General features: G+C 41.3%; 1 protein-coding gene across 2 annotated transcripts; it reads left to right on the plus strand.

The window, feature by feature from the left end:
• The first annotated feature begins 10,611 nt into the window (after positions 1–10,611).
• On the plus strand, positions 10,612–51,381 carry FEZ1 (fasciculation and elongation protein zeta 1). Of its 2 annotated transcripts, none has more exons than XM_027835189.1 (10): positions 10,612–10,677; positions 19,192–19,546; positions 27,073–27,172; positions 33,828–33,914; positions 36,415–36,583; positions 40,183–40,454; positions 41,379–41,459; positions 43,715–43,790; positions 49,353–49,418; positions 51,045–51,381. In XM_027835189.1, exons 2-10 carry the CDS (start codon positions 19,236–19,238, stop codon positions 51,059–51,061), a joined length of 1,179 nt encoding a protein of 392 aa, XP_027690990.1. In that variant the 5' UTR covers positions 10,612–10,677; positions 19,192–19,235; the 3' UTR covers positions 51,062–51,381. The 2 variants fall into 2 exon arrangements, with proteins under 2 accessions (XP_027690990.1, XP_027690991.1); XM_027835190.1 differs by lacking the exon at positions 10,612–10,677 and adding an exon at positions 18,708–18,766.
• Positions 51,382–72,089: the final 20,708 nt, after the last annotated feature.

Consider the following 72,089-nt stretch of genomic DNA (forward strand, 5'->3'; position numbering starts at 1 on the left):
GCAAGGCTAGGTGCAAACATTAGTGCCAAAAAGGTAATGCTTGAACACAACTGTACCAACCCTCACAAATACCCACTTACAGTTGTTTTCCTTATTAAAATCTTTCTCTCAGTCCCAAAGAAGTCTGGGGAGAGGGTAGTGGTGCTTGAAATATGCTCAGACATTACTAATATTGCATAAGAAACTCTGTTTCTCTCTCTGCCTTTTTCCTTCTATTTTGATTTTTCTTCTCTGTGTTTCTCTATCTCTTTTTTACTTTCTCTTTCTCTCCATCTGTGTCTCTGTCTTTGTCTATCTCTCTCAGTACTTCTCTCTATCTCCATCTCTCTTTTTCTGTCTCTGTATCTCTGTTTCTGTCTCTACCTTCCCCTTCCTAATTCCCCAGGTCTGTTTTTTTCTACTCCTCCCATGGTTCAGCAGTAGGCATCCATGGGCCTATCCCAACCTCTCTCCATAGGCCATGGTAGAAGAAACATAGATGTGACTTTTCCATTTCTCTACCTGGTTTCACTTCCTGACTTCTCTGCATGCCCTCTCTAAGAAACAAATTCCTTCAAGATCAAAAGGCAATGGAGTCAAGTCAAGTCAAGAAGCATTGAATGAGTTCCTACTATGTATCAGGCACTGTTTTAAGAACTGAGGACACAAAATCAAAAGTAGTTCCTGCTTTCAAGGAGCTTACAATCTAATGAGCAGAGACAATATGTAAATGGGGTGTGTGTGTGTGTGTGTGTGTGTGTGTGTTGCTTATATAAGTTATATGTAGCCATATGGGTCTATCTCAATGTGGCTTGCAGAAAGATATACATGGATATCTCTAGACTAGAGCAAGGGTGGGCCTTCTAGGTCTTCAAGTGTGGCCCTTTAACTAAATCCAAACTTAACAGAACAAATCCCCTTAATAGAAGGATTTGTTCTGTAAAACTTGGAGTCAGTCAAAAGGCCGTACCCGAGGACCTAGAAGGTCACATATTGCCTCAAGGCTGCAGGTTCCCTACCCCTGCTCTAGAATCTCTACCACCCTACAAGGAAAACTGATTCTTGTCAGGAATGGAATGGAAGAATGGGGCTATGAGGCCGGTCATTCTGCTCCCTTCAGAAAGAGATCACATGACCAAAAATATATCTATCTGCCCCTCCTAAATATTGTTAGACTAAGAGAAATTATTTTAGATTCAAGCTATATTTCTGATTGCTATCCTTTTATGGGGAAGAAGTGTCCCCAGCTATATATACCCAAAGGCCTGACTCTCTTCCCACCAAAATACCAGTTACACAAACACCACACATAGCTATGAAATGAACCCATTTATCTAAGCCAATAAGAAACAAAAATCAGAAAAGTTATATAGATGAGAATATACCAGACACAATATATGTGAATGAACTCTGCTGCTGGGAGCAAGATATCTTAAGCTCAGCTGAAAGAAAGTCTTAGATCTCACCCAAGGGGAGATTCCCCAAAGTCTTTAGAGTGGTGAGCTAGAAATATTCAGGAAGAACTGGCTGGTGTGAGGGCTTGCTGAGTCCTTTTCAGAGGGGCTCATCCACCTTTTGTGTCTACCTAGCACTCAACGCTCAGCTCCAAGAAGCTGAGCGTGTGCAGCGGCCACACCCTGGTAAAAACAACTCAGCAGACAGGATAAACCAGGTTGGGGGTAACTGATAGACCTCAAACCTAGGGAGTGTGTACCCCAAGCATGGGAAGATGGATGTGGGTGGATGTTGTTCCAGCAGCCATGAAGGTGGCTGAAGCAAGTTCTGTGGAGCAGTGAGAGATTGATCAGACATCAAACGCATCCAATGCATCCCAGGCAATCACCAGTCATCCTGACGTTTGTCTTGCCTATCGGACTTTGATGTCTTTGGAAGAGAAAGTGCGGCTGACAACTTTGTGCCACTTAAATCCAATTCATGGTTGAATCAAGACATCACTGGTTCTTTTTGAAAATGAAGAACAAACAACAATCCATTGCTGACAGCTAGCAATGAATGTGAAGGATAAATTGGAGATAATCTTAAAGGAAAGGCACTAACATAAAGGAGAACCAGGAATTCATTTTACCTGTGATTTGAAGGAATAAAGGGAATTTATAAGGAGGAGATAAGAAGAAAGAGAATTCCAGTCATCGGAAACAGCCAATGAAAATTCAGAGTTGAGAGATGAAGAGTGTTGTGCAAGGAGCCCTCATCACCAGGAGAGTTTTCGTTTTTGTGCCTTCTGTCTTATTATTTGGTGGGGGGAGATAGTTTCTTGTACACATAATACCTCACACTCTTGCTCTAGAGATCAAGAAAAAATTTTTTTTTAATTTGGTACCTATTAGTCTCTGAACCTCAGTCTATAGTGGGATTTACTGAGATTTACAAAATTGTAGAAGAATCTCTCTCTCTCTCTCTCTCTCTCTCTCTCTCTCTGTGTATGTCATACTTTCAGTGGATACATTAGGGCAAAGAACAAAATTTATTTTAAACTGGACATAATCTTATTGCTAAATTTGGGCAGCACTGGGTAATTCCTGGGTGGCAGGGGGAGAATCCTTTGCACACTCATTCCCACCCCACCAAGTTATCATGAAAATTAGGAACAATCTGTGCTGAAAGACCCCCAGCTACATAAGTATTGTACATTAGGGGGACTTTAAGTATGAGTTTGGGGAGATTATGCAATGTATCAACACAAAATATATTTTTACAAAGTAAGAATATGGATCAGTAGTTGTTAATCTTTCAATTTTTCATTAATCTTTTCATTCATGATCTTTTCTATTCTCTTAGTATCTTGCCTTATCCAAAATATCTTGTAAAATAAGCCCAAATGCTTTCAAGATTGTGTTGTCTTTGTTATGGATTTCTTTGGTTTATTTTTGGTCTGAAATCACCACTCCTCCTTACTTGCCCAACTTCTTAAATGCCATTTTAATTTACTTGTATAGTACATGAGGGACTGAAGTGTTGGGGTCCAAATCTGATGGCTTCACTATCACTGATGATTAAAACAGATAGTTATAGAAATGCATACAAATTTGTTCCACTTTCCCTCTACTTTTTGTCCTCTTGCCAGTTTCATCTATGAATGCTCTGGGATGATGTGGCTCATTTGGGTCTTATGCCAAGCTTTCTGTGGACATATTTTTATTTCAACTGCTTTTTACTGTTTTATGAAGTGATGATGGTTATAATTTTCTACTGTCCTCCTCTGCAATGTTTTACAAGTGAGTTTGTACACTAAACTGATATTGCCCTTGGCTGTTACTTTTCTTTCTTTGGCAAAGAGATTAAGTGTTTGTGGCTGAAGGCAGTTACTGGCCCCTTTTGGCCTCCTTGTCATGGTGATTACCTTGTACCAATTCAACTGTTGCAGGAAATAGTGATAATCAGGGTCAAAAACTTTACTTTTTTCTAGTCCCATTTTTTTTTCATCCTTTGAATAGGTCAGGTTGAAGTTGTTACTGTTGTTGACAGCCTCTTCTCCTTATCTTTATGCTTCTAATTTGATACTGATTTTGATCATTGATCTAACTAGTCAACAATCTGACTGTGTGCAGAGAGCTGATTCTGATATAACTCCCATATCAGAGTAACTGATCATTTCATGACTATGAAAATATAGTAAGAACAGTTCCAGAGTGTAGCTGTTATCACGTCTGCTTTACATGCAGAAGGTCCTGGGTTTGAGTCCCAGTGGAACCAACCAAAGAGAGATCTTTACTTTTGGGGAAAAGATCCACCTGTACAAAAATATTTGCAGCAGCTCTTTTTGTGGTGGTCAAGAATTAGAAATTGAGGGGATGCCTATCAGTTGGGGAATGGCTGAACAAGTTGTGGCATATGAATGTAATGAAATACTATTGTGCTATAAGAAATAATGAGCAGGTGGACTTCAGAAAAACCTGAAAGGACTTACATGAACTGATTCTGAGTGAAGTGAGCAAAACCAGGAGAACATTGTACACGGTAACAGCCACATTGTGCAATGACTGACTTTGATAGACTTAGCTCTTCTCAACAATACAAGGATCTAAGACAACTCCAAAAGACTCACAATGGATAATGCTATCCATATCCAGAGAAAGAACTATGGAATCTGAATGTAAATTGAAGCATACTATTTGCTCTCTCTTTCTTTTTTTTTTTTTTTTGGTTTTCTCTCTTCTTTCTCACTGTTTCTCCCATTTGTTCTAATTATTCTTTACAACATGACTAATATGAAAATGTTTTAATAAGAATGTATATGTAGAGCCTATATCAGATTGCACACCATCTTGGAGAGGAGGAAGGGGAGGGGGGCGAAGAAAATTTAAAACTCAAAAGCTTATGGAAGTGAATGTAGAAAACTAAAAATAAATTAATTAATTTAAAAATAAAAAAAATACTCTAATTATAAAGGACATATGAAGAAAGATGCTATCTTCATCCAGAGAAAGAAATGATAAATAGAAGTATGTAGAGATTATTTTACATATATATACCTAATTATATCTAATGGTAACCATCTCTAAAGTATGTGAGAGGGAAGGAAAAGAAAAAAAGAAATTTAAATGATAACATATATTTAAAAGGAACAGCAAATTGTACATAACAGATTTGTAGTTTCACGTGCAATCATCTTTTTTTATTATATTATGTTATGTAAAAGCTCGTTTTATTCCATAAATTAAAAATAAAATAAATAAATAAAAGTGGGAGGAAAAAAAAGAAAATATAATAAGGTTCATTTTCATAATGTTGTTTGGTGCTCACAGTGCCCAGTGCCGTCTTACCTCTTTTGGTGGAAAGTGTTCATGATATATAGATATGCAGTTTCTGAATAGTCTACTAACCTTTGACTGCTTTAAATTTTTAAGTCTGAACCATATTTTCCAACATATTTTTCACCATCCTCCCCTTGGTCCACTTTTTTACTGAGGTTATCAAGTATCAAAGTATATGTTGACCTACTTTGGATGGCCTTATCAAGTTCTTCAAAGAATTTCTCTACCTTTAAATCCTCTGCAATAGGCATATAATTGCAATTATCTTCATGGTTTTTCTTTTGCAAATGCTCACCATGAGCCCTGTAATATGAGATGGACAAGTGTCCCATGAAATGATATTTCTCTTGCCTTTGAGCACATCGTGAAGCCAATTCTTTTGTTATCTTTCCCCAGTGAGAATTTGTGAACTATCTTTCCATTTAGCTGAATCTTTTTTCTATCTGCTGGTTCCATTTACTGTAAGAATATCAATATTGATGTGATTCATTTTTAATAGTATTATGTCAATTTGTTGGTAATTGGAAACATTGCATATTTAGAATATGTTTAGTTATTATTTATGAATGATCTAAAAACTGTGATTCTTAGGACTTTCTGCCCACTTTTCTGCCACTCTATCAGTCAATTGACAAGCATTTATTAAGTACTTACCATGTATTGGTCACTATGCTAATTGCTGAGAATACAGAGACAAAAATAGTCCTTTCCCTCAAAGAGTTTATATTATTATTATGTTTTAGATGTTATTGCTATCATTTGTTTTTATATTGACTCAATTTCCCCATGTATCCCTCCCCTGGAGTATATAGAGTGCCAGGCCTGGAGTCAGGAAAACTCATCATCCTGAATTCAAATCTTGCCTCAGACACTTACTAGCTATATGATCCTGGGCAAGTCACTTAACCCGTTTGCCTCAGATTTTTCAATTGTAAAATTAGTTGGAGAAAGAAATAGCAAACCACTTCAGTATCTCTGCCAAAGATGTCACAAAGAGTCAGACGTGAATGGAAAACAACTCAACAACAGCAACAATCCCTCCCCTTGACCTCTCTCAGAGAGCCATTCTTCATAACAAAGAATTTTAAAAGAAAAAGAGGAAGAAGAGAAAAAAATCGGTAAAATTGATCAATGAGGTTTTTTTTTTAAATCCAACATTACATGCAACGCCCCATACCTATGGATTCCTCATCTCTGCAAAGAAGTCAGAGGAGGTATCTTCTCATATTTCTTCTTTAAGGACAATTTTGTTGTTTATAATTTCATAACATTTATTTTTGAATGGTTTGTGGTTGTTGTTTTTTCCATTTACATTGTTGTGGTCATTGTCTATTGTCTTTCTGGATGTGCTTACTTCACTGTGCATCAGTATGTTTAGGCCTTTTTATGATTTTCTCTATAGTGTTCATCATTTCTTAAAGCACAGTAATATTTCATTCCGTTCACATATAATGATTTGTTTAGTCATTTCCCAAACGATGGGCATCTACTTTGTTTCCAGTTCTTTGCTACCACAAAAAGTGGTACATATATTTTATGCTACATATATTTTGGTGTCTATGGAGACATATAAAAAGCTATGTACCTACAAGATATATATGACGGAAAGCAATAAAAGAGGAGAAGGCATTGGCTGTGGGGAGGTGGGGAGGATGGAGCAGGACCAGAAAAGGTTTCCTACAAGGAGGTGAGATTTGAGTTGAGTCTTGAAGAAATCCATGGAAACTAAGAGGCAGAGGGGAGGGAGCAGAGCATTTGCAGGTGTGGAGGACAGCCAGTGCAAGGGCACAGTGAGAAACTGCAAGTAGGCCAATATTAAAGGGTCATAAAATACACATGTTTAAGAAGGTTGAAAAGGTAGAAAGGGGATCTTAATGAAGAGCCTTAAATGCCTAACAGAGAAGTTCATATTTGCTCCTGGAAGTCATTGGGAGCCACTGGAACTCATTGAGCAGTGAATGACGTAATCAGGCCTTCACATTAGAAAAAATCACTCTGGTGAAGGTGAGTGGATGGATCGGAGTAGAGAGAGAGACTGGAAGCACAGAGACCAGTTAGAAGGCTATTGCCGTAGTCCATTGAAAGGTGACGAGCTTAAACTTAGGGGCTCTGTCTGTATAACTGGAGAGATGGGGATGCACACAAGATAACGAAGGCAAAAATCACAAGATGTGGTAACAGATTGCTGATATAAGGTAATAGGGAGGAGAGCTGAGCACTGCACCAAAGCCGCTAGCTTGGGTTACTGGGAGGATGATGGTGCCCTTGACAGGGTAGGTGGAAAGAGCGAAGGGCAGAAAGATTTGAGAGAAAAGATAATGGAGTTCTATTTGGGACATGTTGAATTTGAAATGTATACAGAATATCCAGTTTGAAATATGTAATAGGCAATTGGTGATGTATGATTATATGAGGAAAGAGCCAAGGGTTGGCTAAATAAATAATGATAGTAACAATAACAGCTGGAATCAGAGGTGTGCTGGTAAATTTTTAGTAACTGACCCACAAAACACACTTCTAAGTTCAATCTGCATCATTAACATTTTCTCCATCACTTTCTTAAGTCTAGACAATCAACAAAACAGTAAGTCAAGTCTTGATTTGTAGCTCTGAGATGTCAATGCTCCCACTGAAAATTTAACATTCAGCTCTCTAGCACACCCCTGGCTAGGATCATTTGCACAGAAATAACTGAATCCATGGTAACTGATAAGATTACCAATTTAGTACAGAGTGGAAAAAGGCAGCCCTAGACAGAGTTCTGGGTGATACCCACAGTTCACAGACATGGCATGGATGAAGATTCAGCAAAGGGGAATGAACAGGAATGGTCAGACAGGAAGAGAACCGGGAGAAAGCAGTATCATGAAAACCTAGAGAGAAGAAAATATCCAGGAGGAGAGGGAGACCAACTGTGTCAAATGCTGCAGAGAAGTTTAAAAGGATTAGAACTGAGAAAAGGCCATAAGATTTAGTGATTAAGAGATTTTTTTTTTTTTTATCTTGGAGAGGACAATTTCAGTTGAATGAAATTGAAAGCCAGATTTCACTGGATTTAGAGGAAAGTGAGAGGAAGGGAAGTGGAAATGGCAAGTATAGATGGATATCTCAAGGAGGTTAGCCAGGATGATAACTAATAAGCATGATGGAGGGCTTTTTTCTTTTTTAAAGAATGGGAGGAAAGTGGGCATTTTGTTGGCCTCAGGGAAGGAGTCAGTTGATAGAGACTAAAGATAAGATAGAGAGAGAGTGTAAGGATGATACACTGAAGAAGTTGAGAAAGGATGGGTGCAAGAGTGCATATAAGAGAGAAAGTTTAGCTTTGGCTAGGGCCACGGGAATCTGAGACTGGAGAGGAGGAAAATGGGAGAAGACACATGAATGGTGTGCGATGAGCAGGGAGGGGGAGCTCTTCATGTATAGCCTCATTTTTTTTTCAGTGATGTATAAGGTGATATCATTGGTTGAGAAGTGAGGGTAGGGTATACCGCGGAAGCATTTAGAAGAGATGAGGAGGTTTGGATCAGCTGTTTTGAGAGGGTGATAGAGAACCCATTAGGGAGGAATAAAATGTTTCCCTTGCTGCTGTGAGGGCCTCGTTGAGATAAGATAACATACATTTGTAGTGAAATCAATGATATTTTTGTAATTTCTTCTACCTCTGTTCAACAGCTTGTGAATAGGAAAGAAGGAGGCAAACAGTGGGAATAATCCACACTTGGGTTTTATCAAGGCAAGATAAACCAGGTGATAGAACCAGGGGGCAAGGGAATTCAAGAATAGAGGGTAGTGTCATAGTGTAAAATTGAAGTGGTTCATCAGGGGTTGAAACAGGGGAGGGAAAAGAATATTACCAGTGCAGTAGTAATGGCCTGAGAAAGAACAGAGGGATGGAGAGAATGGATGTCACAGTGAGGACAAAGATTAGAGTCAGGGGTTATACAACAGAGGGAAAGAGAGAATTATAAAGAGATAAAATATTGTGATCAAATAAAAGACTTTTGCACTTCCCGAAAAAGAAAGTGGAACCCTTGTGGGTGATGCCAAGATCAAGGTTATAACTATCTCTGTGTAGCTGGGTGGCTGAGGTGGAATGGAAACTGCACAAGACCAAAAGACATTTTTTCCTTTGGTTCATCAATTGCCATGACCAAATATTTCATCTCTACCTACTTGCTAGCCTACTGGTGAAGAACATGTCCATACTCGTGAAGGGAAAGGAATAACTATTTATATAGCACCTGCTATGTGCCAGGTACTGTGCTAAGTGCTTTACATATATTCTCTCATGTGACATTTGATCTGACTGTTGGTGCTGTTATTATCCCCATTTTACAGTTGAGGAGACTGAGGCAAACAGAGAATAAGTCCCAGAGTTCTGTCCACTGCACCACCAGCTGCCCCGCTTAAAGAGGTTGGTTCTCAGACAGAGGACTTGGCCTGACATTTGAAGCCTTTCCTAAATGGTAGAACCTGCCAAAGCTGGGGCTCCACTGGCAGGGTCACCTTCCCACCACAACAAAGCTTTGGAGTAGGGCTTTGTGAAGATGGTGGCATAAAGAGCTCTGAGTCAAGATTCTGGCTTTGTCAGGAGACCTGGGTCAAGATTCTGGCTTTGATACTCCCTGTGTAATCTCGATCAAATCACTACTTCTGTGAATGTTTCCTCATTTGTAAAATAATGACAATAATATCTGTATTACCTTTACACAGCATTGTTATGTAAGGTATTAGTTATTATTATAACCATTATTATTATTGTGTCCTTTGCCACTCAAATGCTGCAGTCCAGGGGTTTTTAATTTAGGGTTTTGTGAACTCTTTTTAAAAATATATTTTGATAACTTCATTTCAATATAATCAGTTTTCTTTGTATATGTTTTATTTTATACATTGAAAAACATTATTCTGAGAAGGGTCCTTTAGGCTTCATCAGCCAAAGGGTTCCAAGACACACAAAGAAGATTAAGAATCCCTGCTCTCCCTGTACAATCTATCACGGCAAGGCTGATCTGCCCTTGGGGAGGTCTCTCATTGTCCTCCTGAATCTCGTATTATCTCAAATCTTCCTGCTCAGTTTTTCCTTCTTGACCCGACGCTTGTGATTTTAAAGTATGGATCTTTAACATCAACTGTTTCTTGTGCTTCCGGGTGGCCGAAATACACTTGACCTAGCCTTTACCCACTGGATAACGTTTGACCTCAGTTGAGAGAGAGAGAGAGAGAGAGAGAGAGAGAGAGAGAGAGAGAGAGAGTGACTCTGTGTGTGTGTGTGTGTGTGTTCATCAGTTCACAGTTTATTGGACCAAGGAGTCAGAGATGGACGTTTGTGGTGGGTTCCTTGGGCAGTTGCTCCCAATCTTTTTTTCCCTGAGGAGCAGAAGTGGCTGTGTAGGCAGTTAAAACTACAATTCGGATTTTGTGTAAATGCTAAATATGCATGAGCGAAGCTGAGTGACCAACTGCGAGTGAAAGCATCCATAAACTCCAATATTAATAAGAAGAGGCTAGGGGTTGGAGAAGCGGGGGGCGGGGGGGGGTGACAGCTATTGAAGCGCGTCCACGTGAGTCCGCGTAGCCGTGGGAAGTTGATGAATATTAATAAGGAGGCAGCCGGGGCCAGGCTGGGCTGGGACGTGGTTGCGCGCTCCTGAGAAGCCGGCGCCTCCTAAGCAGAGGGGCTGGGGCCGGCCCGAGCTCGCGCGCGCGTTCCTGTAAACCCGAGTGCGCGCTGAGGGCGGGGAGGGGGAGAGAAAGGAAGGGAGGGGGAGAGAAGGGAAGGGAGGGGGGGAGGAGCTGCTGGTGCAGCGGGGGGGAAGCGCTCGCTCCGCTTGTCACCGCCGCTCCGGCCGCCGCGGCCCCCGTGGATGGAGGTGTCCGGCTGAGCCCCGGGATCCGCCTCCCTCCGCCAGGAGCCTCACAGGTGCCGTCGCTAGTGGGACCGCCTGGAGTTCGGACCCCCAGCTGCGTTCAGGGACGGGTGGGGAGAGGGGGCGTTGGGAGGCTGAGTTGGGGGCGCTGAGGAGTCTGGGGTCGGGGGAGGATCTCGGGCAGGACCGGCCGGGACTGGCAGCTGCGCTTCTCCCTGCATTCTGGGGGTCGCTCGGGAGACAGGGGGACCCTCCTCTTCTCCCGACCTGGGGACGCGCGCTTCTCGAGGGTCTCTGTCCCCAGAGATGTGGCAGGGGGCGGCTCCCAAGGCTTCGGATATCCCAGCCCGGCCCGTTATGCATGTGCGTGCGTGTGTGTGTGTGTGTGTGTGTGTGTGTGTGTGTGTGTATGTGCTCAAGGGGCGGGGGAGGGGAAGACAAGGATAAGGGGAATGTCACCCTAAGCGGGGGTGATTTGGGGGGAGTGATAGGGAAAGGAAATCCTGTACCTTTATCTCTCTCTGCCCAACACACACCGCAAGGTTCCATCTTTGCTCTCTGGCCCTCCAAAATTTCTCCGCCCACCCATTCCCGTGGTTGGCAGAGCATCCCTCGGGACCATGCATTCCTGCAATGTCAGAACCCGAAGCAGCTGCAGCGGCCGCGGGGGTAGCATTTGCGAGTGGAGAGTGTTTGAAAACAAAAACAAGTTAGAGAAAGGGCCGAGTGTGTTTAGGTGGGGACTGGTTGACTGGGCCCCCCTGTCCAGTGAGCCAGGGAACATGCTTGCTGTGGCCAGAAGTCCAGCTTTGCAGATTTCACCCTCGGCTATGCCCCTTCTTTTTTTCTCCCATCCCTTCCTCCACTCCCTTGTCTCCACCTTCCCATCTTTAGTTGCTTCTGTCATGTTTGGCAAAAAGGGCAGTTAAGGTTCTGCAGCTTATGCAGAATCCTGCTGTGCCTATTTGGAGCTCCAGCCATTGTGCTGCTGGTGGAAAGGGACTCTGTGTGTACTCTAGCCAGAGTGAAGCAAAATCGGAGGCGGGGAGGAGAGCAAGCTGGGAGAGAGGAGGGGAGGTCAAAGGAGGAGGAAGGGAGAACCAGAACCAGGGAGGAGTTGCTTGGCTCATTGACAATGAAATGCTCCCTTCTGGTCAAAATGTGTAGTTGTTGGATGTGAAATAAGGCTATTAAATGCTACATAAGGTTTAGGGAGGAGCCCTGGGAAATTTGGGATTGAAAGGGATAAGGACAGATTTCATGGAGGGAACAGAGTGATGGACCTAGGCCCAGGGTCAGGGGTGCTGAGGAGCTTGGGGACAATGTGTGAAACACCTTGGTGGAGCTCCATAGGCCCAGCAAAGAAGCTGCTCAGCCATGTTCCATTTGGGAGAAAGGACTCAAAATTGGTGCTACAGCTCCAATCTGCAATGCATTGTCAAAACTGCAGAGAGAAGCCCACATGTTTCTTGCTAGGTCTCTGAAGAGCTCTGTGTTTAACACTTTGTATCTTGGGTTTATGAGGAAATGAATCAATGAATCAAGATGAAATAACGCATTTTTAAGATTCTCCCTAGCACTCCTCCTCCCCTCAACAGATTACAAGGCGTTTGACAGGCAATCTGTATTGCCTGTGATTCCATTGCGGAATATGTTTTCATTTCCATTTTCCACTAGGTAGAGAGTAAGGCAGTAACTTGCATATTTCTCCTCTTCTCCAACCCCAGGACCATACAGAGATTGGGAAGGTGGGGACAAATGAGTGGAGGAAGGAATGGGAGGAAAAAAGAATGCCCAAATCAGTTTCACAGAGCATACCACAAAACATAGTTTTGCTACTTGTTTTATATGGGGGGGGGGGACAGGGGTGAGAGGAAGATATTCGTTTCCTAGTTATTTATCATTTATTTTTGTTTTGGAGAAATACAGAGAAGGAGGAAGTGCTGTTACTCATTAGCTTTAGCTTGAGTAAGGGGAGAGCTTTGAGGTGAGCTCTGAATGCATTGGAAGTAAACCTTGGCAGACTAGAAGTGAGAGGTTGATCCTGGCATTTAGTGCACAAAGGCACTAAAGCTGGGGGTGCAATTGCAGGGGATTCAGTTGGGAACAAAGCAAAGATGGCTGAGGGAAGGTTTGGTCGGTGAGAATCAAGGGTATTCCGCATAACAGGCTGGCATGAGAACCCAATGGTCTAATAATGAAGCAGTGGCAGAGAGAGAGAGAATGCTGAATCCTTGCTTCCTGCCTTAGCACAGAAGCCCTCCTGCAAGCATTAGGCCCAGTTTGTGTACTTTGAGGTTGTGTGGTATGGTGGAAAGAGGTGTAGGAAGAGCCCTGGATTTGGAGCCAGGAGACCCAGATTTGAGACTAAAGCTGGGCCCTTGGCCATTTAACATTTTTTATTAATGACTTGGAGAAAGGCATAGATGATGAGCTTATCAAATTTGCAGGTGGCAAAATTAACACACTGGATGTGTTAGGATTCAAAAATGTCTTGCTAAACAAGGACATTGAGCCAAATCTAAAAATTTGGGGATTCTAGAAATCAGCCTTGTAAGTACAAGATGAGGGAGGTGTAGTTAAAACAGAAATAATTAAAGTAGGAATATACCAGATGGCAGGCTAGGAGATCTTCCCCCACCCCCACCCCCCCTGCTCACCCCCACTACTCAGCATCCTCCCTAGTAGCAGCCCCTGTGGGGGGATCTTTATGTCACTTCCTCGGTAGAGGGTATACTTGGGGCCACCTGTTCTAGACACATTTTGTGCTATTTGCCCTAAGCACAAAAATTCCTAGTGGCTACTAGACTTAGATTGAATTTGCAGACATAGTAGCTAACCTTCAAGAATCTGAAGAGAGATTAGACTTTTTTCTTTGTAGCTGCAGAGGTCAGAACTAGGAATAAGAGTTGCAGAGAGGCAGATTTGATATAAAGATTTCCTAAAAATCAGAGCTGTTCAAAAGAGGAATGGGCTACCTCCAGGAGAGAGTGGGTTCTCCCTTAGGAGGGCTTCAAGCCAATGCTTGACATCTACTTGCAGGGTTTGTTGTATGTGAGAGTCTTGTTGAGGTATGGGCCAGAGTAGATGGCCTCTGTGATTCTGTGAATCTCATACATACTAGCAGTGTAACTATAGGAAAATCATTTCCCTAACTGTAATAAATGTTTCCTTATCTATAAAATGGGGGTATTTATACTACCCACTTCATGGGGTTGCTGTGAGTAAAGAGCTTTGTAAATCTTACAAGATATATTACTTATTATTGGCATAGTAGATAGAACACTCAAATTGGGAGTCAGGAGTCAAATCCTGTGTCATATATTTATTAGCTGTGTGAGCCGGGGCAAGTCACTTAACTTCTGTCTGTCTCAGTTTCCTCAGCTGTCAAATGGGGATAATAATAACAGCTACCTTTCAGGGTTGTGAAGATAAAATGAGATGACATTTGTAAAATGCTTTGTAAACCGTAATGTTATGATTATTGTTATTGTCGTATAGGAGTATCCAACTCCAAACTGATTCATTAGGTGTTGATTGGCTTCTATGTAATGCGTTAACTAAGACAACAAAAATATATTACACTTGAAATAACAAAAGCAATTATAGATGATACTACTTTTTAAAACCAAGGATATTGGAATAGAGTTCTTCTTCATTCATTATTTTACAGATGAGCTAATTTTCTTCTCTGGAATCTTCTTTGGCTAATAATGGTTTAGTTTCAGTGCGCTATTCCTGTCTAACCACTTGAAACTAAATCCCAGACCTGGATGTTAGGTGGGTTGGTGTCTTGTGATGTTACTAGTCTATATGGTTAGTGGTTTGGATAGTGTCCAAGGGCCCTCTTTTAAATTCTGGCATTTTCCCTAGGATAGATTTAAAGGAAGTGTGACCTGGGAACTCTAGCTGATTAACTTTCGGAATGATTTCAGCTCTCTAGAATAGAACCAGTGATCCACTGGCTAAAGGAATTTAAAAGAATAGGAGTTTCTTAGTGAAGAAAAAAACAAAACAAAGCTAACATCAATTTGGCATTAATTAATTCAATAAACCTTTATGAAACATAATTGTGTGTCTTGCATGAAGAATAAAGTATCAATCAAGACAGGAGCTGCCCCTTGTCTAGGAATTCATTCTTCTCTAATCCTCTATCCAAGGCCTATGCATTCCTCAAGGATGTAGCTTCCATAAAATCTTCCCAGCTCAGGAAATCTATTCCCTTTGAACTCCTATAGCATTTGTTATCTGCATCAGACTTTTGCTGTTAATCTTAAGACATTTTGTGATATCTATATTGAACTGTTATTTGAATCTTATATTACTATTTACCTTTTTGTTTGTTCCATGTCTCCCATTAAATTGTAAACTTAAAGGCAGGAATTGTGCCTAGCACAGTATCTTCCACATAGTAGGTCCTCAGTGGGCATTCTTAATTGCTTGAGGTTCAGGAAGAGCAGGATTATGCCAGTGTCTTAGGATCTTTTAGCATTATCTCTTCCCTGGTCAGACCATATCTGGAGTCAGTTGTGGGAATCATATTTTTAGCAATGATATTGATAATCTGGAGAGTACCCAAGGGAAGGCATTTTAGATACCACAATTGACATGATGGTAGAGATGGGAGCCACAACCAGAAAAGTAGAGAAATTAGGATGAATTATGGAATCACAAATCCTTTCTCCAGTAACGGAGAATGCAACCCATTGATTTCTCATCCTGTGCTATTCTAGCTACATTCTCATCCGTACATACTACACAAGGGATCCACACAACATAAAGGGCTCTTTCTCTAGGACTTTTAATTTTATGTGAGTATGAATGTAGCAGACAGATCGTCAACCTGTGATTCCTTATTCTTGTTGCATGCCAATCATTCATCTTTTGGATTTCTTTTACACCACATCTTGCTCATAAGTCATAGGTAATATGCTACAGCCCATTTATGTTCACCATTATCCTTTGGGTGACCCACAATTTTGATACTTCAGAGACTGTAGTGTTCCATGATTTAGAGCCATGTAGTATCACCCAAGGAATGGTGAAAAGAGTCATCCATGCCACTGATCATTTCCTTTGATCAAGAAGTGATTTGAGTCATTGGCATACTGATAATTGGTATTCTATAAATAGTTATGAATTAAGATTTGTTAAATCTTAGAGTGAGAAGCATAATGTAGCGTAAAGCACTCTGGCTTTGGAGTCAAAGGATTGGCTGCAAATATTGGCTTTATTACTCACTCTCTTTGTATGTTAAGGCAAGTTACTTAACCTCTGTAGGCCTGAATAGACTAACCTCTGGCTGGACTAGATAACTTGAAGTGCCTTCCAGATCTCAGTTTAAGATCTTATGATTATGTAGTTTAATCCCCTTATTTTACAGATGAGAAAACTGAGGCCCAGAGAAAGGTCACAAACTTTAGACCTATGTGATTTAGGCAGAGGTATGATTTAGAATTCAGGTTCTAGAATTCTTCTTCAGCGATTTAGAATTCAGGTCTTCTTTAATTCCAGGACACTTCCCTTTTTTGAACAGCCCTCAGTTTATAGACTGAAGCATTAATGTGGATATACCAATGCTATTACTGTTTCCATGCCTTTACCAACCTGTTCCTTCTGAAATAATACCCACTGGCCTATCCAATTCTCTAAATTCTGCCTTTTTCCTTCAGAGATCAGCTTAATTCCTACTTCTGTGAAGTTTTTTCTGACTTAATTTAGAATATACTGACATTCCCTTTTTCTTAACTATGGTAATCTTGATTGTCTCTCATTTCAATTCAGCAAACATTTATTAAATATCTCCTGTGTTTGAAGTACCGTGATAGAGATGGGGACACAAAAACAAATACAAAAATTTCTCACCTCAAGGAGGTTGCATTCTGCTGGAGAGATACAATATGTACACATAAGTTAGTTTAAGGTAGTTTGAGATGGGAGAAAGTACTAAAAACTGGGGTGGGGAGGTGGGAATCAGGCTTCATGTAGGAGGTAGCATCTGAATTGATCCTTGAAAGAAAGTAGAGATGAGAACATATAAAGTATGGAGGACAGCCTGTGGGAAGGCTGTAAGATGGAATATTGAGTTAATAAGAGGGAAGATGGACTACTGAGTTAATAACTAACAAAATAAGAAAATCATAGGATCATAGACTTGGAACTGGAAGGAACCTTAGAGGACACCTAATCCAACCCCATCATTCTGCAAGAGAGGAACTGAGGCCTAGACCGTAATTTCATTGAGAGCAAAGACTTTTTACAGATGCAAAACTTTAGAGTTGAGAAAGATCTTAGACATTTTTTTTGGAGGCAGAGTTGAGTGGAACCCAGAGTCACACAGCTGGTAAGTGTCTGAGGCCAAATTTGAACTCAGGTCTTCCTGATTCCAGGGCCAATGCTCCATCCACCGTGCCACCTAGCTGCCTTACCTTAGGTCTTCTAGTCCAGTCTACTTATTTTATCTATAAAGAAACTGGAGCCCATAGGAGACATGTGGCTTGTTAAAGATACCACAGATAGTTGGTGACAGACCTGGGATTAGCTTCCAGTCCATGTATACTACCTCCATACTTCTTTTCTCCCCACAGATTGCCCAGTGTTTTCCATGTAGTAGGTGCTCAGTAAATGTTGCTGATGGTAGTGGTATCGACTTAATCCTGGGTAAGAATATCCATGTGGTTCTCCCTGATAACAGCAATAACAAGTTGCATTGACATGGCACTTTATGATTATAAAGTACTTTGTGTGTATTTTCTCATTTGATCCTCACCACAACCATGGGAAGTAGGTAGTGCAAGTTAATTAATCGTCTCTGTTTAATAGATGATGATACTTGGGCTGAGAAAAATTCAGAAAACTGACTTAAGATCACAGGAGTTAGTGCTTCAAGAAACCTTAGGTATCATCCAGCCCAACCCCGTGATTTTGCAGCTGAAAAAACTGAGGTCCAGAGAGGTTGCGTGACTTGTCTAAGCAGCAGGTCTGGGATTCAAACCCATGTCTTTTGGGGTCAGATCTAGTGCTCCTTCCAAGACCTCCCAGTTGCCACACCTGCCCTTGGCTTTGTCTATTTAAAGTTCTATGGTTCACAAATAGAGCCTCTGAGAACAAAGCATATGGTTGTTGAGGAATCTGCTTATCTTTTCTACAGGGCTATGACTACAACCGTACATACCCAAATAGACCAATTACTATGGGAGCACATATGTAGGCCAGTGTGGATTTGATTGTCATTCTGTATTATAGCAGAGGAATTTGAGTATGTAGGGAGTTTGAGATTGTTATGATGAAAATCTGTCATGTATGTGCTGCTTAATTCAATTAAACAAATTTATTGAACATTTATTTAAGTACTGAGTATGTGTAATGTATTGTGCTGGGGTAGGGGAGAAAGATACATGAAAAATGATACAGTATCTCACCTCATAGTGGAGGGAAGAGAGGTGTAATGCAAATAGCTGTAATACTGGTTAGACTGTGATTATAGGGACGAAGGAGAGGTCAAGCAGAATAACATTAGAAATGCAAGTATCTCTTCTAGTTGGGTGGATCATGTAAGGCTTATGGAAGAGGTATCTGAGTGGCCTTAAAGAAAGAAAAGGATTTAAACAGATAAAGTTATGGGGGGAGTTTGCTCTAGACATAAAAGATGGCATGTGCAAATGCACAAAGGTGGGAGAGGACAGCATCAAGGAATAGTTAGCAGTCCACAATGAGTGTGAACAAAGGCTGGAGAGGAATGCAGGAAACAACTTGTCAAGGGCTTTGAATAATCAGCTAAGGAATTTTACATTTTATTTGCCAGGGAAAAATATTTTTCTCTCTCTCCCACCTCCCCACCTCCCCCAATGAAAAAGAAAGAAAAACAAAATCCTTGTAGCAAATATGCAACTGTGCATTACTTGAGCCGCTGTGCAAAGAAAGAATAGACCAGAAAGCTAGTTATGAGATTGTTTCAATACTTCACGCAAGAAGTAATGGGAGACTAAAATAGGGTGCCGACTGTAAGAGTGGAAAGGAGGAGGTATAAAAGTAGAATTGATAGGACTTGGCAACTGATCGGGTGTTTTAGATGAGGGAGAAGAAACAGAGATGACATACACATAGCTTCTCACACATGATGATAATACAAAGGGATACATGGTAAGTGCTGAATGAGTGGTATAGAAAATAAGTCTTTAGGTAAGTAAAGGTACAGGTTTCCTACAAAGTGCTTACCTGTGTCTGATATTCAGCATGACTATGAAAGGCCTTTATGGGGAGGTTGTAGCTGGTTTAGACTGCCTCCCTACTGATTGATAGAATCATCAGTTAAAATCAACCTCAAGAAGTTGTTTAGTCTGTCTTTCGTATTGGTGTTATTTACAAAGCCCAAATATAAGAAGTATTCTAAATACATATGGCATCTAGAATCTACAGAAGGACCAAAAGATGGATGTTTCTCCCCCAAGGGGAACAAGGCTATTTGCAGATGGATGTTTTTAATGCTGTAAATATCCAGTAGCAGAACATAGAGAAAGAGGCAAGTCCTGGTTCTTATTGTTTCTTCTTCTTTTTTAAATTTCCAGATAAGGTCAACGTGAAAGTTGCTCTTGGTCTAAACCTGCACAAGATGGAGGCCCCATTGGTGAGCCTAGATGAGGAATTTGAGGACTTGCGACCCTGCTATTCGGAGGACAGGGATGAGAAACCTCGATGTTTCTACGGCTCATCTCCCCACCATCTAGAAGATCCCTCTCTCTCTGAGCTCGAGAATTTCTCCTCCGAAATTATTAGCTTTAAGTCCATGGAGGATCTTGTGAATGAGTTTGACGAGAAGCTCAATGTCTGCTTTCGAAACTACAATGCCAAGACTGAGAACCTGGCTCCCGTGAAGAACCAGTTGCAGATCCAGGAGGAGGAAGAGAATCTGCAGGATGAGGAGTAAGAAATCTTACCATACCCCCCCATACCTTCTTGTCTCAGATAACAGTCTTTAGGCTGAGGCTCTCTGATAAAGTGTCGTCATGAATCCATAGATTCGTGGTTGGTCACATCCACTCCCTTGTTCCCATCACTGGACAGCTGTTTACCCCATTTGGCTCTTATGCCACTGTCACTGATGCTGCCCGATAGCTGTTCTTTTGGGGATCACCTTTTCCAGGGTTGAAGCCTCAGAAGAATGAATTGATTTTTAATGAACAGGAAGGTTTTCCTAGCTGTGAAATGCAATTTCAGGAGCATTAAATTCAGAGGCAATGTGGTATGGTAGATAGAGTAAATGGACTTGAAGTTAGAAAGATCTGGGTTTCAGTCTCACTTCACATACTGGCTGTGTAACCCTGGACAAGTTATTTAACCTCTCTGTGTCTGAGTTTCCTTATTTGTAGATTTAAGCAGACACTTTGGCCTCTAATATTCCTTCTAGCCCTAAACTATGATCCTATCATCTAGTCTCATTGCAATGTGATTTTCAGAATTCCAGGACCATCAATTGCTTAGAAATTATGCAGTCCTCTTTCTCTCTCCTTCCCAAATTCATTGTGATGAAAGAAGGCAGGTCATTTATGATTATTTTTTCCAGGAGAAACAACAGCATTGTGACTATTCTCAAGATAATTAAGAAGATCAGTCCTGGACTATTGTCAGGAAAACACTAAAACAAAATGATATGATAGGCAAGGTATTATGACACAAGATATTAAAGTCTTAAAGCAGTCAAGCAAAGGAAGAATTTGAAAGAGAAGGGCTTAATTTGTTTTGAATAAATAAGAGGAGGTGATAGAAACAGGGAAAAAACTCCCAGTGAAAAGAAAAGAACATTTAACAGTATTCTTAAAAATCACTCAAGAAAAAAGTAAGTCATGAGTTAGAGAAGACAGGAGCGATAAGTCCTAGTTTTTCTCTTTTCCATGGCCTTAAGTGGGAAGAGTGTGCCCATCGGTAGACTGCAGGATGAGGAGGTAAGTCCCAGGAAGCAGAAGTTGGGGGAATTAATTAAGTGATAATATTTCAAACATAATTGGCCCACATACTGTTTGCTAAAATGGTAAAGCCCACCTAGTAGATAGCATCAGTAAACTAATAGCAGTATTCTGGGGATAGAGTGCTGAACCTGGAGTCAGGAAGATATGAGTTCAAATCTGGCCTTAAAAACTTAGGCAAGTCATTTAACCTCTGTTTGACTCAGCTTCTTCATATGTAAAAGGGTTATAATAATTGTACTTACCTCCCAGGGCTATTATGAGGATCAGATGAAATAACAATTGTGAAGTGCTGAGCACAGTGCCTGGCACGTAGTAAGTGCTATATAAATGTTAGCTTTTACCATCATCATCATCGTCATCATCATTATCAACAATCATATCCAGGCCTACAACATTTTCCCTATAGTGACTATCACTGAGAAGATCTGAGCCTGAAGAAGTCCTGTACTAAAACTGTATGCTGTATCTTTTTAAAATGAAAATTCTTGGTCTCACACAGATTTCTCTTAGGCCTTAAGCTTGTGATAATTTACCTGATTTCTCTAAGTGAGAAGAATGGCTGTGGGCTTTATTATTATGAAGAATTTCTTCACTGCAGTGCACCGGGCAATGAATTAGAAACATGAAAACCAAGAATTTTAATTCTTGTCCCATCATTCACTTCCTGTGTGACCTTAGGCAAGTCACCTAACCTCAGTTGACTGCCTAACGTGTTTGGTTGTGAAGCCTCTAAAGCACAGTCTTGGGGAGGCAGGTCCAGGAGCCTGCAAAAAATGTAACTTCTGACTTCACCAAGACTGTGCTCTGAAAATGATAATAGAATATGCCAGCTTTTTCTCACTTCCAACAACAAATCATTCCTTCCTTTTTCTAGATCTTTATCTGCTTCTTTAATGTGGTAGGCCCAAGGGGCAGGGTCTTATTCTCCTCATGGGTCTGGCCCCATTAGCAGAGATCAAGAAATGTTCATTAGTGTCTTGTGAGACTGTTAACCTTCCTCCTGCTTCTCCTGCCTCCCCTACCTGATTGACTTCTTCATCCAGGAGATGGAAGGTCGAATAGCCTAGCAGAAGATGAAGTATGATTTGGGGGTATAGTATATATGGAGGAAATAGGGCACAGGGGAGCTAATAGTGTCATTTCACAGGCGTTTGGTTTCTAACCACTCTCAGAAATGTCTTCAGGAAAGCTGAATCAAAACTGTAATGCACCTTTATGGTATAAAATAAACACAATTAAATACAGGGTGGCATGTTATAGACATTTGTTGGGTTATCTTGGCTATAAAATGACCCCCAGTGACAAAGGCAGGCTGGTGGTACTTTTCCCATTCTTCACCTCTCCATGGCTGGCTGTTGTCATGGCAATCTCTAGACAGATTCAGTAATTAGGGAGATGAATTGAGTGTCTCTTAGCCAGTCTTCAGGGATAGAATCAAATACCTGGAACCATAGGGCAAGTCAGTGAAGTGCCTTGGTCATTTGGTCAAGGTAACTCCCTTGAAGAGAATATAAGACAAAGAAGGAAACTCAGGGGCAACTAACTGATATTAGGAACTGGCATTGGAAAGAACTGTGAAATGAACTTGTTAGTAATAATTAATGATAATAATAGTAGCTAGCACTTATGGATCACTTTAAGCTTTGCCAAGTGCTTTATGTTCATTATCTTATTTGATCCTCATGACAAGCCTGTGAAGTAGTTGGTATTATTCTGCCCATTTTGCAGATGAGGAAACGGAGGCTTCAAATGAGTGAAGCAACTTGCCCCAAGTCGCACAGCTAGGCAGGATTTGACCTTGGCAGTCTTCCTGACTCCAAGTCCAGTACTCTATCCACTGCACTACCTGACTGCCAAGGGAGATGTAAAGGCTGATCTCTGTCTTGGAAGGGCAAGGAAGTGATAGGCATTGAAGGATGATCAGGCTGCAGTTTTGAGTTCAGGAGCCATAAGCCTTCTTCTGGGTGGTCATTGCAAGGACATTATTGAACTTCTTCTCTGCCATATCATCAGAAGGAAGGGGAGGACTGATAATCCATCAGTGTGGCTCATTCTAAGTTCTGAAGCACCAACCTCCTCCTGCCTCATCCCATTTCTAGCAATCACAGAGAGGTGAGGAGCTTGAAACAATGGTTACTGACACACCGTTGTTCTTCCCTTGTTTAAATATAATTCTTGGGTTAAAGATTTCAACTTGTCAGAGTCATCCCAGTGGTATAATTTTAAACCTTGATACCAGTTTATAGTTAAAGTTAAGCTGTGACTTACAAACACATACTTGTCATAAGCTACAGTGTCACCTGTGATTTGGAGAATGATCTGGTTTGGGGAATTCTGGATTAATGGACCCTTTCTCTCTTGTCTCATTTTGTAACCTAGGAGAATTAGTTCTCCATTTACAGGTTCGATTTTCCCATATGCCAGGTGAAAGTAATATTAATATGTAGGGAATGGAAAAGCTTAAAAACTTATTTTAAGGCATTCATTCATTTGTTCATTTGAGGAACATTTATTGACCATCTTCTGTGAGATGTCAGTATCCTTGCCCTTGTGTAGTTTACTGTCCAATAGGGGTATAAGAGACCAGCATAGTTACATATAAGTTAATATATGTAATCAGCTCACAATATGATAGTATCGGCATGACTTTGCATAGAGTCACATATGTTAATAATTGTTGGTGCTCATGGAATTCTAACATGACTTCAAGATTCCAAATAGAGAACATTGTTTAGATCTGGGAGATCGGTCTTGCAGATCAAGTAGGGTGGGTGCCCCAGCACTCATCCTGACAGATATTTGCTGGGGACCGCATTAAGATGAGTGAAGTAGTTCCATACAGCTTCTTGCCATACTTAGCACGTTTGTGAAATTTCCTAGGAGGGGACAGGGAAGTGGGCCATGTTGCCCCCTTAGGATCCATACATATTCATTTGCATCCCCTTTCTGGGGACTTGCCCCACACAATTCCCTCCTCTTGGGCTAATTCTACACACATGCTAATCCAAAGGCAAAATCCTTTCAAAATAAGCTTTCTTTGATGTAGAAGGTAGCTGCTGGCCTAAACAGCAAATGAACAGCAATGAGCCTTAGGTAATAGGATAAAGACAATGGTTCAGCTGAGGGCATCTGTTTCATCTTGGTTTTCTGTAAGTGGTACAGTTTATTGATACTAAATAATGAATTACAAGATAGTATTCAAGGTTCTCCTTTCCCTAAGACAATAGTAAAGTGCCTGATTATCCTTCTCTTGAAAGCTCAACTCCACAGTCCACCTTAGGCTACCTTATAATCAGGATAACTCCACTTTTAGAAGCTCTGCCTAAGACACAATAGAAAGCCTCTCAAGGGAAACAAATACTTCCAGCTCCCTCTCTCACAAAAAAAGAGCTTTGTATTTCTTCCTCTTGGCCTCCTTCAGTGGGCCTTCCTCCTGCCTCTCTGCCCTCCCTTCCCCCACCCTCACCCCCCCATGTTATTACTGCTGCTGACTGCCTAATTTGTCTTTGCTTCCTCAGTGACGCTCACTTATTGTACTCTGATGAAGCCAGTTGTGCTCATAAGGCTTTTGCTCTGCCTTTAATAATGCAGTTCACTGCTGGGGGCCCAGGGTAGTAGCTCATGTCTGGGGGTGTATCACATGAGGTACCCCAGGTTAAAAGGGTTAGAGCATAGGTTTGCCAATTGCATACCTGGGTTTTTCTAGTATGTACAGAATTCTAGATTTTGATTTGGTGTTTTAAAATTACATCTTCTGGAACCACTGATATATGCATGCAAGGTAGATATAAAAAAAAATGATGCAGTTGATTAGAAAGCCCTTGAAAGGTTTTTAAAATTTTTTTTTTATTTTTAACTCAGCAGAATCTAAGACCCAAATGAGAGGAGGTAGAGGGAGAAGGGAAGAGAGTGGGGTAGGGAGTATGAAAGAGGAAAACCTGGCTGAGTAAAAATAAAAAATTCAAAAAAGGTAGAAATGGCAAAACATCTCAAGAGGAGAAGGCTTAGAAAGCATCATTGAAAGGCCAGAAATTGGAGAAGGAAGGCAGCTGAGTAAAGCCTCAGGAAGGAGAAACACTCCCCAAAGGATTTGAGAGCTCTCTTGGCTACCATCCTAAGGAGGTGAACATTTTCAAGGTGAAGTGAAAGTTGATGCGGTATAATAAGGGTTTCATCTTCCTTCCTGCTCAGAATAGGGACAAAAGATTTCTGCCTTCTTTGAACTTGACTGAATTTTACTTTTTTTTTTTTTCACTTCCTACAGGGAAGATCCTGAAGGTCACTGTATTGCCCACTACAAACATGGTTCAAACATGATCCCAATAACAAATTGTATAGATTTGGGAGTAAGAATTTAGAGAAGGAGCTGGAGGGCATTGCTGGGTGTTTTTAAATTCTGTAGGATGGTCAAGAATGGAATTCTGATGTATGAGTGAGGGAGCTGGGGTCAGCTCTGCTAGTGGGAGTGCTTTTGGCATAGTAGCCTTATCTGAGAGAGCTGATCATTTTGATTTTCCCATACTGGAATGCTAATGGGACCCAGGTTTAAACTCATATGGGATTCATGCAGCTGAACAAGGACTGATAGAGATTAGGAGATTGTCAGTCTGATAGCACTACTGGGTATAAGAATTCCTTTCTGAAATCTTTTTGAATAGATGTCTAATGAGTATTTGATGGGTTGGTCTCTTGAAGAGCTCTCTTGTAATGGCAGAAAAATAGAGAACAAATAGATGTCCTAAGTACTACCATTATATTGTTATATTTTCTGGGATATCTCTTTTGTGTCTTCACTAATGGTGGACTATATGCTCCAGGAAGAACTCTTTGTTTATATATTATGCATGTATATGATTATTGTTCTGCATCTTCACAATATCAAATGTTTGTGCTGCAATTTTCCCTTTGTCCTTGGGTTTTTGTTTTTTTTTTCTGGTGTACACTAGCACATTTTTAAGTGTTTGTATTCAGTATTCTGCGTGTGTATCTATAATTGTGTATATGGCACACTGTGCATTGAAGCCTTCATACTGTAAAATGCAGCCATGTTACAGGCATGCCTTCCTGTGTTGCTGTATATGCAATGCTTTGACATATATAGAATTTAAAACATTTTGCATATGGTTACATGGCATTCTTTTGTGTTCAGGCTGGGTAACAATTTGGTTGCACTGTTTGGAAGGAGCTTACAGGCATGCCTTACCTGACATAATTTAACAAAATCATCTGCCTTTTCCTTATGTGCCATTACTCTTGGAGCTTGTTGTGTTATTTTGTACATTAAGATTTCTTGGAGTTGGCTTATGTCTGTTCGATGTTGGGACCAACAAAGATCACACACACATACACACACACACACACACACACACAATGCATTGTGCCAGGAAAGGGCTATCTGTGTACATGTAAACTACTGTTGTTGCTGTTCATGTTGAATAAATAAGCATGTGTCTGTGACCTTATTATTTATTTTAATTTGTGTTTAAAACCCACCTGAAACATCTATTTTTCAAAGGATATCTTCTGGATTAGATATGTTGGCTAATAAGAACTATCTAAAAACAATCGTTTCCTATAATATGTCAAATTTAAAGTAAACATTTTCAATAAACATTTATTAAGCATTTCTTAAGGGTCAGGCTAAGTGCTAGGTATAAAAATAAAAAAGCAAAAACCTAACAAAAATATGAAAAGAGGAGTAACTCCTTGCCTCCCCCCACTCTCTGTGTAACTAAAATGAACCATGAAGAGATAACTGTTTCTATTAGCTATGCACTTTTTGTGATATATTGATACCCTGTGAGAGGTATATAGGGCCTGCTGCTTGAGAATATCAACTTGTAGCGAGGGCAGGGTTATACCATCCCTATGTGTCTTGGGGGCAAGCCATTAATATTAAACAAGAGTTGGAGGAATCTCATTTATGCAGCTTAGCTTCTGTGAGGCACTTAATTTTCTTGACATATTAGGTAGTAGATCTCTCGGGACCCATGCAAACTATATGAAGGTTCCCGACCTCAGTGAGAGAGGGTCATTCATCCAGGAAATCTTCCTGCAGTTTTTTACAAACTTCTGCCTACTAATAGGAAAGAAAACCAGTAAGTTACCACCCAGGGTCACAGAATGTGAACCACGCACCTGCTTTAAGGGTAGATTTATGTTCAGGCCCAGATATAAGTCACTGTTTATCTGTAGCCTTCATTGTTAGTGATTTATGACAAGAAATTGCCCTGCCTTTGAATACCTCAATCCTGAAATATCTGACCTGACACCAGTGTGTCTTGGGCCCTTCAGCATTGTTCCTTCTTGCTCTTTGCCTTCTAATGTGATTTCTAGGCTGTTTTGACCAAGCATGCTGGAAGGCAGATGATCTCAGCCTGGCACACAGAGAAGCCTCTCTCCTTCTCTAGCTGAGTTCTTCCTTCCCCCCAGGCGGAGCCAGGCCACAGATGTCTGCTAACAAGAAGCTTTCTTTGTTTTCAGAGTTTGGGATGCTCTGACGGACAATTACATCCCTTCACTTGGGGAGGACTGGAGGGACCCAAACATCGAGGCTCTGAATGGCAACATCTCAGACACTGAGGTATCTTTCTGGGGCCTTGACAGTTGTGCTATATTGAATGGGGTTTGAAGAGATGTTGATTTCATTAGGTAAAATGATCACCAACAATAAGTAATTTATTAGTAAACAACTTCTAGTAAAGACTGGCAATCATTGCTTGAAGGAAGGGGCAGGGTGGGTGGGTAGGAAGGCGGGGTAAGAAGGGTGGAAATGGAGAAGTGACAGATAAAGGGAGGCTGCTAGTTATTAGGGGTAGCTAATTTTAAGAGGTATGTATCCAGAGAGCTAACGTTATTGACCTTTGTTACACAAAACATAAAGTAACTAGGTCTGAAGTGTAAGAAATTGGGTGAGTATTACAGGCTATTTTTATGCCCAGGTAATGACATTCCCTGGCAGAAGTTGTAATGACTCCAGTTCTCTCATGTAAGAGAACAGATGTTATCTCTTCTCCCTCTCTTCCATCAAAAATGCTGTCAAAACCGTTGCTGGTACTAATTGCTCACAATTACTCTGCAGGCATGATCAGAGCCCTGGAACAAGTTATTATGACCAGATAGATATAGGGATGTGTTCTTAAGGACGTCTGGCTAGAAGGCATTTGAGTGGCTAAGCCGGGGTCAGATACTTTGCCACTGAAGGGGAAGGTGGCTTGGCAAACTGAGATGAAAATCTCAAGAGAGTTGGGAAAGTCAAGTACAGGAATCTATTTTGAGTCTTTTGTCCAGGATATCAAGAAGTGAAATCCATCTAGGTCCAAGGGGAACATCTCAGCCAAAGCTACATATAGAAAGTAAAACCGTTTATTGACTTCATTCACTTGACTCCCTGGAAAAGGTTACTTTTCCATTGGCTTGTTCTCTGGATTTTGCTGTCAGGGAAACCGATGTGGCAAACTTGGAATGAACTGAAAAGTTTCATCCTGGCCCAGGTTTCCCAGTACTATGTCAATGTGAAATCCATCTATAAAAATTCCCCTTGCTGGTCTACTGTTTCTATAGGTTACCTGTCCAGAAAGAGTGCTCAGCTAGCAACAGGAATAGTTCTGATTTCTATCTTGCTTTCTAGTTTACAAGGTCCTTTCCACACCTCAATCTCCTGAGATAGTGTAAGGTATTATTTCTATAATGTGGGTGAAGGATCAGAGATTTAGTAAGGTTAAATGCTTCGACTAAGCTTGCACAGATAATAAGTGGATAGTAAGTAAGATAGTAACTCAGCAGGTCTTCTGACTCCGAGTCTGATGTTCCTTCCCTCATAATACAGGTAAGCATCATTGGGAAAGAATGGAATTTGCTTAACTCCTGAAATGCAAAATGATACAAGAAACCCCAGACCTCAGAAAAATTATTTGCTTATTGGGGGGGGGGGGGGGTTGGGTTAGCTGCTCTGGGTCAATGGTTTCGGTATTTCTAGATTCCTATTAACCTGTTTGGTAAACATCCCAGGGGCTGAGTACTAGGTCCTGTCTCGAGCACTAACTCTTTGTGTAACTCTTGGCTACTTGCTTTTTCTCTCTGGGCTATAATTTTCCAGTGTCTCTAGAGAAGATGTAGAGCTAACTGGGGTTCATTAGCTTCCCGGTGTCGAAAACAAATCCTGCACGTGAACAGGCTTAGATTGGCTATGTAGTGAATTTGTTTTCTGGAATTAAAATTAACCCCGTTCTAGTGCTAAGGAAGATTCTGCTTTGTTATCTCTTTTGTCACCTTTCTCACTCAACCCTGGGTCAAGCTCAAGGAGATACAAGACAGCTCTTCAAAAGAACTCTAATTTATCCTCATTTGCAGATTTCCCTCAGGAGTGTTCACATTTCAGGGTGAATGGAATGACCCTGAGAAAGATGAACTTGAGACCCACACAAAATCCCTTCCATCTAGTGTAAAGGAAAAGGTAGTTTAATTGAATAGAGAAAGGCTGGCTTCTTCTTCCTTCTTCATTCTTTGGCCATCTCTGACCCTTGTTTAATAACAAGCAGAGACTGACCTAGAAGGCAAATCAAAATATCTTTTGTCTTCTTCAGGGGACTGAGCAACCGGCTGAGCCATTGTAGGGCTGGGATTGGGGTGAAGGGGTGGAGGTGGGGAGAGTAAGATTGAGTCTAGAAAGTGTCAATATTTAAGGCTCCTCTCTCTGATGTTCCATTCTGTTAGGATAGGATAGGATAGGTATCCCTTGGCTCACCTTCCTCAGGTGTTCCCGGGTCAGTCAACAGTAAGAGGAAGACCACATTGCTCCTTCATGGGCTGTTTCTTAAATGACACAAGATGAAAACTAGACCGTGGGCTGAATAACTCCATGAGGCCAAACTAGTAATTTTCTTTTGTCACTTTTAACATTTTTACTTGAAGATAAGAATTGCATTTTCTTTTTTAAACTTGGAAGAGGGTTGTGCCAAGGGACCTGCTATTTGTGTCGATGATGTAGGGGAAGGGAAATTTTGTGTAAAAGGCTAAATATCCTATAGAGATGAGTCCTTTTTATGAATGGAGTGTACTCTAATACTTTCAATAAAATAAATTTGTGGGGCAGCTAGGTGGCACAGTGGATAGAGCATGGCCCTGAAGTCAGGAGGAGCTGAGTTCAAATCCTGCCTCAGACCAAACACTTGACACTTGCTAGCTGTGTGACCCTGGGCAAATCACTTAACCCCAATTGCCTTAAAAAATACTTGTTTAACATACCTATTCTTTGAACACAAATACTCAACCCAGGATGACTTTATTTGCCATTGTGTATCAGTTATTAATCAGTTATTAATAAACATCAGAACCATTAGTATTATTACCATGTATAGAAATTTGCATTCAACTCTAAACCTTCCGGGTTCCACAGCCCTAATTAAACTCTCCTAGTCAAATCAAGGAAAGAGAAACTTCTAACTGAAACAGTCAGACACTTGGACTTCTAGACTCAGCTCTGGGAAGGTATTATTTAGAATGTATGCATGATTCTTCTTGGAAGAGAACAGTTTATTTCAAATTCTTTTGACTTTGGGCATTGTGGAAGCAACTTGCAAGACGCCTCCCATCCCGAAGAGAAATGCAAAGTCTTAAAAAATTTTTTATTGATTATTTTCCTATTTTAATATAATTTTCATTTCCATATTAGCCATTTGTCTTCTACCCAAAGAGTTATCTTTTGTAACAAAATTTAAATTTTGTAACAAATTTTGTAACAAAAAATTGAAAAAAAGAAATAGAAAACAACAGCAGTTTGGCAAAACTAAACACGCCAACAAAGCCTGACAATATATGCAATGCAGAAAGAAGCACAAACTCTTGATGACTTTGCCTGAATGTTTTTCTGGTCTGTCACCACATATTAGACTAGTTCCTGTGATCTATTTTTGGGCAGCACAGATGAGTTCAGAAAGATTCCCTGTGACCCTTTTTGCACGCTTTAATAACAGTCCAATTCAGGGCAGGTTAGAAGCCATTTTTTTTACACATGAGGCATGTGGTCACATATTGGAATCATCTCATTTCCCAACTGTGTACCTTCTGTAAAAGAAAATTGCCTCAGGGGTCCAGGGAAGCTGCTGAATCTATGAAGAGTTGGAGGGCTAGCTGATAAGTGGGTGAGGCAAGGGCGGAATCAGAGTGGAAGCCAAAGAGGTAGTTCAAGGCAGAGTAAAGAGAGCAAGGGAATGAGAGCCAGGTTGGAATTAGAGGAGTGTCAGGGTAGGACTGAGGTAGAACCATAGGGAGTATAGGAGCAAGACCCAGGGCTGGCTGCGAAGTGATAGAACACAGCACAAGGAGAGTCTGGATGTTAAGAAGAGGAATCCATGTTCTTAGTCTACATAAATCCTATCCCCTGCATTTTAAAAAAAAGTTGGAAGGAAAAAAAGATGAGTTCAAAACCACTCTCTTTTTACTAAGAGCTCCAAGTACCTTTCACAGAGTCCTAATTGATTTTCACTATCTCTTTCCTCAAACCTTGCAGATCAGCCCAGTCAGGCTTTGTTTGTGTCTGAGAAACACAAGATCATCCTTCCTGCTGTGTAGCCCCAAGTACGTTAACTTGTAAACTACAAGGAGGACCCATCCTGAGAAGCTCCCTCCCTGCCTTCAGCAGGAAATTCAGAAACACAGAGAGAGCATCTTAGGAAGGGAAGCAGCATATTTAAAAGCTATATCGTTAATAGCCAATTATGTAAAGTCACTGTAATTGGCCACATTTAAGAAAATGTAAACATTGCAATTATTTATAGATTTTATGCCAAAGGTTTTTCAGTATACAGAACTGCAGCTGCTGTCACAGGGATGTGAGAATCAAACTGTACCTCCCAGCACGGGTCCGACTTTCGCCACAGGACTTTCTGGCCCCAGGAAAGCTCTACTGTGTGAATACAGTTCTGAGCAAGTCATGGTCCTGAGGAGTGCTGTTCTGCTTGATGGAGGACTGCTGTAACCAAGAAGCTAACACAGGTGGTGGGGTTGGCAGAGAGAAGAACATATGGGTTAAACAGCAGAAATAGATGTCACCATCTGGTTCCATGGTACTTCCATCTCAGCTCCTCAAAATTGGCCTACAGTCTCACTGTCCTGCCTGTTAGCCGTGCTTGGGATTAATGGTGTTTAAGGCAAAAACTATTTTCATTCATATGAGCTGGCCCTGGATTTAAATGAAGCTTTATTATGGGGCGTTATGGGAGCCTAAGCAATCCTTAGGATATGTGGGTGTGGTTTTTAGAAGATCAAAGATGTCATACACTGCTAGATACTCAATTTAGGCCTTGACAAGTGATGAGTAGCATCCAAAAAGTGTCAGAAAGTGTGAAAGACAAATAATAGATCCGCTTGGTCTGAGATTATTCTTCTGTACTATCAGGTTGGCAGGTCCCTAGCTCCATCAATTTTAATTTCTGCTTGCTGATTGATTGTGTTATTTAGAGAGTCATTGTTGTGTAGGAGTGTTCCTTTCTGGTCCCATCCCAAAAGAATAACTAGAAATGTGAATTAAGGCTCTGGGGAGCTAAAATGAATCCATAAGAAGAGAAAAAGTATATGAGGGGCAGCTAGGTGGCGCAGTGGATAGAGCACCGGCCCCGGAGTCAGGAGGACCTGAGTTCAAATCTGGCCTCAGACACATAACACTTAGGTGTGACCCTGGGCAAGTCACTTAACCCCCATTACTTGACCAAAAAAAAAAAGTATATGAGTTGAATTTGTCTCTGGTATTAAGGAATACTTCTTACATAGGCTGATGGAATAAAGGGAAAAGATAAAGTAGTTCCAGGGAGGACAGAAAAGATCTAAGCCCTAGGAAGAGCCAAAGGAGTAGCTTGCCAAGTTGAAAGCTGCAAGGGTGAAGTGCCCCCTGAGTTGGTTTGATGCCTAGTATGAGGGTGCTTTTCAACGACTACTGCTTGGGACAAATTTTTGAAAGAACTTAATTGTCCAAGTCTGAATAGTTTTTGTAGTTGTGGAAGGTGAAGGTTTAAATAATTGGATTAGAGCAGACATTCCCGAAGAGGCTATGAGTATAGGAATTGGAGGCTACTGTGTGGTGGCTAAGTTGTGGCCAGGGGCATTGCTTCTCACCAATTCTAGTGACTCATCCAAGTTACTGTTTGGAAATAAGGATGAGGACCTTCTTGAATTGGAATAGTAAAATACTGGCTCCTTGAGGTCAGTAACTGTTTTTCATTCTATCTTTTGACCTCCATCACATAATACAGTGTACACACAGTAGGCACTATACAGCCTACACACAGTAGGCACTTAATAAATTCTCATTGGATTGAATTGGAAATAGTATAGAGAGTACCTCTGGGAAATTTGTTGGCTATTGGTGACTATTTGTTTACCTAGAGTTGTTCTAATTCATTTGAGTTTTGTTCTGAGCTCCAACCCTTTACAAAGCCATAGCACACGGAGGTGCCATGAGTTCTCTTAGGATTATATGATCCCACAGACTCAGAACAAATAGATTAAGTGAGCTTTTAAAATGTTGTTTTATTTTTAGCTTAGTTTGACCTTCATTTGATTATACTGGGTCACTCAATGACCTATCCCATGTGGATTCATTGCAAGCTCCTTCTGTCATGACACCACACCTACAATCCAGGAAAGCTATGTCAGCACAGTCTAAAAAACAGGAGTATTTGGCCTGGGGCAATTCCTTTCTTTCCCCCATTTCCCTTTAAAAGTACTAATAAAAATGAAATCTGGTGAGAAACTCTCAGATTGGAACTACTCAGTAAGGTAAGTAGTCAGGCCATGATGTAGGAGGTAGTTACGGTATCATTCACTTTGTGAAGATACTTTGGGTTCTTTAAAATGCAGGCCTAACATTTTTAGTTTCTATTTTTGAGATATTAAGATGGTTTCAGGTTTTGTGATTGGAGAGCAATCTGATAGTCACAGGTTATCACCCAAGAAGAAACTGTCTGTAATCAGAAGAAAAACTATCCATCTTCTTTATCAGAATGGCTCTGGCCATACACTGCCCCCTTTGCCTCTCCTTTTTGGTGGACTCAGTGATGCATGCTGCATGATGGGGATGGAGTGAATTTAGATTTTAATGAAGCAGCAGATACTTAAGTGTCCCTTATTAAATGGTGGACGACTAGAGAAAGACTTCCCAATTTGGTTAGTTCTAAAGACCAAATGGGAAAACGTGCCCTTCTAATGACCAATCAGAATTCTATTTGGGTTTATTCCTTCAGATCCATGAGAAGGAAGAGGAAGAGTTCAATGAGAAGAGTGAAAATGACTCTGGTATTAATGAGGAACCTCTACTGACAGCGGATCAGGTACATAGGTTCCTCTAACCAGGTTCCTGGGTGCTTCTTACTCTTCTGAGAGAAACTTGGTGTATTCAAGAAGGTCAGAGGGGGAATTTGTGCTCTGGTGGTACTAGCAGGGTCTCAGTTAGAAGATTTGACTTTGATCTCTAATTGATCAAAGTCCAATCTTTTAACTCTAAGACCCTGCTAATTGGATCTTGGACAAGCTGCTTAAATCTCTTTATGCCTCAACTTCCCCATTTCATTTGCAAGATCCTTTGAGAGTCATGCAATAAACACAAATATGATACCAAAACTTGACTCAAATAGAGCCAATCTTTGTTAATAGGCAGATACTTTCCTTTAATTCATTCTGTCCTCTCCTCAGTGAGCCTCTGAACTATAAACCATTGCTCTGGAAACTGGGACTGCTAAGATTAGAAGGACATCAGGCATCTGCTCTTCTTGCTCTTCTTGTCTTAGGATGAAAACAGAAACACACCCAAGTTCCAGATTAGTCTTTCTTTGGATTGATATTTCCTCATCTTTAATTATACATGTCTCTTTCATGTGTACAACAATAATAGTCATGATGAAAAAGAGACAGATTACTAAGGGAAATTCTCAATATTTGGTTGAAGGAATTATATTTTAGTGGTCATAATTTAATACTAAGGGAGGATAGTGATTAGCCTCCAGAGTCATTAGAGTATATTGTTTCTCAAACTGGGGTCTGCTATAAATTCTGGGCCAGAAGGTATTCTTTAAGAGAAAGGCACAGGAATTGTGGGGAGAAGGTAGGAGTTGCCTTCACCTTTATCTGTCGTAAAAATAAAGACTGTTGGGGACCAGTTAAGGAAAGAAAATAGGGACTTATTAGGGGGAAAGTTAGGTCCTCAAGGATTATGATTTGGTTAAGAGAGATGTTAGAAGTGGAAAAGGGAGCTGTGACAGTATCAGATGTCAAAATAAGATCTTTATAGGCCAAAGACTCGGTACCTCCTAGCAGAAAAAATGACCAGGAACAATTTAGGAAAAAACATGGCTTTTTCCCCCTGGGGATTTTTTTTAAAAAAGCTGGTTCTTTCCTCCCACCCCCACCCCCCTACCACCTCTACCTTTGCATATGTCTAGCTTTTTTCTAGGCCAGCCTCCTTTTCTGCATATTCTGATACATTTCAAAAAGATCTCACTGATTTCTTTATATACTCTAGCCTTGGCAACCCATTGCCAAGTCATTGTGTTCTCTCTAAGGATGATTAGTGAAACTTATGCTTAGGGTTCACTGAACCTTGACTTTTGAAACATACTTCTACCTGATGGTTCTCTATAGTTGGGTCATAGATGAGTGTGCTTGGCTTCTCTTCCTATAGGCTCATTGGGGTCCTAGGTTACAACTCTGAAGAAGAAATACTGCTGTTTTTCATAGATCTAAACAGGAATAAGAGTGGGTCTTCCAATTTAACTCTGAATGTAACACTGTTTACTAAAAACAACCCCATCATTTTTAGGCCATGGAAGTCCTTTTATTAGAGGGAAGAGTGGGAATAAGTAATCCTTGTTTCTTTTTCTTGACTTCATGAATAAATCACATCTCTGAACCTTACTTCTTGTCTTTAAAGCAGCAGCATGTGTCCAGTTTGTATTTATTTTAGCTCTTCACATACAAATTGCCAGATAAGATATTATTTATAAAAGCATTTTATTTTTTTGCCCCTCCTATTGAGTTCCACATACTATATTGAGACAATGCCCACTGGTTGCACAGCTGACCCATTCACTTGATTTCTGAAACTTTCCTTTCCTCCTCCATTCATAAACAGTTAATGTAAAAAATGGTCCTTCCTTAATCTTTTGGGGACTCTTCCTTAGCACCTGCCATTGTAAAAACTCTCCCCTACCAAATGCTTCATTTGAGGCCAGGAACCTAGGTTTCACTTAAGCTCAGAAGGCCCCAGTTTAACTTTTCTGGCTTTATTCAAGAAAGGATTTCGGTCCTGCTTTCCTCCCATGTAGGTTAGGTCTGGGTATATAGCCTTCTTTACTTTAAATGTTTTCCAGCCTCACAAATGCACCAGGAACATTTCCTTCAAGTATTACAGTAACTAATGGACTGAATCCTACCCTGAATTTGGGTGTGTAATATATTAGAAATAAAGTGCTCAGTGCTTTGAAGTAAATGGTCTCTTCCAGGCAGACCTGCTTGGTTTCTGAGTAGTGTAGTTCCAGTAAAGCACTCACCTAAATGGTCTTCTTGGAACAGATTATTATCCCAAATGGACAAGTGCTTCATGTTAGAGGAGGAGTACATTTAAGTCCCTCCAGACATGGAGCAATTTTTATTATTCTTTCATATGAAGCATCAATAATCCTTTGTGAATTTTCCAGACCGTCTACTTAGAAGCCTCTTGGACTCATCAAAGTTCAGATCAGAATGACCCTCTGTACAAAGCTGGATCACTACTCTCGGCCCTGTCAGCAACTATGCCAACCTGATAACCCCATCTGTGTTCTGACTCCTTCCCAGGTAATTGAAGAGATTGAGGAGATGATGCAGAACTCCCCAGACCCTGAGGATGAAGAGGAGGTTTTGGAGGTGGATGATGGAGGGGAAACTTCATCCCAGGCAGATTCCATCCTTTTGCAAGAGATGCAAGCTTTGACACAGACCTTCAACAACAACTGGTCTTATGAAGGTGAAGGCTGCAAGTGGGTTGGAGCAGGGGCCTGGGGTACAGGAAGCTGGGGTGCTGTCACAGAGGAGGGCCTGGAGAAATCTGGAGCATCAGAAGCCAGGTGTGACAGGATCTTCATACCCTGCTTCAAGAAATAAACCAAGATTAAGATACTTGAAAAAATAAAAGCTACTAAACAAAATGGAAGGGGGAAGATACTGGAAGAGAAAATTAACCAAAGGGTGATTGGAATAGTGTAGAGTAATAGGAAGAACACTGGGTTTGAAGTCAAAGGGCCTGAGTTCAAAATCTGACCCTATTACCTATTTGATCTTGGGCAAAGGTTTATTTCAAATCATCTATAAAGTGAGCTCTGAGCTTCCTTCCAGCTTCTAAGCCTGTGACTCCATGATAAGACTACAGAAGCAAATTAGGTGGAACAACGTTAAGTGATTAGTACGACATGAACCTGCTACCACCTTAAAATAGCTAAGTTTCAGGTAAATGGTATCAGATAATGAATAATGAGAAGCTGACTGCAGAAACATCATAACTATGTTATTTGAAAAATAAAGTCTGGATGAATCATGAAAAAGTATGAAACATGGAAAAATGTAAAATATAGGAAAGGGCACATTTGGAAATAAATTCACCAATTTTTGAGGGATGATATAGCATGACAAATTCTGGAAGGCGGATTACAAGCAAGGCAGCTGGTGGCATAGTAGAGTGTTGGGTTTGGAGTCAGGAAGACCTGAGTTCAGATTCAGCCTCATGTGCTTACTAGCTTTGTGACTGACCCTGGACAAATCACTTAACCCCTGTTCGTCTCAGTTTCCTCCTTCTTAGGTAAGGGGGTTAGACTCTATGGCCTGTAACGTCCTTTCCGACTCTAAATCTGAGATCCTTTGTTGTTATTGTTTTAAATGATTTTTATTTATTTTGTTAAATATTTTCTCAATTACATGTGGGAAAAAAATTGTACCAATCATTTTTCAAAATTTTGAGTTCCAAATTCTCTCCCTCCATCCTGCTCTGTTTCCCTCCTTGATCCTTTGTTAAGTACAAATGTGGGAATGGGAATAGACCCTAATTAGAGAAGGAAAATCAAGTATATGAAAATGATTTGGTGTAGTCAGAGTGAGATGAAAAAGTGTTCTGGCAAACATTATCATGATGGGCTGATTGATCCAACAGTGACACTGGCTGACAAAAGTGACCAATACAAATGTCATCTTTAAAATCGAGTCAGAAGTCAGAGAGAGGAAGGAACATAAACCCCCACCCATTAAAATCAATGCCGCTAAACGCCAGGAGCCAGACTTAAAACAAACAGAAAGACTCTTCAGATGAACAGAACAATTTTTTCTGCAGAGATGCTGCATCAAGAACCAGCTCCCCTGGCATGATGCCCAGGCGCTCAAACATTGTAGCAAAGGTAAAAGCACTAAGCAGAAGCACTGGGAAGCAGCTGAAATACATAATTAAATAGCAAAAATGGAGACCGGATGAGGGCCTAGAATAGCTGGGTAAAACAGGGGAAATGAGCTCGATCAACAAGAGATTCAAAAATAAAAACTGAGGATGAATTTAGAAAGAAGCAAGTTGGGAAATGAGTATAGGGAAATGACTCAAAAAAGCAACTTTACAAATGAAGAAGCCTAAATGGAAAGTAAGTTTAGCTTTCTCTAGCCCCCTTTTCTCTAAGAAGATAGAGTTTATGCCACCTCCTTGCTGGGTTTGTATTGTTTGTTGCACTTGGAGTTTTGGAGTTTTAACTCATTAAAAAGGGCAAAAATAAACATTAACAGTCTCTCTGCGATGTCTATAGCCCTTTGCTGTGAATTTCTTTAAAGGTGTGTATTACACAAAATATCTACACACACATATATACATCTATCTGTATCTGTCATCTATATAGATATATACGTGTGTATATGTATATATATATACATATAAATATATGTATTTTTATAGAGACAGAGAAAAGGAGACAGAGAGACAGAGTCAGAGAGATAGAGGAGAGACAGAAAGGGAGAGAGACACAGAGAAAAACAGAGATGAGGGAGGGAGAGTGAGAGAAACTAAACCTGTTATTTCATTGGTCTAGGAAATTCCCAAGTGAAGACAATTCTTCAATGGGTCATCATCTTCTCTGCAACTTATAATCTTAGAGAGTTGTGTAGATGATGTATGTAACACATATACACAAAAACACACACACCTGTGGTTTAAAGGAGGCTTCAGGGTGTCATGGGGGTCACCACTCAAGTGGGTTCTGTGTGTTAGGCTATATCTTGGTCAACCCGTAGGAATAAACAGCTCTCCCACATTCCTTCTTAATCTGGAGTCTGGATTAAGCCAGATAGATGTCCCTGATTATTGTTTGTTTGGACATCAGTGATGTTGAGGAGGCCATCTCCAAAGATTCTACCTCCCCATTATTTCTTGAATCCATTCCCCTCTACTCACACTAACATGACCCAAGTTCAGGCCTTCACCTGGACTACCATAATAGCCACCTAATTGTTTTTCCTATTTTCTAGACTTTTCTGTCTCCAGTCCATCAATAAGCATTTATTAAGCTCATACTGTGTACCAGGTACATACTAGGCACACAGGATACAGATAAATGTGAAACAATGCATCTCCAATTTAATTGGCAAAACCATCATCCTAAAGCACAAATCTGACAATGTCACCACCACCACTATCAACCACAAACTTCAGTGGTTCCCTGTCTTCTCTAAGAAAAAATCTTACTCTGGCATTCTAGGCCCTCCACAATTTGACTCTAAACCATCTTTCCAGACTTATTTCATATTATGGTGTCTACATTCCACTTAAACTGTACTATTAGCTGCTTTCATCAGCTTCCGTGCATTTGCACAGGCTCTTCTTCTAAAATTCCCTCTCTTCTCACTTCTGCCTCTTAGAACCTTTGTCTTCCTTCAAGGCATCACTCAGATGCCATCTCCTTCATGCGGCCTTCCCTGATATTCACAGTGGTTAGTTCTCTCCCTCAAGTAACAATGCACTTACTTGTCTGTGTCGATTTTATGTTTCCCTTCCGCACCCCCCCCAACCCCCTAGAATTCGAGCTCCTTGAGGTCAGAGACAATATTGCTTTTGTACTCCAGGCACCAGGTCACCAAACCCAGTGCCTTACACACACTTAATAAAGCACTTGAAAGAAGCAGAGCAAGAAATACATGTTCTTGTGGATGGTGATCGCTCTGGGAAACAGGTCTAGGGCTAGGTTCTGTTCCTGGATCTATCACTTAGAGAGTCTCAGAATTCGCAGAGGCCTTGGAGATCGTTTTGTCCAGTGCTCTCATTCCGTAGATGAGGAAGCTGAGAGGTTCAGGGACTTGCCTGAGGTCACCCACACAGCTAGGTAGGGACAGCCTCTTGACTCAAAGTCTCAGGCTCCGTCTCTTTCCACCGTAGCTCATTGCCTTCTTCTGTGAATGATGCTTTTGTAGAAAACCCGGTGGACAGTATCCTCTAGTATGTCTCCTGCTGTAGATGTAGCCTCCACCAGTAGTGGTGTTCCCACCTTGCCTTGGTTAGGGCTGGTTTGGGAAAGGCGTAGAATGTGTTGGGCTTCTTTCTTACAGGACTGAGACATATGTCAGAGTCTGAGCTGGGTGAGCTGTTGGATCGGGTAGAAGGCGCTATCCGCGATTACTCAGAGGAACTGGTACAACAGCTTGCCAGGCGTGATGAGCTGGAGTTTGAGAAGGAAGTGAAGAATTCCTTTATCACCGTGCTTATTGAAGTCCAGAACAAACAGAAGGAGCAGAGAGAGCTGATGAAGAAGAGACGGAAAGAGAAAGGGTTGAGCCTGCAGAGTAGCCGAATAGAAAAAGGAAATCAGATGCCCCTCAAGGTGAGTGAAAAATCCCTGCAATGGGAGAAAACAAATTGGTGCCAGATCCCTAGCCCCAGCAAATGTAGGGAGTTGAGCAGCTCCATTCATCTGTAGAAATCCAGGTCCCGATTCAACCTTCCAGTAAATCTATTATCGGCATCGTTATATGTGGGTAGAAAGAAGGACAAAGTATACTCCCTGATCTCAGAGGATTTCCAATCTAGTCGAAAAGACAGTACGTATACATACAAAGATGAATATCGAGTGTAACATGTAATGCTCTTTACAGATGAGCCTTGAGAAAAATGACGGTCTTAGGTCTGGCATTTAGTACACAATAGAGATTTATTCCAGGATCCTGGGTCTGTATTTCTGGCCCTGGGGCAGCTAATAGCCCTGGCTTGTCCTTTCAAGCTAAGGCATTATCAATGTCCTCTAGAGATCTCAAAGGTGAGAAGTGAGCTGAAGGCTGATCAGGACCTTGACAGGATTATTTAGGCCGGTGCTTCCCTGTCAGTGCAGGTGCATGTTGGTAGCCAAGGACCTCCTTCAGACACTATAACAATAGTTTCTTGCTTCTGTTTTCTGTCAAAGAGCCTTGTTTCATCTGAACAGATTTTATGGAAGCATTTAATTTTTTAATGCCCTTGCCTGTCCTGGGAGATCTAAAGGAAGTGAGGTCAGAGATGCTGAGTACCCATGTACCCACTGAGATTGGGGGACCTGGCTCTTTGAGGGTATAATAATTATTCCTGAGGCACATAGGGCTACTGAGGCTTGATTTGTAGCTCTAGACTGACCCAATGTCCCAATGTACTCACCCAGCATGTGGATGTACATAGTTCTTAGGATTGAGGAAGGGCCCAGAAAACTGGAGGGTGGAGAGCTCCAAGGCTCAGAAAAGCCTTTGCCTGTCTAGAGTCCCTTTCTTCTCTTTTCCAGCGCTTCAGTATGGAGGGGATCTCCAACATCCTGCAGACTGGTATTCGGCAGACCTTTGGCAACTCAGGAACTGATAAACAGGTATGAGCATCGTCTTTAGCACCCAGAGTCCTTTCTGGCTCCTGCCGCTTGTTTCCCTGAACAAAAAGTAAAAGCGATAAATGATTCAGCAGAGTCTCCACAACATTCCTCCTTCCTTTAAGAAAGAGAATATTGCTTATAAAAAAAACCTGATGAAAGTCACAAAACAGATGCCACATAAAATGGCAGTCAAGGCAACTTAAGATAACTAAAAAGTGATTGATGTACCACCAGACTAGGCCCAGAGGATCCCCATTTTCTGAAATTTAGATTCCATGTAAGACCTGTTCTCTGCTATATGAAGTCCCTTGCAGCTTTCCCATGGGTCTTGGGCCTTCAACCCATACTAGATGTACTTAAAATTCCAAAAGCACAAAATCATATTTCTTTTTCAACTCCATTTGGCCATTTTTCCACTGGGGGAGCAACGCAGATCTCTTTTCCGGTTGCTAAGGCAGGACATAGGATTAAAAAAAAATAGAATAAATTCTTATTTGTCTTTTTTTTTTAATTGGAACAAGGTCTTATCTGATTTTTTTAGAAATTAGAGTAGCTTATTTGCCTGATTGATTAAAAAATTGGAATAAGTTCTTATTTGTCTAGGGAGTGGACCAGATGACCTCTCAAGTTCTCTACCAGCCGTAGCTACTAATTAACTAGGGGTCCTTGGGATGCTGGTTTTGTTGCAGAGGCACCAATAAAAACCAGCAGAGGGAGCATATCCAACACTCAGGACTACTGGCGTTATTGTGCATTGCTTTCCTGTCATTTTTGACAAAGGAATCATAGATTGTTGCACGTTAGAGATGGAAGGAACTTTAGAAAGGATCTGTCCTAATCTTCCCTTTACAGGTGAAGACCCCAAGGTTCACAGAGGAGAAGTGGCTTGCTCAAGGTTACACACCTAGTCAGTGGCAGGGAAAACAAGAGCTGTCTGTCATACTGTACTTTGAAACATAAGGAACTGCCCCTAGCCAGAAATAAAGCATTAGTATTTTCTAAATGACTAAAGCAGGGGTGGGGAACCTGCAGCCTCAAGGCCATGTGTGGCCCTCTAGGTCCTCAAGTGTGGCCCTTTGAATCCAAACTTCAAAAGTTAGGCACTGTGGATTCTGAGGACCTGGGTTTTAACTCCCACAATAACATCTTAAAAGTTTTGTAATTGTGAACCCGAGACTTCATTTCTCCAACTCTGTTTCCTCATCTGTAAAGGGGGGATCAGAATGGTTACACTGCCTTACAGGGGGGCTGTGCTTTGCAAAACTTAAAGCATTATAAAAATGTGAGTTATTATTAGTATAACAAAGTCTACATTTGTTTTTCATACTTCTAGGACAGACTTCCTCTCCCTCTCTGCTTATTGAAATCTTGCCCTCTAATGCACAGTTAGGAGCTGCTATTGCCTCTACCATGAGGCCCCTCAAATTGGGAGGATTATTAGTTGCTTCATGTGGAGTCAAAAAGACCTGGGTTCAGATGTCACCAACACTGACTACCTGAGCCAGTCTCTTAACCTCTCAGACCCTCAGTTTCTTCATCTGTAAAATGAGGAGGTTGCATTAAGAATCCTTTCAACTCTAAACCAATAATCCCACGATCTTCAACTCTCATACATCTTTTGTGTACATTTTCTTTTGTGTTATGTAACTTACATCATATGCCACATTTCCCACTAGATTATAATCTCCTTAAGGGTAAGCACTGTGTCGTTTTCATCTGGGATCCCCGCTAGCCAGGAAAGTGTCCTGGATATAGTATAAATGTGTATTGAATTTAAATGAAGCAGAGAAGATAACTGTATGAATTAGCCATCCATCCTTAAATGGTAGGTCCTTGAAGATAGGAATGAAATTGTCAAGGAGACTTCTGAAACAGGAATCTGTCATTTTATTATTACTGGGCTTGGGTTCAGATCTTTTTTTTTTCTATTTTTTCTGTTTTTGAATCTGTACCTGTGTGATGTTGGGTAAGTCACTAATCTCTCTGGGTTTCCATTTCTTCATTTATAAAATGAGGGAACTGCATTAAAAGAACTCCCAGGTTCCTTCCCTCAGTGCTCTAAATCTGATTCTTTGACCCAATTGTGAGAATGTCATATTCTCAAAGTACTAGGCCTTATCTAGAAAAAACAAAGCATCCTGTTTCTGGAAACAAATAGTCCTAAGACTATCTAAGAAGAATTAAAAAGTTCACTTCTCTGGTCTCATTCCTCCTGCCTGATTCTCCTCTTAAATGCCCTTGTATTTCCTTTGCAGTATCTGAACACAGTCATCCCCTATGAAAAGAAGGCCTCACCTCCATCAGTGGAAGATCTGCAGATGCTGACAAACAGTAAGTTTTTTGGTCCCTTCTCTGTGACCCCCTGCTTTCAAATACTCCCTCCAGGGCCCCAAGTGAAATCCCTTGGAATCTGTGTTCAGCTGCTCAGAGTGAACTAGTCATAAGCTTCATCAGCCTGCTGCTTGAATGCGTAAAATTAGGATAATCAGAAGAGCCCAAGGTACTTTCATCCATTGCCTGTAGGGGAAAAGTCTTGCTTGGGAAGTCTTTCTCTAGTTAGAAGTCTTTATTCAGACCAGAGCAATCTATGGCTGAATTGTGTCTCTCAGCACCTGGAAATTCTCTCTCTTGCCAAATGTCCTTTCCTTGTATGCCAGTACATTTAGCTGATCTACAAGTTCTCACATCTCTCCTCCCTAACCCCTTCCCCCAAAAAGGGCAGGGAACTCAGTGTGAAGAGCTATCTGTTCTGATGGAGGAGCTGGCCATCTGGGGAGGGGCTGGGAAGAATAGAAAGGAAAGACTCATTCTCAAGGAAGACAAGAAAAGAAAGTACCTTTATTTTCCTTTTCAGCAAATGGCTATGTCCTCTTTGGGTTTACTTTCAAACATTCACAAACATTCTGAGCTGCAGGAGGAAACAGTATGTCATAACTAGTCTTTTGTAGGCAAAATAGATTTATACACATCAAACATTACGACCCCCCCAAAGGGCTTGGTTGGGGGTTGGGGACGGCATAGTGTTAGCCACTAATGCCAGCTCCACTCTTTTAAGAATAGAAATACCCAAGGCTGAGATGCTGGGTGACAGGCTGGGTGGATTCTGGAGAGCCTTCATCTCCCTGGCAACGGTGCACTGCAGAGAATGACACAGACTAGGCTGCCTCCCCTATTGAGGCAGTGAGCAAAGTGGGAGGGGAGTGAGCTTTGTGATGGTTTGATACCCCAGGGTTTTCTCAGGAGGAAGAAAAGAGGAGCTATCTCTTCAGCAGAAGAAGATGCCTGCTGGGACCTAGTGCTAAAGGTGACCAAACGTTTCCGATTATATCAGTTTGGAGACCTAAAGCAGGAGGCTCCAGTGTGAGGGAAGCTCCGATATGGAAGAAAAATAGACATCTTCAACTGGAGAGAAATCAACAGACATCTCATCCTTGAGAATCTGGAATTTTCATTTCAGAGTACATCGCTGTCTTCTTCTATAGTTTTTAAAGCTCTTTCTTCTGCATGTTTCAATATTCATTGAAAATATTTTTAAGAGGCAGGAGTACAAACTTTTGTATAGATGTGTGTATGCATTTGTGCTTTTAGAAATTATTCTATTTTGGATAATCATAGAATCTGAATTGGAAAATCTAGTCCACTTCCTTATTTAACAGTTCCGATATATAGATCATTGCACTGGAACCCAGGTCAATTCTCAATTCAGTCCAAGAAGTATTTAGTAAAAAAAACAAAAAAAACCTACAGTGTGCTAGGCACTGAGCTAGGCACTGGGAGCACAGAGACAACAACAAAATGACCCATGCCCTTAAGTCTTGCATTCAACTACAGAGGATTTCCAATTTCCACTGCAGCCAGGGGTGTTCTACTAAATGTTTAACAACAGGCTTTCTGAAAAGCATGAGGCATTTTTAGGTTTAATCTACACTGTTTACCTTTTCTCTATCACTTTCTTAACTCTAGACAGTCAACAAAACAGCGTCTCAGACCCTGTTTTGTGGTGCTTGCCAATTTCTGAGGTATAAATGCTTACACTGAAAATTTAACAATCCTCTTCCCTCTCCAGCTAATCTAACTAGTCTGGATCCAGCACAACCCTAACTACACTGTCAACAGGAGCTTAATATTTACAGTTCAACCTTCATTATTATTTAAAAGAAAAAGAAATCAATTCATTACAGATAGTATGAATAATAATTTCTACATTTTATGAAGTTTTATAGGTTTATTTGTATTTTTTTTTTTTAGGCAATTGGGGTTAAATGACTTGTCCAGGGTCACACAGCTAGTGTCAAGTGTTTAGTCTGAGGTCGAATTTGAACTCAGATCCTCTTGACTTCAGGGCCAGTCCTCTATCAACTGCACCACCTCGCTGCCCTGGTTTATTTTTATTTCTAGCAAGTACCTATATGTTTAAATCTCCTATGGATTATAGGATCATAGATTTGGAGTTAGAAGGAACCTTAAAGATCATGTAACATAGTAGTGGCAAACTCAAATAGAAATAGATCCCTGCAGACTCTTAGAAAACTACAGATTAACATTATCTGTGTTGTATTATAGGGCAACTAGGTGGTCCAATGGATAGAGCACTAGGTTTAGAATCAGGAAGATTCATCCTCCCGAGTTCAGATCTGGCCTCAGACACTAACTCGCTGTGTGACCCTGGACATTTCGCTTAACCCTGTTTGCCTCAGTTCCTCATCTATAAAATGAACTAGAGAAGGAAATGGCAAACCACTCTAGTATTTTTGCCAAGCAAACCCCAAAATGGGCTCAGGAAGAGTTGGGCATGACTGAAATGACTCAATGACAACAAATGTATTTTTCTTTATTTTGTTACAAACATTTTCCAACTACATTTTTATCTGGGGATTTTTGTGAGCTACACTGAGTGTGACACCTCCGAACTAGGCCAGTCTCTCCCTCCTCCTTTTACAGATGAGGAACCTGAAGCACAGAATATGAAATTACATTGATTTGATGATGATGATGATGATAACCATAGCTAGCATTTATATTTGAACCAGTTGTGTGAGACTCTCTCCTTTGAGTAGCTTCCCTTATGTGGACTTGGGAATAATGTCTCCTCTCTGCTGTCCTTGAATCAAGGAATCAGAGGCCAAAGATGTACCCAACTGCTGTGATGGTACAACTCATCTCAGTTTAGAATTTTAAGGTGGTCAGCTCTGACAATCGTTGTTGGCTAAATGACATCTCTATATTCACTTTCAGTGTAGGTCTCCTTTGTTTTCTGTCATGCATTCTGCACATGCTTTCTTGACAGGCATTCCCAGTTGACAGTTGAATAGAATACTTACCTGACAGCAGACAGCAAAAATGATATAATAGTAACCAGGATAATAAAAACCCGGAGTTTGACCAACCGGCCGCAAGCTCCTCACTAGATGTGGACTTAGTTCATGAGCTCTGGTCTTGTCCCCAACCTGCTGTTAGCTCAAAAGCCTACTTCCACCCTATACTAGCCACTCTTGCCTGGGTCAAATTTGGAAGTTGTCCCCTCATGGCTTAAGTTTCGTTTTCCTGCCTTGAAACTAGGCAAAAAAGAGGAGACTACAGATTGCAAAAATGCAGTAGTTGGGGAATAAAAGCAGAAAGCCCACCTCTATTTTATTGCCTCCTCTATTTCCATCCACTGTCTGTCCACCTTTTGGATACAGCCAGCTTCCTGAAAGTGACCTTCTTTATTAGGAAAACCTTTTGCAAGATATTTAGTTTAATAGGATGTCTTTCTCAATCACACACTCCCCCAACTACTAATTGGCTCCCTCTCAGACCACATTGTATTTAGCTACTTTATATTTATTTGTATTTGTTCTCTTAATATTTATTCTGTATATGCTTATATATGTATTTGTCTCTGTCATTGGAATGTAACCTTCTTAAGAGTTAGAATTGTTTCATCCTTTGCATTTCTAACCCCAGTGCCAGCACAGTGCCTGGCTGCACTGGTAGGTGCTTAATAAATGCTTGCTGATTGATTAAAGACTACAGAAATAAAAGTTACCAAAACACTTAGGCTAAAAATTCCTTAGGTTATAATCATTTCACTCTTGTGAGTAGTTCTCTCTCCTTAAGAAGACTATAAGCAACTTGTTCAGAGGGGAACCCTGTTTTAGACTCTTATTATTTTCTCATTATCTTCATAAATCTAGCCCTGTGTTGGGCAGATTGTTAATGCTTAATAATTTTAACATGTTTTTATTTGGTATCTTTTGTTATATCATTGTAATTTTTCCCAGTGTTCCTCGCCTGTATACCTGCCCTGAGATCCAGAGATCTACCTCATATATAACAAATGGCATTTCTAAAGATAAAAAAGGGAAAAAGAGGGGGAAAAAATCAGCATTACTGATCAATATATTAAACAAGTCTAAAAACATGTGCAGTATATTTTTCTAACATGTGTGGACCTCCCACCTCTGCAAAAGGGAGCGATGGGGGGAGTGTCATCTTATAACTCTACTTTCGAGCTATGATGCTTGATACCTTTGTTCGATTAAATCTTGCTGCTGTTAATGAATATGAGAAAAGAATTTTAAAAATAACTTCACATAATTGGTCTAATCTTTGAGGATACCTGCTGATCAGATATTCAGTGATTTAGAGTTTTATTCTTGTTCAGAGCTTGGGTTAATAACCTACAAGTTTGTCTTGAGTACCTTTTTTTTTTGCTTATTAGCATAGAGAAAAGAAGATATTGGGATTATTAGTTTATTCTCTTTGGTTTGTGGTTAATGTACAAGTGTTTTTTTGCATAGCCTTAATGTATATGTGCTATTTCATAATTCTGCTTTTTCATTTATTTATTTGACATACACATCTCCAAGTATCAACATAGTTTACATACTTGCCATTTAGCAGTAATATAGTATTTGAATTAATACATCACAAGGGCAAATAGGTGGTACAGTTGATAGAGTGTTGGGCCTAGAGTCAGGAAGACTTAAGTTCAAATCTGGCCTCAGATACTAGTTGTATGCCTTGAGGAAGTCACTTGACCGATTTCCCTCAGTTTCCTCAACTGTAAAGTGGGGAAAATAACATCACCTACCTCTCAGGGTTGTTGTGAGGATCAAATGAGATAATATTTATAATGTACTTAGCACAGTGCCTAGTATTTAGTAGGTGATATATAATATATATATATGCATATATGCACACACACGCATACATATAGCACGTACTATATTGTATGTGTGTGTATGTATGTGTGTGTGTATCCTTCCTCCTTCCCTAGTTTGCATAGCCATTACCTTGTTCCTGGCCACTTAGATTGTTTTCAGTTTTCCCATGATATAAGCATCATTGCTTTGAATATCACTTTATATGGATTATTTTTTTTCTCTTTTGGATTATTTCCTTGGAGTGTATTCCCCCAAAGTGGGGTTACTGGATCAAAGGGTGTGAACCCTTATAACCCCTGGTACGTATCGCCAGATCACTCTCCAGGAAGCCTAAACTGGTTTCCAGTGCTGCCAGGCACGTGTAGATGAATGTTTCCCTATATCCCCAACTTTGGGTTTCATCTTGCTTATTTATTTGTGCTGGAGTCCCAAGTCCCTAAGGTGCTATCTTTTAGTTTGCATTTCTGAAACTATACATTTTTGCATCTTAGAGTTCGATGTTAGCTACTTGTTCCTATATAAGCTTTTCCATCTCCTTTAACAACTTAGGATAGTTGATTTGTGACAAAGTGAACGTCTTTGAGCTTTGGTGGTTATATATTTAAACACTGCTTGGGTTTTCATAATCACCGGCCTATCAGCCATTCGGTGGTTGGTCAGTTTGTTGGTTGGATAATTGGCCTTAGCAAGTGAACTGCATGCCATAAGTCAATGTCCTGCCCCATTTCTATCTCCTCTCTCCTAGTTCTCTTTGCCATGAAGGAAGATAATGAGAAGGTGCCTACATTGCTGACAGACTACATTTTAAAAGGTAAGAATAATAGCCCATGCCACCCTGAGCAGAAGAGTCCCTCTGGGGACCCCTTATGACCTTCTGGCCCTGGTCTTTAAAGCTAATCTGAGGTTTCTCTAGAACTCAGCAAGGTGAATCTGTGCCAGAAGAAAAATCCTGAATAAACAGGTTTTACAGAGACAAAGCAGGTTACTCTAGGTATTCAGGCTTCTAAGGAACTGAGAAATAGATCCCAGCCCCTCGTAATTACAGGAGTGAGGCCAAATGTAGAGTAAATAAAACAAGAAACAGCTTGGGGAAATTGGCCAAAAGAGGACAAACAGGCTGCAAGACCGAGGGTGTTCTAACTTGGAAAAAAAGCTAAGGCTGACTTTCATAATCATTTTCAAGTATATAGGAAAAGCAAACCTATAGTAAAGCATAGCAACATTATTTCCATGGTGAGACTAGGTTGAAATTGTAATGGAAAGAATTTAATTTAGGTTTAAGGAAACATTTCTGCTGCAAGGGTCATAAGACAGTGGAGTAACTTTTCTAAGGCAACTGTGGCCTCTCTCTATGGGTTTTATGGGTGTGGTATCTTGCAGAGGTGCTTAATCCAGGGGTTAGTTAATAGTCTAGGGGACCTCTTGAGGTTCTTTTTGATCTATGATTCACTGAAATGGTAAATAATTTATTATTAACTCTTTAGAACTCCTGTACCCAACCGATTATTAAATTTGCAGAACTATTCCGAAAAGTTAATGACAGAGTGGGATAATGGACTGAACCTAATAAGATGAAATTTAATCAGGATAAATGTTAAAGTCCTACGCTTGGGTTTAAACCATCAACTTCACAAGTGCTGGATGGGAGACACACAGCAAAGTGAAAGTCCATGTGAAAGAGATGGAGAGAGAGAGTAGGGGAGAGGGGATAGTGGATCAAGTATAAGTGAACAGTGTGATAAGGTTGCTGAAAACAGTCTAACATGATCTTAGACTGCTTTAAGAGAGACACAGTTTACAGAATGAGGGAGGTGACAGTCCCACTGTATTCTGTCCTGGTCAGAACGAAGCTAGAGTATTGTGTTTAATTTGGACACCATGTTTTAGGAAGGACGTTGGCAAGCTCGGTAGCATCAGGGGTAGGTAACAAGTTTGGTGATGGGACTGGGGGAGACTGTGCTGTTAGGGGAGAATCAGTTGGAGGAGCTGAGAATGTTAAGCCTGAGAAAACTCAAGGGGGCACAACAGCTTTCTTTAAGTATTTGAAAGGCTGTCATGCGGAAGACTGATTTGATTTATTATGCCTGGTCCCATAGAGTATAGCTAGGACTAATGAGAAGACATCACAGAGAGGCAGGTTTCAGCTATAATTAGGAAAATTATTAGTAGAAACTTCCTAACAATTAGAACAAATGTTGGGATGTCAGAGAGGAAATTCCTGTTCAAAGATCTTTTAGTGCATCTTGTACCTGAGTTTCTTTCCAACCCTGGGATTCTGCTGCTGGGATTCTGCTCTCTCCTGGTGGGTTATAGTTGTGGTTCTCTGATTGGGATGGTACACAGTGAAGTTCTCACGGCTGGTGTTTGCCAGCCTGAGCTTGAGCTGGGCAGGTCCTGGTTCCACGTGTCCTGATCTATCTCCTGTTCTCTTTTCTAGTGCTCTGCCCTACTTAACCTTGCCCTTCGGAGCACCCCAGCTGCAGGAGGTAGCTGGGCAAGAGAGTCATTCCATCGCAGGGACTGCATGACACCACGTAACCTCCGACGTGTATTTCAATGTGTATAGCATAACCTGGATTAAACATGAGCAAACGCGGGATCCTTTGCTGTTGGCTTCTAGTCCTAGTAATCATTGGATGCATGAATGAGGGGCAGGGCTAGTGACGTCTATTCCTCTCTGCCTGGGTCGGAGGAAGACAGATGCTTTTACCACTGACTATATATTCTGGCTCCAGCCCTCAAAACACAGCTTATACTACAAGACTAATTTTGAAATAAACACTCATTTAATTAACCCCTTGTCTTATTTTTTTGAGGCATGGTTCAGATTTCCATCTTTCTCTCCCTTCCTCTCGATCCTAGGACGGTCACACAATTGACTCCTCATCCTGGACTATCGATACTAACATTGTATTTAGGAACCAGAAAAATATAGTGCAGTGCTAAGTATTCAGTGGCGAGATATTTGGAAGGCACTGAGAATCTCTGTGAAATACATGTTGAGATGGAGGTAAGAGAGGTAAATACCATTTTAAATTAGCCACAGTCACAAAAAACAGTGGCATACAACAACGTTTTGCTCCTTGGTGACTTTGTGAAGAGCAGCACACCGTATTTTTCAGTGCCTCATTTGGAAGGCAGGGAAAATGAGAGGGCTGTCATCTGACTGCCCTTACCTAAAGGCTTTGCCGGAAAGTGCTGGTGACATATGGAACACAGAAGTACTTTCTTAGTATGCCACAGGTAGTAGACAGTTATCTATTTGTGGTGAAGGCCAAATACCTCAGCCATCCCAGAATACATTCCCTCTGCCGATACTGTGGGTAATCAACTCTGCTTTTCCTTCCTCGCAGGGGGTTATTACATCGCCCCCATAATGCAGACCCCCCACCACTTTCTAGCTGCCCTGGGTCACCTCTAGTTTCCTCAGCATTGTGTCCTTCCTATATGCTGCCTCCCTCCCTGTCTTGCAGTCCTAAAACTTCAGGAGCTCTTGACTTCTGTTTACCACCTTTGACATCTACTGGGATAGGAGAGTGCTGGAGGGAAGGACTAGCCAGATATGTCCTATGTTCTTACCGGACGTGCAGATCTGACTTTTATCATAATCTTGATTCCGTACATCTAGTTTCCCTGGCCAGAGTCTTCTTGATAGAATGACATGAGCCCAGAGAGCTGGGTTTTATTTCTACACATATCACCGATTTTACCTTAGGCAAATCACTTTACGTTTCATTTTCTCATCTTGTAAAACAAAGAAGTTGGTTTGGATAACATCAAAGTCTTTTCCAAATCTACCATTTAATAGTTCTTTCTAACTATTTCTAGTTGTCATCTCTATACTAGCCAGACTAAGGTTAAGAGGTGTGTGCATCCAATCTCCACTGAACAATCTTCGAAGAAGCCATTGTTTATATCACATCAAGCAACCTCAGCAGAATGTCATAGGTTACCCTTACACATCACCTAGCACAGCAGTCCTGGAAAATCACTTGAGTGCCCAAAATGACAGTTCTACATCTCACCTAGCCAGAAATCCTTTCTGCTTCCCTCAGATGACTCAGAGCAATGGGTAATATAGCCATTCCTGCTGGTTCCAGCTAGATTCTTCATTGCTCCCCTGCAGAACCCGATGCATCCATAGGAAAGCTTGGAGAAGCAGCTCCATACCCTTCCCTGATTCCCCCTGAAACTTTGCAAATGAAGGCAGTGTAGGGCTGTGCAATGAGGACTGCACTTGGAATCAGAGGATCTGGGTTTGAGCCTCAACTCTGATGCTTGCTAACTGTATGACCTTAGGCAAGTCTTTGAGCCTCCTTCACCTTTAAAATGAACTAGATATCTTAAGGTAATTGTGGGGAAATCATATTATAAAGAAGGGTGTGAAGGAGAAAACTATTTAAAAAGCTAGATACCATAGAGCATAGCTCAATAAAATAAGAAAAACAGGAGAGACTCACAAAAAATCAAATTTTAGAAGGATCCAGGAATAAAACCTCTGGCACAATGCACAACATATTGTTGAAAAGTGTAGAACAGAACAATCTTGTTATCAGAATGCTGTTTAAGTGAATTACCTCCCCCAATTCAGCTAGAGACTAATATACAGAACTTGTTTGAATGGCCTCCCCCCACCCCCCATTCTGCTGTAGACTGAATACAACAAAACTCAGCTACCTTTATTCTGCCCAGACTGAATTCACAAAGCCCTGCTGCACAATGCACTCTTTGTTTGCACAAGATGACCCTACAGATGTTGCATACCACTCACAACTGGTGATTAAAGGTCCAGACCAACTTCCCTGCGGGGATAGACTGCATTCCATTAGTTCATTCAAATGCCTCCAAATGCTGTTCTTTAGGTATACACTCTAAGCAGTTCTGGAAAAAGGTATGTAAACCAAAATCTGGATCCCAGGATGCTGAAACTACTACTGTGTGCCAATCAATTTCTTTTTCTTTCTGTTTGGCTACTCTAGTTTACCCTCATGCTTGCGAACCTGCTAGTGGTAGAATTGTCCCTGAGATCTCCAGGAAACTGCTCAGAGATAGCCTCCCAACAGAGAAGCAAGTTGAATTTAGAAAGCCTAATAAAAGGAGGCAAATTCATCTCATAGATATTGCTGAGACTTGGTAGGGTAGCACCTCTGACCTCTTTGGGAGGGCATGTTTTATTCAAAAGGAATGGTAGAAGTAAAGTGGGTTAGGGTGGGTAGAGAAATACTATACAGGGTGTCCATCCCAAAAGCCTTGATGCAATTTTAAGAAGCTTAAAGCTGCACTAAGACATTTGGGGCACCCTTTATCATGAGAAGATATATGATAAAATCTTAGAACCAGAAAAGGAAAGTTTAGTGGAGAACATTTGGGCAAAGAGCAATGAAGGCTGAAACAAAGAGATATCGTCATCACTTAGTACAATAAAAACCAACCAGACAGAAAGAAGAAATAGATGGGGAGTTTGGGAAACAGCTCATAAACCATACACAGAGGCAGTAGACCACAATGATGGGTGACTTCAATAATCCAGACTAGCTGAAGATTCCACTTTGCCAAAAGCAAAGCCGCCAACAATTTTTTTTTAGCTTGCCTTAAAGGTTATTTCATCCTATAAATGGAAAAATTCGATTTTAGGATTGGATTCTTACTAACAAGGAGGAACTCATTGCTGGTGTTGATGGGGTTGGGATCTGGGCCCCAGAAAGCAAAAAACCTGGACTTTCCCACCTGGCCAAATCTGAGGCTATAATCCCATCAACTGGCCTTTCATTGTGGACCTCCCTATGGCCCCAGGCCATTTCTCCATTCTCCCTTGGCCAGGTGGTCCAGTTCCCTGGAATTCTATTACCTCATAGACTACTTGGCCACTCCTAGATCCCTCCCATAGTCTTTCTATATATAAGGTCCATCTTGTCTCCATTAAGAGGCACTGATTCTTAGAATCTAGTCAATAGCCCATAGATGCTCAGATTCCTTAAGAATCTAGCTAATATGGCAAATCTTCAATAAGCCTTGTTTTTGGCTGCAAGAAGGCTTGGGTCGAATTATTTCGGGCAGGACCTGGGTGTCATGATTTTGGGATTCCAGGATCCCTAACCTCTAGACCACATCATATGGTTCCCTGCACTGGGAAAAACTGCCTATACCAAGCTCTTCACCAGCCTGGACTGGAAGGTATGTAAGCCTCCCCTCTTCCCCTAATCCCTTTGTTTTTTACCCTTCAATTGGGTGGATTATCAAGCAACTAGAAAGGCTTGACTTGGAAGTGCTTTTCCGGGCTGACCTCTCAGGTCCCATGAGGTCAGACAGCTACAAGGTTGTCTTGAACTCAGCCTGATGCTCTCAGGCTCTCGGTCCAGTGGTTCTGTACAAGACCATGGATGTGGGCAGGATCATAGGCCTGATCCTCTCAATTCTCTCAGTGCCAGGGACTTGGGAAAACTTAACGTACTTCTTTGGGTTTTTGACTTTTTTGTCTGTTTCCTGAGTCTTATTCCTAAATCTTTTTTTAAGGAGAGAGGGACTTCCAGTCCCCACACTCACAAGGGGTCAATCCTCTTCAATTCCTGAAGATTTACCTTTGGGCTGTATTTTACGAAATTGGGAAAAATTTAATTTCTCTAAAGAACTACAAAAGACAAGGCTGGTATTCTTTTGCAACACCATTTGGCCTCAGTATCACCTGGAAAATTATGAGGCATGGCCCGTTTTGGGACATTAGAGCAAAATATGCTCTCAGAGTTAAAACAATATTGTAGCAGAGAAGGAAAATGGGTGGAGATTGTCTATATAATGACTTTTGTAGAACTTTCTCGGGACCCCATTCTCAGAAAAGATTGTAGGATGCCCATAGCTAGAGCCACCCCACAAATGGGGAATGGGGATCAATTAGACTTTTTGGATGACCCTCTTTTTATGGTTCCCAGGGCTACAGCACCTCCCCAGTCCCTATCCCTTCCCTTTTCTCCCCATTTTCCCTTGGCCCCCCTGTTTCCCATCCCCCTCCCTCCTTGCCTAACCCCTCTTTCCCTTGCTTTTCCTCCCCTTTTCCTCCATCCCAACCCCCTTCCCAACCTGCAATTTCTCCTCAGACCCCTGCTCAGGTTTTGGCAACACCTTCTCCCCTGAGGCAAGGACCACCCAGATCTTGGCCTCAGCTCCAGCCTCAGTGGTATCTCCTCCCTTGATCCCTCCCCCTCCTCCAATGTCAGCTGATTTTTCCCCTTGCCAGCAGTTCAGTCCAGTTCAGCCAGCATTTCCCAGTCCCTCACTCACAAAAAGTGGGACTTCTTATCTCCCTACCTCCCTAGCCCCAGTTCCCACAGTGACTTCAAGGCTTTTTCCCCTAAGGGAAGTTCCTGTCCCCCCTAATGGGACAATTAGGGTGCATGTTCCATTCTCCATTTCAGACCTCATTCAGGTCAAAGAGAAACTGGGTCAATACTTAAAAGATCCCACTAAGTTTACTGAGGGCTTTAGGGGCATGTCCCTACAATTTGAGCTTTCTTGGGGTGATTTGCATATCCTCTTCTCCACCTGTTGTACCACTGAAGAGAAGAGGAGAATCTGGGAACAGGCCCAAAAATTTGGGGATCATTTTGCCACCTATGACCCCACAAAATGCCCCCCAGGAACAGCTGCTGTTCCCACTACTGACCCAGGATGGGATTATCAGAAGAGTGAGGATAGGGCAAGGAGAGATCACGTGGTAATTTGCCTGTTAGAAGGACTAAGAACTGCATTCCAAAAGCAAGTACATTTTCAAAAATTGAGGACATTACTCAGGGAGAAAAGGAAAACCCCGCCCTTTTCAAAGACAGGCTAGTAGAAGCTATTAAAAATTATACAAATTTAGATCTCGACTCTATAGAAGGGGCAACAATCCTTAGCATGTCTTTCATTAATCAGTCTGCCCCAGATATTAGGAGGAAATTGCAGAAATTGTCAATGGGACCCCAAACACCTCAGGCTCAATTACTGGAGAAGGCCTTTAGAGTTTTTAACAACAGAGATTTAGTAGCAACAGAGGAAAGAAAAAGAAGGGAAAGGGCTGGAGAGAGAGAACATGCTCAATTCTTGGCTGCTACCATAGCCAGGAAAAGACCCAAGGGTGCTCCTGGCAACTCTGGCAGTGGGAGAACCTGCTTTCGATGCCAGCAGGAGGGTCAGTGGTCCAAGGAATACCCCTCCAGGGCACCCCCCCAGAGGGAGCCCTCAAGACCAATGCCTCTGGGACTGTGCCCAAGATGTGACCAGGAGGGACATTGGAGGAAGGATTGTCCTTGAGGTTGGAAAAGTGGTGGAGTCACCCCTCAATACCCCATCCTCCAATCTTCTCAAGATTGGGAATGACTAGGGAGCCTGGGGCTTGGTAGCACCGAGCCCTGGGCAAAATTGAAGGTAAGATTACCCACTTTATCTTGGCTATGTTCTTTGTTCTACCCTGGCCCTACTTGCCCCTCTACCTGTCGGGTCATGGGCATTGAAGGACATACCCTCTCCCTTGCCTACTTGAGGATCTGTTGTTAGAACACTGCTTCCTTATTATCTCCTCTTGTCCTGCCCCCTTGTTGGGAAGGGACCTGATGGTGAAATTGGGGAGCCAATCTTCTCTAGTTAAGCCTCTTATCTCTTTTCCCTCTGTGCACCAGACCTCTGCATGTTCTCTAGAAGTGTGAGAGATAGTTGAGCTAAATTTTTTGACATCAGAGAATTATGTCAAGCAACTTGTCATAATTTGGTTACCGCTAAAATTGGCTATTGTAGGTTATTGTTTTAATGTGTAAACTTGCAAAAAAAAAACTTGTTTGGGTTTTGTATAAAAATCTCTAATGATTGGCTTTTTATACCAGGACAAATTTAAGTTTGAGATGTAAATCCTGGAAAAGTTTTTCCTAAACTGTGATTAGTAAAAATTGCTGTTTGAGGTAAAAGCTCATAGGATTGTATTTTGAGTTGTCTGATGGGTCATAATCCATTGATAATCAATAGTCTACCATCTTAAGAGAAATGCCACAAGCTACTCAGAGAATGTGATACTGGTGGGAAGTTAGCATCGGGAAAAGCTGAGGACAATTTTAGCCTCAGTCTAAGATGGGATCCTCCTGGCTCAGTTTCCCCATTATTTTCCTTTGAAAGGGAATGTTACCCACATGGCTATTTCTGAGTCTGGCTATGAAGTAGATTTGATGCTATATGATTAGAAAACTGAATTATCTGAATCTAAGCAGAGCTAAGGATGTTTTATCCTCTCAAAGTTGGGGCCTAAATCTGGGCCCTGCAGTCTTTTCTGTCAGATTTGTGTCTTCCAGACTACAGGCCACTCACCTACAGTTGGTAGCAAACAGGGTACCAGCCAATGTTCCCTGGATGCAGCCTGTGCTCCCTTCCAGTCAACCTCCTCTTTGGGTCCCCCTCGAGGCAGGGAACAGCGCTACATCCCTTGCCAGCAGGAAGCAGTTTCAGAAGCTGGAATCTTTGCCCCTTACTCCAAAAGAATTTGGGTCCCATTTGTTTGAGGGGGGAATGATGGGCTGGGATCTGGGCCCCAGAAAGCAAAAAACCTGGACTTTCCCACCTGGCCAAATTTGAAGCTATAATCCCATCAACTGGCCTTTCATTGTGGACCTCCCTATGGCCCCAGGCCATTTCTCCATTCTCCCTTGGCCAGGTGGTCCAGTTCCCTGGAATTCTATTACCTCATAAACTACTTGGCCACTCCTAGATCCCTCCCATAGTCTTTCTGTATATAAGGTCCATCTTGTCTCCATTAAGATGCTGAGATTCTTATAATTTAGCCACTGCTGAGATTCTTAAAATCTAGCCAAGGCTTAGATTCTTATAATCCAACCACTGCTTACCCATGTTCAGACTCCTTAAGAGTCTGCCCAATATGATGGATGTTCTAATAAATCTTGTCTTTGGCTGAAAGAAGGCTTGGGTTGAATTCTTGCGGGCAGGACCCACATGTTGATTTTGGGGTCCCAGCACCCCTGAACCCCTAAAACACATCAGTGTGAAGTGAAGAAGCATTTATTAAATACCTTCTATTATGGGCAAAGTATTGTGCTAAGTGCTTTAAAAATATTATCTCATTTGATCCTTACTGCAACTCTATGAGGAAAATGCTATTATTACCTCATTTTACATTTGAGAAAACTAAGGCAGACAGATTAAGTGACTTAACTAGGGTCACACAGAGAATAAATATCTGAGACTGGATTTGAGCTCAGGTCTTCTGACTCTAGACCCAGAATGCTATCCACTGGGTCACCTACCTGCAATGATGGAAATCTCTTGAAGAGAAGTGACTGTTCCATCTTAGAATTTGTGATAGAGGAGGAAAGGAAATCCAGTCACAGTTTGACATGAACCCTAAAATTTTGGCGAGTAAATTACAAAATGATTCATAGAAAAGATAAGTGAGACCTCGTGAATAAATTCAACCTAGATGGGATGGGAAATTTTCAAGAAAAAATTCTGATTATGCAAAGAGAAGCAAAACCAATAAGGAGAAAAGAGGACAGTTGCCTAATGAGACCACAGTGGATGCAGAGAATGTACACACCAACCTGGATTTTAAAAGGACATTTATAGAAGGTGTAAAACAAGGTGGGAGGGAGGAATGAGCATTTATTTAGTACCTACTATATGTCAGGCACTGTGCTAAGCACTTTACAAATATTAACGCATTTGATCTTCACAATAACCCTGTGAAGCAGAAGCTCTTATGATCTTCATTTTGCAGTTGAGGAAACTGAAGTAAGAGAGAAGTTAAGTGACTTAAATGTCACAGTAGTGACACAATGTCATGCCAATGATGTGACAGTCTTTGAATATATAAATTTGGCATTATCTGTAAGAAAAATGCTCAGAAGTAGCTGAGACTAGTGAGCAAAGACAACAAAAAGGGTATTTTTTTTTATAGCAATATTTGGTTGGGTGGGGAGGGGATCAAAGATAAGGCAGATAAGACCATTGCTTGAACTGAAAGAGACAAAGATAATGGACAAACTTTATTATTCCAGGTTTGTTTGTTTGTTTTCTGCCAAATAGAATAGTCTTTACATTCTGCAAAGGGATTGTAAGGGACTAATAAAAATGAGAGGTTAATCATAAGATAAATAGGGAGATAGTAAAGGTACACTTCTGTGCTCTTGATGGGTTTAAATAATCAGACTCAAATGCACTACATCCCAGGGTACTGAAGGAAATAATGGCTATTGTTAAGCAACCAGGTGGATCAGTTGACAAAGTGCTAGGTCTGGAGGCAGGAAGACCTGAGTTCATATGTGACCTCATATAAATATTAACTGTGTAACCCTGGGCAAGTCACACCTCCTGTCTGCCTCTGTTTTATAAAAAGATGCTTTATTTGTTTTAATCAGCCAAAATCCACCTTTCCTCCTCCTGCCCCCAATCCAATGGAGGATACAAAAACTAAAGCCATTACAAGCATGTATAGTCAATTAAAACAAATTTCCACATTGGCCATGGCCGTGCGCCGCTCCCCCCACCCAAATTCTCATTCTGAGTCTTTTGCCTCTCTATCGGGAGGTGGGTAGCATGTTCCATCGCTGAATTCCTGGTTGGTTATTGTACTGATAAGACTTCAGCACAATAGTATTCCATCACATTTATAACTTGTTCATTGATTCCCAAACTAATGAGCACCTTCTCAGATTCCCATTCTTTGCCACCTCAAAAAGAGCTATAACTATTCTTATACATCCATAGAGTTTGGTTAGGACTAATCCTTCCCTTGGGGCAGCTACATGGCACAGTGGAAAGAGTGCCTGGGGTTAGGAAGTCCCATCTTCCTGAGTTTAAGTCTGGTCTCAGACATTTACTAGCTGTGTGACCCTGGGCAAGTCACTTCACCCTGTTTGCCTCAGTTTCCTCATTTGTAACATGAGCTGGAGAAGGAAATGGTAAACCACTCCAGTATCTCTGCCAAGAAAACCCCAAACAGGATCACGAGGAGTTGGACACAGCTGGAAAATGGCTGAACAATTCCTCTCTTAATTTACCCTTCATTTAATTCTCCCTCCCTGCTTCTCCCCTTTCCCTTCTATTTCCTTGTTGAATAAAATCTATTTTTGTACCTAACTCAGTGTACATGTATTCTTCCTTCTTTTGACCAGTTCAAATGACAATGAAGTTTGAGTCTTAGCCATTTCCCCTCAATCCCCTCCTTGTTTGTATGGATGTCTACTTGTATACCCTGATTATGAGAGATCATTTTTCCTCATCTCCCTTTCTCTTCCACCCCAGTGCTTTCCTCTTCCCTTCTCTTTCCACTCTTAGGATCATCAAGACATAACAGAACCATTTCCAGCCCTTGTCTAATTGGACTCCCTCTATGACACCTGATGATGTTAGATTCCAAGGGGACACATGTATCATCTCCCTATATCTGAATGTAAGCAGTTTATCCTTGTTTAGTCTTTTTCCATTGTTCATTCATGTTTACCTTTTTTATGTTTCTAATTTCACTTCTGTGTTTGAACTTCAAAATTTCTCCACAGTTCTGATTTTTTCATCAGGAATGTTTGGAAGAACTCTTATTTTGTTAAAAATTCATCTTTTCCCCTGTAGCATAATGCTCAGTTTTGCTGGGTAAGCTATTCTTGGCTGTAACTCAATATCCTTTGCCGTCTGGAATATTATATTCCAAATTCTCTGCTCCTAAATAGCAGTGGCTGCTAAATCATATGTAATTCTGACTATGGCTCCTCTGTACTTGAATTTTTTCTTTCTGACTTCTTGCAGTATTTTTTCTTTAACCTGGAGACTCTGGGTTTTGACTATGATGTTCCTCAGAGTTTTCACTTGGGGATTTCTTTCAGGAAGTGACCAATAGATTCTTTCTATTTCCACTTTGTCCTCAGATTCTAAGAGCTTGACAATTTTCTTTTAAGATTTCTTAAAATAGGATGTCTAGAGTCTTTTTTTTTTTTTGTAAGGGGGAGGGCAGGTCATGGTATTCAGATAGTTCAATGATTAAAAATTTTTTTCTTCTCAATCTGTTTTCCAGGTCAATTGTTTTTACTATGAGATACTTCAGAATTTCTTCTATTTTTTCAGTCTTTTGATTTTGTTTTAATATTTCTTATTGCCTCATAGAGTCATTGGCTTCCATTTGGACCATTCAAATTTAAAGGGAGTTTATTGCTTGGGCAAGGTCTAGTACCTCTTGCACCCCTTCCAATTTTTTCTCCACAGCCATCATTTTTTTTTCCAATTTTTTCAAGTGCTCTCATTCCATTTATAAAAAATATTTTTAAACTCTTTTTTTTCTTAACTCTTGCTTCATGTCTTCCTGGAATTCTCATTGAATTCATGCCCAGGCTGTATTTTTTTCTAAGGCTTTTCTTGTAGATGTTCTGGAGTGATTCTCTTCTTTTGGTTTTGTATCTTGACCTTCTTTGCCCCCATAATACCTCTTTATGGTAGGGTTCTTATTTTGTTTGTTCATTCTTCCAGTCTACTTCCTGATGTAGATTTGAGGTTAAGGCTAGACTTTGCAGTACTCCTGGAAAGAAGGGCTGGGTCTGCTGCTGCTTTCTTAGAGATATTCTCAATGTTGTGTTATTTCAGGATTTTAGTGATGGGCTGGGAACCTGCAAAATTTTAGTGGCCCCAAAGTAACCTGATCCATATCAAAGTCTGCTGCTGCCCCCCTCATCTGAGCTCTGTAAGTTCCTAACCTGGGTTTGGGTCTGAGCAAGAGTAGATTACTGCTGGACTCCTCCCCTATCAACTAGCTAGAAAGCTCTGTTGGTCCAGAGGGACAGATTGCAGCTTCCCCTTTAGTCGTCACTTCCTGCCCTGGTTATTCTTCTGCAGAGTGGATTAGATGCTAGAAATGAAAGCCTGCTCTGCACTTGGGGTCTGAGCCACAGCCCTGCTGCTGACTGATGCTTCTGAGCTTCCTCTTTTCTCTATATATCACCCAAGGCCTCTCTACCTGGGAATGCCATCTCTGGGTGCAGGTCCCCTTCTGAGTTAGCTCTGGATCTGTGACCCAGAAATGAATAGTAGGTGATAAAGCTGCCAGTTGGCACCTGTCCCCATCTCAGCACCTTAGCATGAGTCTGGTGGTGTCCCAGTAGGGGTCTGAGACTTCCTCTTACTTTGGTGCACAGCCTCTCTCTGTATGGTGAATTGCTTCAGCTCAGCAATCTCTCACCCTGACCAATCTGCAGGGTCTGTAAACCTCCTTCCCTGTCTCTCTATGCCAAGCTGGGCTGGACAAATGTTTTATTGGGCCTTTTTTTTTTATTTCCCCATCAGGATTCATTTGGGGGCATTTTCTAGATCTGTTTATAGGAACTTTTTTGGAGGTCAGCTTGCAACACTGTTTCCTACTCCTCTTCCATCTTGTCTCTGCCTCTGCCTGTTTCTTCAACTATAAAATGGGAATGATAATAGCACCTGCCTCACAGGGCTGTTGTAAAGATCAAATGAAATAATATTTGTGAAGCACTTAGCACAGTGCTTCATACATAGTAGTTGATTAATAAATGCTTATTTCCATCCTTACTATGATATTGCACATTATTGATATTTGAAAGGTCAAAAAGAATGGGAGAGGAATGGAAGAGGTCCTGCAGGGATAAATAATGGAGTCTGCAAACCACATGCAGGTGAGCTTGATTTTGATTTCTGTCAGAATTCTAGAAAGTATTATTACTAAAGCAATGGTTAGTGAACATATGGAAAAGTGATCACAAATAACTATCAAGGTTTCACCCCAAATGGGTATGCCAGACTAACCTTTTTTGATAGGATTATTAGATTAGCAGTTCCAAGAGAATGTTTTAGTTTACCTGGATTTTAGCAAAGTCTCTCAATCTAGTCTTGTGGAGAAGATAGATCTATACTAAATAGTACTAAACAGTTGATGAGTGAACTAAGAACCTGTTGAATGGCTAGAGTCAAAGGGTGATTATTATATTATGGTTCAATATCAATTAGAAAAATGTTTCCTCAAGGGATTTGTGTTTAGTCTTGTACTTTAAAAAAGTTTTTTTCTTTTTAAATCAACAACTTCAATATCAAATTTACAGCAGACACACAGCTGGGAGTTGTTTTTCAGTTTTGTCTTACTTTTCATGACCCCATTTGGGGTTTTCTTGGCAAAGATACTGAAGTGATTTGTCATTTCCTTCCGCTCATTTTACAGATGAGGAAACTGAAACAGACAGAGTCAAGTGACTTACCCAGGGTCATAAAGCTAATAAGTGTCTGAGGCCAGATTTGAACTCATGGAGATGAGTTTCCTTACCTCAGACCCCACACTTTATCTACTGTGCCACCTAGCTGCTCTTCACACAACTGGGAAGGCTATAGCTAATCCACTGGATAACAGGATTCCAAAAGGTCTTGACAATTTAGAAAATTAAGCTGGATCTAGTAAAATGAAATTTAACAAAGGTAAATGTAAATATCTTGGGCTCACATGTACACATATTCTTCTCCTACTCCTTCCCCCTACTAGCTATTGTGGAAACCTGGCTTCCTCTTGATGGCACAGCTTCCAAGCCACTTTTTCTAGTGTCTTGCACCTTCACTCATGCCTCCTTGGCTCACTGGTAAGAAATGGGGGAGTTGGAATACGCCTTGCTTCCCATTGCCACTCCCAGGTTCTCCTCCTTCCTCCATCACTCAGTAACCTCTCTTCCTTTGAGGTTCATGCCATTCATATCTACTACCCAATCAAAATCCTGTTGGGTGCTGTCCAAAGACCCCCAGGTCATTCTCCTTCCTTTCTCAATGAGTTTGATACTTGGCTTACAATTTTTTTCTCCTCCCCAACTCCTGCCCTCGTAGCAGGGGATTTCAGCATGTATTACTTACCTCCCTCAAATACCCTAACCACTCAGTGTCTCACCCTACTCATCTCCCATGAGCTACCCTTTCACCCCACCTCAGCCATAAACAAAGATGGGCATACATTTGAATTTGTTATCGCCCACAAGTGTATCACCTTCATTTTCAAGAATTCTGAAATTCCCTCATCCAACCATAATCTATTAGCTTTTCACCTTTCCATCTGCCTTCCCTAATGTAACTTTGCTCTTCATCCACACCATGACCTCCAATTCTTTGACTCTTCATTTCTCTTCCAGGTCATCTCTCTTGCACTAGGTATTCTCTCCTTTCCATCTTGACTCCGTGGTGAACCAATTCAACTCCACACTGTCCTCCACTCTTGAGTCCCTAGCTCTCTTATCGTATCACTGATTACAGTCAGTCAGCCTCAGCTTTGAATCATTCTAACCATTCATCACCTTTGATCCTATACATGTGCTGCTGAACAAAGGTGGAAAAATCACACAACCTTTCTGACTGGGCCCACTACAAATTTATATTATATAACCTCAACTGGGCTCTCACTGTTGCTAGGCAATCCTATTATATCTCCCTTGTCAGCTCGCTATTCCACTTTCTACATTGGCTCTTCCAAACTTTTTCATGCCTTCTCAAACCACCCATGGCTTCCCTTCTCCCCACTCTCTCAGATGAGAGCCTTGCCTCATATTTTATAGAAAAAATTGAGGTCATTCACTATGAAATCCTTCTCCCCTCTCTTCTTCATCTCCTATTACTCAGGGGCCTTCAGCCATTCTCTCCTCCTTCCCCCCTCTCTCACATGATGAAGTGGCCTTACTCCTTACTAAGGCTAACCTCTCTACTTGCTCAAGTGATCCCATTTCATCCTGTCTCCTCCACTCCAATCTCCACAGAGATTGCCTCCTCTGTTATCCCCACTCTTTCATTTATTTTCAGTCTCTCCCTCTCTACTGGATCATCTTCTACTGCCTACAAAAATACCCATGTCTCCCCTATCCTGAAAAAAAAAAAAAAACCCTCTCATTTGTCCCTTCTATCTCTGCTATCATCCTATATCTCTTTTGCCCCTTGTAACTAAACTCCCCCAAAAGGTCATCTACAACAGGTGCTTCCCTTTCTCTCTTGTCACTCATTTTTTCATTCCTTAGAATCTGACTTCCAGTGTTATCATTCTGTCAAAACTGCTCTTTCCAAAGTGACTAATGGTCTCTTGTTGCCAAATCCAATGGGCTCTTCTCAATCTTCATTCTCCATGACCTCTCTGTAGCCTTTGACACTATTGGCCACTCTCTCCTTGATGTTCTCATCTCTCTAGGTTTTTTGGGACAATCTCTTCTGACTTTCTTCCTACCTTTTCCTTCTCTGTCTCTTTTGCTGGATCTTCCTCCAGATCATGCCCTCTAACTGTACGTGTTCCTTAGGATTCTGTTCTGAGCCCTATTTTCCCCCCCTCTATATTACTTCACTTGGTGATCTCTTCAGCTCCCACAGATTTAATTACCATCTCTATGCTGATGATTCTCAAATCTATATTTCCAGCCCCAGTCTTTCAGATGATCTCCAATTTTCCTTCTCCAATTGACTTTCAGACATCTGGAACTGTATGTCCAGTAGACATCTTAAATTTAATATATCCAAAATAGAAGTCATTATCTTTCCCCCAATCCCTCCTCCTCTCCTACCTTTTCTGTTACTTTAAAGGGCAACACCATCCTCCCAGTCCCTTGGGCTCACAACCAAGGAGCCATCCTGGATTCCTCACTATCCTGGATTCCCCCTATCCAAGCTGTTATTAAGGCCTGTCATTTTTACCTTTGCAACATCTTTTGAATATACCTCCTTTTCTCATCTGACACTGCCACTACTCTAGTTCAGGTCCTCATCACCTCATGCCTTGATAATTGCAATAGCCAGTTGGTGAATCCATCTGCCTCAAGTCTCTCCCCACTCTAGTCCATCCTCCATTCAGCCACCAAAGTGATTTTCCTAAAATTCGGATCTAATCATGGTCATCAATATTCCATAAATTCCAGTGGTTTCCTATTGTCTCCAAGAGCAAATACAAAATACAATGTCATTCAAAGACCTTTATAACCTAGCCCCCTCTTATGTTTCCAGTCTTCTTACACCTTACTCTCCAACTTACTCTTTGATCTAGTGACACTGGCTTCTTGGCTGTTCCATAAACAAGACACTTATTTCTCAGTTCAGTCATTCTTCTGGTTGTTTACCATGCCTGGAATGTTCTTTCTCCTCCACTCTCACTACTGACCTCCCAACTAAAATCCCACCTTGTACAGGAAGCCTTCTTCAGCCTCTCAATTCTAGTGCCTTCCCTCTGTTAATTATTTTCTATTTATCCTCTATATAGCTTGCTTTGTATTTATTTGTTTGCTTGTTGTCGCTTCTAAGATTTATAAGATCCTTGAGGGCACAAGTGTCTTTACCTCTTCTTGCATTTCCAGTGCTTAGCAAGTATCTGGCACAAGATAGGTGCTTAATAAATGTCTATTGATTGGATATTGATGGATACGAGAAACAATTGTTGGAACTGAAGTTGAGTAGCCTGGAGAAGATTTAGGCAGGTAGATGATAGTTGTCTTCAAATATTTAAAGGGCAATCCAGGGCACCTAGGTGGCACAGTGGATAGAGCACCGGCCCTGGAGTCAGGAGGAGATGAGTTCAAATCTGACCTCAGACACATAACATTCACTAGTTGTGTGACTCTGGGCAAGTCACTTAACCCCAATTGCCTCACACACAAAAAAAAAATAAAACAAAGGGTGATCAAATAGAAGAAGGGTTCTACTTATTTTGCTTGGCCCCAGAGAGCAAGACTAAAGAACAATGGGGGTGGAAGATGAAGAAAAGTAGACTGAGGCTTCAGGTGAGAAAAGAGTCCCTGACAATTCAAACTCTCCAAAAGTGGAATAGGTTGCCTCTTAGGGTGGTATTTCAATTCACTAGAGATCTTCCACTAAAGGTGGAATGACCATTCATCAGATATGTAATGGAGTGCCCCAAAGCTTTTTGTAAGCTTTGGATTAGTTGTGAAATGAAAAAGCCAGGAATGTAGTTCATAGTGGATAAGGAGATAAGGACCTTGTGCCCTGGGTTTAGGGTTGTCACTGTGGCTTTCTTATCCCCACGCACATAGGAGAATGAAGGTTTGAAAAGTGATTTAGGGTTTGAAAACGTGGACACCTTGAAGCTCAGAGCTATTTAGTACTTCCTGGGCAAATCACTATTCCTGGTTTATAGTCTAAAATTGAGAGGTATGTGGAATGCACATCATAAGTTAGAGTGAGGTCTTTGGCAGAGGTTACTCAGGCTCAAGGAACAGAAAGAACAATCTAAAAAAATTCAAAGAAAAGAGTAAGGCTGACTTTCTGAATGATTAATGGAAATGGGCAGTATGGTAGTTCACTGAAAACACCTGGCACCCAGGGCTGAGAATCTCCTACTGGGGAAATGAGAAGCTTTAATTGCCATCAGAGCTATTGATCTTCAGAGTCAAGACTCTGGGGAAAACCAGCCTGGAGAACTGGAGGGAAGGCCTTTTGCTGATGCCAGGCAAAGGTTTCTGCCCTTTCTAAAACAGCTGGGAAAAAAGCCCGTGCACTTTAAGCCTAAAAGATTCGGACAGCACCAACCCTTTCTCTAAAGAAGAGCTAGCTAAGAGTTTGAGCTAAACCAGAAGCGAGGATGGAAGCTGTGGAGCTCCAGCAGAGCAGTGTTTGGTGGAGATAGGACACACGTGGTGAATCATTTCAGTGGGGGTAACACAATGACATCACTAGAATCCCTGCAGCGTTTAAGGTGTGAGCCCTAGCCACATATGTTCTCTACATGAGCGCCCCTCCCCATGTGCATCCTGGCCAGACTTTGTCCCTAAACGCAAGGCACACTGCCTGGCACCTAGTAGGCACTTAATAAACGTTTATTGATTGATTGATTGACATGTACCTTGGCCAGACTTGTTTCCTAATTGTGTACTTCTCCATGTACATTCTGTACCCATGTCGATCCTTCTCACTGATGTTGGGTGAATTTGTGGAAGAATGTACCTCAGGCTTATGAGGGAAATGTTTTTCTTAACGTGTCATTTAATTAAATGCTTTTGCTTTGAATTAATTGGTACACATCCTATATCTAAAGTTGGAAGGGACCTCAGAGGCCTCACTTTATAGATGCAGGAAGATTAAGTGATTTTCCCAAAGTTTCATAGGTAGTAGTTGTAGAGGCATTGTTTGAATACAGGTTTTCAGACTACAAAGACAATGTGCAGTGCTGTTGTATCATCTGGCTGGCTAATCAAAGTAAACCTATTGATGGGGCCTCAGGAGCTCCACCACAATCTAGGGCAGGGGTGGGGAACCTTCGGCCTTGAGGTCACACGTGGTCCTCTAGGTCCTCAAGTGCGGCCCTTTGACTGAATCCAAACTTTGAAGAAGTTTAGGGGATGTAGGCCCACAGAGTACTTTGAACCTGGGGTAGCCATTTCCTGGGGGACCTGCCCAGTAAGTTAGAGGAGGGGCACCTTTAGGTGCTATAGGGAATATTTTTGTTTAGAACTAAATGGCCTTCCTGGCCCTTTCCAGTTTTGTGATTTTGTGACATGGTAAAGCACTCTAGAAATGAGGGCTTTTTTCATTATTACTGAGACCATAATAGCACAGAGCATTCAAGCTGCCACTGTGATGGAAGAAGACAGAAGCAGGGCCAACTATAGTACACCCATGCAAATTCTCAGGGACCCAACGATTAGCGTAGACCTGGACCCTTGGGCACAGAAGAATTAGAAATACAAATGAAAAGGCCACCCCTCGTTCTTCAGGCTGCTGCCCTTCAGTGCCCACCAATTCATCATCCCTGGGATACTGGTGAGTATAAAGTCAATGTCACATTTTGCCAGCTGTTAAATTGTTAGCACCTGTCAGGGAGGAAGGAACAGCGAACCCCCAAGAGCCTTCCTTCCTTCCTTGAGTTTTTCAAATCTGGGTCAGCCACCCTCCATTTATCCTACCAGCAGGTGTCTGAAGAGGCAGAGACAGGGTAATCAAAGCTGCTGGCAATTTAAAAATAAATCTGGACTCACATCGAAGAGCCCAGAATAGGGAGAGGTGAGCTCACAGTGCTGTTTCAATGGCTTCCTTTCTCCTTGTTGGGAATTTGGATGGGATAGGGATCCTGTTCACTAGAGCTTCTACTTCTCAGGTATGAGCTGCTAGGGCCAGAGAGCTCTTGAAGGAAGGAAGCTTCTGTCTAGAGTCCTGCATATACAATGTTTATTGTTCAATGATGAACCCCATTTTATTCTCTCTCCCTTCCCTTCTTCCCCGTATTTCCCCAGCCACTGTGGAAAAGATGCTGGATTATAGTAAGCCCCCAAAGTGAGCTGAGACTCCAGCTTTATCAGGCTTTACTTCAGTACGTCTCAGGTTGTCTGTACATAGTAAATAGATGGGTGATTGACTTGGGTTTGCTTCTTTATGTATGATTCTTCCAGTAACCGAGGACTTGGCAGGTTATATGTGGCTCCTTTATGACTTAGGTATTGCTCAAGTGATGAGGTGGATTTCTCCTAATTAAGCAGTAGAGATTTCGGCCCGGTGGCCCAGTGCAGTTTCTCAAGGCCAGTCCTTGACTAAGTTCAAATCTTTGGAAAGCAATTCCACACAGCTGCCAAATTGCTATTACTAAAACATAAATCTGACCATGCCACTCCCCTGCTAAAAAAGTTTTAGTGGTTCCCCATTGCTGCTATGTTAAAAGACAAAATACTCACCTTGGCCTTTAAAGCCCTTCGCATAATGGCTCCTACTTCTCTTTCTAGTCATTGATCATATTATTGCCTCTTTGAGATGTTGCATAGAGTAGTGGCTGTGATACTGAACTTGGAATCCAGAAGATCTGGGTTTTAATTCCACCTCAGACACTTAATAGCTGTGGGACCCTGGAAAAGTCATATAATTTCTCTGAGCCTCAATTTTATCATCAGTAAAATGAGAAAAATAACAGTATCTCCCTCATAGGTTTGTGGTGAGGATTGAATGAGACGATATATGAAAAGTACTTTGTAAACCTTTTCTCTCTATACCCCATGCATATATACACACACTATATCTATCTATCTATCTATCTATCTATCTAAAATTGGTTTTGCTTGCTGTTACCTGTACATGACATTCCATATCTGGCCTCTGTGTTTTTGGGGGAGGGAAGAAGATGGGAGAGGAATAAGCATTTATATAGTGCCTACTATGTGCTGAGCACTTTTTACAAATATTTCATTTGATCCATACAACAACCCTGTGAGGTAGGTGCTATTATTATCCTCATTTTACAGTTGAGGAAACTGAGGCAAAGAGATGTGAAATGACTTGCCCAAGGTCACACAGCCAGTAAGTGACTGAGGTGGAATTTGAACTCAGGTCTTCCTGTCTCCAGACCCAGCACTAGCTACCTATTTTGTAGAGCTGACTCCCTACCCAGCCCCCTACTGACATTGGAATGTCTTCCTTCCTTACCTCTGAATTAAGGAATCCCTGGCATCCTTTAAAACATAGCTCAGGTGCTACCTCTTATATTAGGATTTTCTAGTTCTTGCTTTCTCCTTTGGGAAATTACTTTGTATATACATACATACCATGTATGAATGGGGTATATTTTTTCCTCCCCTTCCAAGTAGAAATAAGCTTCCTGAGAGCAGAAACGATTTCCTCTTGTCTTTGTATCCCTAGCGTTTAACAGAGTGCCCACAATGCCCAGTATACAGTAGGTGCTTAATAAATGTTTGTTGAATTGAATCCTTGAATTGCTTCCTTGGCTCATGCCAGGGAAGCAAGATTGTATCAGTATGCATCTGACACCAAGCGACATTGTTGGGAGAAAAAAGAGCTCCTGAGCTAAATATCCCAGTCCTGGCTTTTAGGTCTCTCCCTATCCCCAAGTCCCCTTCACCCCCCCCCATCATTTACTGGACCCTCCTCCCTCCGCCCCCCTTTCCCATGCCATTTCAGGATGGGGGACAAGGGTGAAGTCTCAGAAGGAGAAAATAGATTATACTTTTTAAAAATCCCTCTAAATCTTTTTCTAACTATACCAGTGGCCTTATTATTACTAATATGAATAATACGGAAAATGACTGGGGAAAGAGAGGAGGAAAAAGAAGGTGAGGGAGGGAGAAACAGAGGGAGGGAGAAAGGGAGAATCATTTCCAAGTTAGTAGGGAGAAATGAATCTCATCATTGCTAGCCTCCACGTGATTAGTATGCACAGAGATGAGAATAATTAGTTGCTACTCTTGGAGAAAAGACATTTGAGTTCTTGATGGAGCCTGATTATTTACTTCCTTGTGAGGATGAGGGAACATTCATTAGGGTTTCTCTTTGATCCCCACAGCTTGTCACTCCTCCCCATTTCCCTCTCCTCTGTGCAATACAGCCAGGGAAGCTGAGGCAGCTCTCCTGGCCTGAAAGGTCTTTGGGCTTTGTCTAAATGGCTTTCTTTTTAAAAGAACTGCACGTTCCCTTAGCTGGTGCCCACATGCTAGGCCCAGAAACAGTCCCCACCTTTCAGTCCCCCCACCCCACCCCCCTTCAGCCTAATGCATATTCATCC

This window comes from Vombatus ursinus, unplaced genomic scaffold (assembly GCF_900497805.2).
Source record: "Vombatus ursinus unplaced genomic scaffold, bare-nosed wombat genome assembly UNPS02014813.1, whole genome shotgun sequence".
Classification (NCBI taxonomy): Eukaryota; Metazoa; Chordata; class Mammalia; order Diprotodontia; family Vombatidae; genus Vombatus; species Vombatus ursinus.

Bases quoted from the DNA above. Each gene is read 5' to 3' on its own strand.
- FEZ1 (XM_027835189.1), top strand. From the start codon at position 19,236: ATGGAGGCCCCATTGGTGAGCCTAGATGAGGAATTTGAGGACTTGCGA. The intron at 27,173-33,827 runs GTATCTTTCTGG...TTATTCCTTCAG, and splicing joins GCAACATCTCAGACACTGAG to ATCCATGAGAAGGAAGAGGA. The intron at 43,791-49,352 runs GTAAGTTTTTTG...CCTCTCTCCTAG, and splicing joins TCTGCAGATGCTGACAAACA to TTCTCTTTGCCATGAAGGAA.